This window comes from Callospermophilus lateralis, chromosome 14, assembly GCF_048772815.1.
Source record: "Callospermophilus lateralis isolate mCalLat2 chromosome 14, mCalLat2.hap1, whole genome shotgun sequence".
Taxonomy (NCBI): domain Eukaryota; kingdom Metazoa; phylum Chordata; class Mammalia; order Rodentia; family Sciuridae; genus Callospermophilus; species Callospermophilus lateralis.
Genome location: NC_135318.1, coordinates 37,564,321 through 37,636,182, shown reverse-complemented (window position 1 = coordinate 37,636,182; position 71,862 = coordinate 37,564,321). Strand labels below are relative to the sequence as shown.

Genomic DNA, 71,862 nt, shown 5'->3' with positions numbered 1-71,862 from the left:
ATTAGACCCGATTTACCTAACTACACTGACTACCTAATTTTAAGTCTGGCTTCATTATACCCAGTGCTGCCCCCAGTGAAGAAGCCTGTAAGCTGCCTGGAAGAGTAGATGCATGTCACAGGTACACAGAGGTGTGCAGGACCCTGGTGAAGACTGAGCCTCACATCCATGCCAAGGGCTAAAGATTCAAAAACCTTGCAACTAGAATGGGCCTGCAAGCTGTGACTCCCTCACAGGGAAAGGCCTGGATAAACTCATTCATACTGAGGGGTTGTAGTGGGCCTGGAATGTCTATCTAGAAAAGAGTTGGGACTGGGTTTGGTGGTAATCCCAATGATTTGGGAAGCTGAGTCAGGAGGATTGCAAGTTTGAGGCCAGTCTCAGAAACTTAGTAAGGTCTAAGTAACTTAGTGAAACCCTGTCACAGAAAAGAAAAAGGTGCGGGGTGGGGCGGGGGGGAGGATGTAATCAGTGGTACAGCATCTGCTGGGCATGAATGAGGCCCTCAGTTCAATCCTCAGCACCACAAAAAAAAAGTTGAGAGGAGCAATTTGTTGGAAACAGGAAACTGGCCTACTTGGGTGGAAAAAGTGTTAAGATGCCAAGCACAAAGTTTTCATTCTGAATTAAAATTCTAGCTAGCCACTATCCCAGCACTGTTTGGAATTACCTGTATTAGACCCTGAAGGAGTGTGAAGAGGACAGTGCCATATCCCAAAAGGACACTCTAATGGTGGGTTGCAGGTGCCAGAGGTAGGACAGGAAATTAGGCTTGATGGAGAGGTTCCCTGAGAGCAGAAAGTAGTGCTCACAAGTCTTGCAACAAAATATGTTCTGTAGCTTAGTGAGATGGATAGGTTGACAAGAGTGGCTGGAAATGACTTCCCAAGAGGAAATCAGGAAGGTCGAGTCATGGCTGTGTAGTCAGTGCTTTCTTTTTCTTTTTTTCTTTTTGGTACTGGGAATTGAACCCAGGGGTACTCTACCAATGAGCTACAGCTCAAGACCTTTTAAGTTTTTATTTTGAGACAGGGCCTCACTAAGTTGCTGAGGCTGGCTTTGAACTTGTGATCTCCTGCCTCACACCTCCGAGTTGCTGGGATTACAGGTGTGAACAACTGTGCTCAGCCAGCCAGACAGTGCTTTCTAAAAGGCAGGGGACTAGTCACCTGCTCCTCCAATCACTGAGTCAGCAGAGGACCTGGGTGACTGCTGCATTCTATATCTAGCTGCTGTTTGTATTAGCACAGGCCCCAGTTCATCTGTGAGTGATGGTTTTGCTGAGGAGAGATTCTTCCAGATAGAAACCTTGGTCCAGGGTGATGCCACCCAAGGGAGGGTACAGTCTGGACCCATGCAGAGCAGGCATGTGGGAAAATCCTCATGTTCAAATGCCAGTGTTTTGTCCCAAAGAGAGCTATGTGGGGACCAGGGCTGGGACACAGAAGGCAGCCCTGGGCTCTGCCCCCTGGGAACTCTTGGGAGGAAGGCAGGAGTAGCAAGTCGGCCACTGCTGTTCAATTCATAAGGGCCCAGATGAGTTGGGTGCTGTGTGTTGGTGTGGAAGTGGGGACCAGAAGAAAAACAAGAAGACAGATCTCCCTGTGACAGAGGCAAGGCAAAGCTGTGGGTCACTGTTATGGTCTGGGTTTTTAATGTCCCATGCAAGAGTGTTTAAAGGTGAAATGGTTAGATTATGAGAGCTGTAACTTTCATCAGTGGATTAATTCACTTGATGGATTAATCATTTGAATTCATTGCTCAGAGCAATGAATTCAACCAACCATGGATTTAGAGCTCTGAAACCAGGAGCCCAAACAAACTTTTCTTCTCCTAAGTTGTTCTTATCAGGCATTTGGATCACAGCAACAAAAATCTGACTAACACAGTCACACTTAAAAACCAGGATGCAGCTTGATGGTCACTACGCATCAGGAAACCTGAATTCCAGGCTGAGCACCACTTGGGGTTGGGACTGCTTTGACACATTTGACACATGATTTCACACTGCAAGACCAATACGATGTCTCAAATGGCAGCAGCAAAATAAATGGGTGCAGTGAAAAATACACAAAAGACTACATATCATATGATTCTAATTCTTTGAAATGTCCAGAATCAGCAAAATTTATAGAGATAGAAGGCAGATTAGTGATTCAGAGGCATGAGGACTGGCACTGGGGTTGTAGCTCAGTGATAGAGCGCTCGCCTAGCTCATGTGAGGCCCTGGGTTCGATCCTCAGTACCACTTAAAAATAAATCAATACAAACAAAGGTATTAAAAATAATAATATTTTTTTTTAAAAGAGGCATGGGGGAGGGGGGATGGTAACAGAGAGTGTTATCTTAATGGGTACAAGGTTACCCTTTTGAATGATGAAATGTTTTGGAACTAGAGAGTGAGGTTGTATAATACTGGGAGTATACTTAATGCCACTAGATTGTTCACTTTATTGATTAATGATTAAATGATTAAAATAATACATATCATTTTATATTCTTTTTCCAAATTTTTTGAGATACTGAGGATTGAACTCAGGGTTGCTCTACCACTAAGTTAAATCCCCAGTTCTTTTTATTTTTACTTGGAAGCAGGGTCCCACTAAGTTCCCCATGGCCTAGAACTTGCAAACTTCCTGCTTCAGCCTCTTAAGAGGTTGGGATTACAGGCATGTGCCACAGCTTCTGGTTTAAAAAATATATATATTTATTTTTTAAGATGAAAGGGCCCATTTGCTTTCCTGTGTGACTTTTAAGGAAGTGGGCTCTCTGGCCTCGCTGAGCTTTAGTCTTCTTTCCCTATACCACGAAGCTCTTGGCCCTGCTTATCTTCTAGGGCCGTGTTCAAGCAGGAAAGACATGGCTATGGGCTCAAAGCCCACAACACTCACTTGCTGTGAGACAGGCACATGTCACTTGGCTCTCTGTCAGTATGTACAAAGGGAGTTGTTAGAAGCCCAGACTTTTGAGATTTGAGTTATTAACAACTTTTATAAGGAAACAAACATTTATAAACCAATCAAATATGCAGACATGTGTTCATGGGGGGTGCCTATGTAATTTTTGGTATAGATGTGTTTAAAGGGAGCTTATAGAACTAATAAATAGAACTAACACTTACTAAAAAATTAATAAAACAGATTAAGGTGAAGGCAAGTTGTAAAATAAAGCTCCTTCTAAACCTAAGGAACAGAAGATGGCCAAATGGGCCATAATTGTCAGTAACACTTCATAGAAAAATGAGATTTGAACTGACCTTTAAGGAGAAGTAAGATTTGGGCAGATGGGGGCAGCAAGGGGCAGGGCAGGACATGCATGAGCAAAGGTGTAGGGGTGGGGGCATGCTTGGTTAAAAGACTGGTCTAACCGGAGCAGAGCATTTGGGGAACATGGGGAAGTACCAGATTTGGGGCTTTCTTGCATGCAGGGTCAAGGATCCTTATCCTTATCCATAATCCTTATCCTGAGGATATTATGGAGAAATGAATGATTCATGCATGGGGAAACAATAATATAAATCTTGTGACATGGGAGAACAGATCCATCCTCCCCAGTGCATAAATGATTTGGAAATAAGAGTCAGAGGCAAGACCACTCTGGCTTCTGTGACTTTAACCCAGCATTGGATAACGGACATAAGTGACAGGAACAGACTAATCTTAGAAACACACAGCAGAAGAATTCACAGAAGTTCTTCAGGGTTCCAGACTCACCCTGACACCACTCCTTCTTGGCTTTTGGCATCCACAACAATGGTGTAGCTATTTCTCATCTGTGGGTATTTTCCTGGAAAAACTCAGAGTGGTGGCCAAGAAAATGATTCAGGGGACAGAAACGGAGCTGAACCCATAATAGGAAGGATGTGCACAAAACTGAGAGAGAGGAAGGAGCTGGCTTTCTGGAGTTCAGGACACACTGCCCCAAAATATGGCGGCTTGGTCGTTGGGGAAACAGAAGCCGGAAGACGATATCATCCCCCATTCTCTCTGGAAGCAGGTCCTAAGACCTAGAAAGGATTTTCCTGACCTTCTCCTAAAGCAGGTCCCAGGACCCTCCCTATATCATAAAGAAAGGAACATCCTCATCTCCAGGGACACAAGATCACTGCAAAGTCACAGTTTATTATCATCCGATCATGCTTTTTAACCTATTCATACTTTTCCACCACTATTTAGTTTTTCATCAAACTCAGCATGAAAAATATACAAGTTAATCTCTTTCATTGGGTCTTCATCTATTTTTGTTTGTTTGTTTGTTTCTTTTGTGTTTCTGGGACAGTGTCTCACTATGTTGCCGCAGCTGGCCTCAAACTTGAGATCCTCTGGCCTCAACTTTCTGAGAAGCTGGGATTCCAGTTGTGTGCCACTGTGCCCAGCTACATTTACTTCTTTTATCTTGGTGGTACTGGGGATTGAACCCAAGGGTGCCCTATCACTGACCTACATCCCCATTTTACATTTTTATTTGGAGATAGGCTCTCACTAAGTTGATAAGTCTTCCTTGAACCTGAGATCCTCTGCTTCGGTCTCCCAAGCTACTGGAATTACAGGTGTGCACCACACACCAACCCAGGTTCATTTACTTATGAGGGCTCCCAGTGCAGGTAAAACTTGTATTAAATAAGTCTGCATGTTTTTCTCTTGTTAATCTGTCTTTTGTTAGAGGGGACTCAGCAATGAACCTAGGCTAGGAGAGAGAAAGATATTTTTCCTCCCTTACAGGCCCTATCTTGCTTCTGTGGATTTAGATGCCAGGTTCGGATTGGGCATGAGGCTCCAGGCACTTGGACTGTTTCTGCAGGTCTGCCGGCTGGCAGCCAGGAGAACTCATTAATCCCCAAGTGGCAGCGCTCTGGCAGGGAAAGTCAGCAGCCACTGACACACACATTGATCACTGTCTCCACATTCCTGGCAAGTGGCCCCAGGAGGGGACCCTTGCTCTATCAGCCAATCAGAATAACTTTTGCAAGAATCCTGAAGCCTATCCAGTAGCTGACCACTCCATGCTAACCTACATGGGAGCACTCATATTCTGCAGAGACCTACTCGCTAGAAACTGCAAAGCATTAGAGCAACTAAAGGAAATCCAAATGAATGGAGAAATAGTCCAGGTTGGTAGCTTGCAAGACTCTGTATTTTTAAGATGCCAATTCTCTCTGAATTGTTCTGTAGAGTCAATGTAATCCCAATTAAAATCCCAGGATTTTTTTTTTTTTTTTTTGGTAGAAATTGACAAGCTGATCTGAAAACTCACATGGAATAACCAAAGTAACTTTGAAAAAGAACAAAATTGGAGGAACACTGCCTGATTTGAAGTTTATTGTAAAGTTCATCAAGACAGGTGGTACTGGTATAAAAGTATACACATAGAACAATGGAACATAAGAGAGTCCAGAAGTAGATCCACATCCATACGGGCAAGTGATTTTCAACAAAGGCACAAAGGCACATTACAAAGGTAATGCAGTAGAGAAATCAATTTTCTGCACAAATAGTGCTGGAATGCCTGGAGAGCCAAGTGCAAATGAATGAACTTCAGTCCATACTCCTGACTATATATAAAAACTAACTCAGAATAAACCATCGACTTACATGCAAAACCAACAACTATCAAACTTAGAAGAAAATAGGAGCAAATCTTTGTGGCTCTGGGTTAGGCAAAGTGTTCTTATATAAACACCAAAAGCATGATTCAGAAAAGAAAGAAACTAACGTATTTTACTTCATAAAAATTAAAACCCTGCTATTTGAAAGATACTGTTAGGAGAATGAAAAAAACAAGCTGCAGATTGGGAGAAAATATTTACAAATTATATATCTGATAAAGGTATATAATAAAGGGACATAATAAGAATGAAATATTTGGCATAGATAATGATGATGATGATGATGATTATAACAGGGATTAAGCTCAGGGGCACTTAACCACTGAGCCACATCCCCTGATCTTTTTACATTTTATTTTGAGACAGGGTTTTGTTAAGTTGCTAAGGCTGGCTTTGAACTTGTGATCTTCCTGCCTCATCCTCCTGAGTTGCAAGGATTGTAGGCGTGTGCCACCACACCTGGCTTGGCACAGAACTTTAAAATACCCATGTACCTTCCTGAGTGACAGTGTTGATCAGAGCATCTTTTATTATTGTAAGGCACTCCTTTCAACCAGGCCTGAGTTTATGGCTACTGAGTAACTTCAGAGGATGACCACTGATAGCCAGAGGAACTGGCCATGTGATTAGGTTGGAATTTTCAGCCCCAGAGCCATCTGGTGCAGGGGAAGGGGCTGGAGATTGAGTTCAATTACCAATGGTCAGTGATCTAATCAATCAGTCCTATGTAGCAGGACCTCCATAAAACCCCTGAGCCACAGACTTGGAAAACTTCTGGGTCGGTGGACACGTGGGGGTGCTGGGAGGGTAGTGCTCCAGAGAGCAAATGGGAGCCCTGCCCCTCTCCCCAAGCCTCACCTGTGCATCTCCTCCTTCTGACCCTTCATCTGTACCCTGTGTAGTATCTTTTATGATAAATAGCAAATGTAAGCAAACACTTCTCTGAGTTCTGTGAACTATTGTGGCAAGTTATCAAACATGAAGAGAGTGAAACCAGAGGAAAATCTTGAGCTACACTTGCTTTGTTACTTGCTTTTAATTGACTTTTTTTTTTTGCGGGGGGGTGTGCCGGTGATTGAACTCAGGGTTTTTCAACCACTGAACTACATCCCCAGCCCTTTTTAAATATTTTATCTAAAGACAGAGTTTCACTGAAGGTAAGTTGCTGAAGCTAACTTTGAACTCTCAATCCCCCTGCCTCAGTCTTGGAGCTGTTGGGATTAGTCATGTGCTACTACACTGGGCTCTTTTTTTTTTTTTTCTCCCAGTACTGAGGATTGAACCCAGGGGCACTTAACCACTGAACTATATCTCTCATCCTTTGCATTTCTTATTTTGAGATGAGATCTTGCTAAATTGTCAGGGAAGGCCTTGAATTTGCAATTTACCTGTCTCAGCCTCCCACAGAGGCATATGCCCATCACTCAATTTTTTTTTTTTTAATCATTACCAGGGATTGAACCTAGGAACACTTAACCACTGAGTCACATCCCAGCCCTTTTTTTTTTATTTTGAGACAGGGTCTGGCTAATTGCTTAGGGCCTTGCTAAATTGTAGAGGCGCCCTTGAACTTGAGATCTTCCTTGAACTTGAGCCTCCCGAAATCATTGGAATGACAGGCCTGAGCCACTGTGCTCAGCTCATCACTCAATTTTTTAAGTAGGTAAAAGATTTAAATAGACACTTCTTTAAAGAAGATATACAGATGACAAATAAACATCTGAAAATATGCTCAACATCACTAGTCATTGAAAAATGCAAATTAAAATTTTGATGTGATATAATAAATACCTATTAGAAAGGCTCAAATTTTGAAGACTTGAATTTGATGGAAAGAATATGAGGCAACTGGAAATCTTATATGCTGCTAGTGGGAATGTAAAATGGTACGATGGAAAGCAGTTTATTGCTCATAAAGTTAAACATCCACCTACTGTATGGTTCTACACGGAAACAACTCCAACGTCCATCAACTGAGAAATGGACAAATTGTGGTATATCCATACAGTGGATATACTACTCAACAATAAAAAGGAATTGACTATTAATATAAGTAACAATATGAATGAACTTCAAAATAAGTATGCTAAGTTCAAGAAACCACATTAAAAAGAACACAGCCTGTTCCATTCTAGAACACACAACTTATCTAGCTTGGCACAGTGGCACACAACTATAATCCCAGCTACTTTGGAGGCTGAGACAGGGGAATTGCACATTCAAGGCCAGCCTCAGTAATTTAGCAAGACCCTGCCTCAAAAATAAAATGGGCTGGGGATGTAGTTCAGAGATTAAGACAGCCCTGAGTTCAATCCCCAGTATAAAAGAAAGAAAGAAAGAAAGAAAGAGAGAGAGAGAGAGAGAGAGAGAGAGAGAGAGAGAGAGAAAGAGAGAGAGAGAGAAAGAGAGAGAAAGAAAGAAAGAAAGAAAGAAAGAAAGAAAGAAAGAAAGAAAGAAAGAAAGAAAGAAAGAAAGAAAGAAAATGTTAGAGTCTGTAAACAAGTCAGGATGGCACCTGGCGAAAGAAATAAAGGAAGGAAGGAAGGAAGAAATAAAGAAATGCAATTAATCTGTATTTTGATTAGTTGGTGCTGTGGGTGTGTGGGTGGGGAGGGGCAAGGGAAGGAATTATAAAGGGGTGCAAGAAAACGTTGGGGGAAGATATTCAGTATCTTGATGGTGGTGATGGTTTCATGGGTAGATACACACACATAAACCTTATGAAATCGTGCACTTTACGTGTGTGAAGCTTGTCACTTTTGTTTGTCCATTATATGTCCATGAACCTATAGGGTAAAACACACCTTCATTTTTTTGCTTTTCAATCAGAATAAAAGTCAAAGTCCTTAAAGTGGCAAAGTTTTGTCCTTACGGACCTCTAATCATAGTGCTATTTCCCCAGTGTCCACAACAATTCCTGGAACATTAAAAAAGCTTAATAAGTATTTATTGAGTAATTGTCTAGCAGGCCCCTAATTAACAGTTGTTGTTCGATAATTGAACAGAATGGAGCTCCTTAAATGATTAAACACAGTTACTATATAACCCCATAACTCCACTCGTAGGTATATTCCCAAGAGAAATAAAAACACATGTCTGTGCAGAAATTGTTTGTAGTAGCCAAAATGTAGATGCAAGCCAAATGTTCATCAACTGATAAGATGAAAACAAAATGTAGGATATCCATACGTCGGAAGAGTATCTGACCATGAAAAGAAACGGAGTGCTGATAATACATGCCAAAACATGCTAAGTCAAAGAAGCCAGTCACAGAGGATCACATTTTATTTGATTCCATTTTTATGAAATGTCCAGAAGCAGACTCAACAGGGACAGAAAATAGATATGTCTTAGGGCCAGGGCAATGGGCAGACAGGGAGGTGATAGCTAAAGGGTTTCTTTTTGGGGTGCTGAAAATGTGCTATATTGTGGAGATTGCACATATTTGTGAATATACTAAAAACCATTGACTCATACACTGTAGTTGAATTGTATGTTGTATAAGTTATATCTCAATAAACTGTTTAAAGATCATGCATGAGGTGGCGTATGAGGAAGGCCCAGCTCTGGCTCAGTTCCAGTGGAGGGTGGTGGATGGTAGCCCCCCTTACTGTCACTCCAACAGCACGGTTGGGTCCCCGGTAAGTGTGCCCTGAGAATGGGAGTGGCTCAGTTTTTCTGGCAGAGAAAAGGTGAAGGGCCCAGAGAGGACACTGGGTTTGCTCAGGTCACCCTGCTGGTGAGCACTGAGCGGAGGAAGAGCTCTTTCTCCAGGGACGAGCAAATGGGAGCAGGTGGTTGGCAACCCTGCAGCCCACGACTGGGCTCTGGCTGCTGTGTTGAGCTGCGTGGAGCAACGTGACATCCTCCAGTTGCCTCACAATGATGATACCTTCTATTTATACCAAACACCTCTCCTCCCAGGAGAGTGCTGTGTTTTCCCAACATTGATTTAGTCAGCCAGACAGGCTGGGTTGAATTAAAATTCACAGCAGTCACTCACTGCATGCCTACCTCTTTCCCTGCCTGTCCTGGGAAGCTCACAGCAGCGCAGGGAAGTCAAGAGGCTTGGGCTTCCACACTCCTGCCCCCCTGAGGGACCTCTACCCACAACCTGCCTCAGGGGATGGGGGTATGGCACCCAGAGCCATTCCATCAAGGGAGAAATACAGTGCAGAAGAGCAGGTTCTTCAGGAGTGACACCCCCCCTTTCCTTAAACATATCCATTTGAAACAGTTAAACTTCAAAAGTGAGACCCACTAATGATGGAGGTATCAGGCACAAAAGAGAATGATATTGAGGTGGCATTGGGGTCTTTTCTAATTGAATTGAATTCAGGGGCACTTTACCACATTCTAAGCCCTATTTTGTATTTTATTTAGAGACAGGATGTCGCTGAGTTGCTTAGCTCCTTGCTTTTGCTGAGGCTGGCTTTGAACTCACAATCATCCTGCCTCAGCCTTTGAAACCACTGGGATTACAGGCGTGCGCCACCATGCCTGGCTTTTCTGATTCTTAATATATACCACAGGGGAGGTGTCTATTTTGCCTATGCAAAGAGCAACATAAGCCCCTACTGGGCATGAGTGGAGACCCTGGCACACTGGAGAAATCAGAAGGGGCTCTGTACTCGGCTCATCATCTCCTTTTAATACTCAACTGGCCTTGGCCAGTCCATAGCCCCGACTGGTGGGGGCAGAGCAGTGAGTGGCCCAAGGAGGAACCTGCATTGCATTGACCCATTGAATTGCTGGATGGGTGTCCCCAAATGCCCACAACTCCCCCCATTAGTGAATTGGTCAAAGGTGAGTCCTTTCTGTGGCCACTCTGTGCTTGCCTTTTGTCACCTTCTAAGGAGAAGACCACATCTCCTGCCCTGGCTGGGGAGCTGCAGATGGCTTGGAAATAGAGCCCAAGAGTGCTTCCCAGGCAGGGTAGAACCACATAACAAACCCTCAGGTCTGCAGTCCTAAAGAGCTGAACTCACAGACCCTGGATCTCAGAGTGGGAAACTGCTTGGGGACTATTTAATCACCCAGTCTCGTCCATCACCCACACCCCTTGCCGACGTTCTGGCCCTTAAAGATCAGGAGTGCCCCTGCCCTAGTCTTCTCCACCCACAGCCTTGTCCATCGCTCACTGCCCTTCATTACCAAACACCCTTGGCGCTGCCTGAGGTCAAAGTCCTGACCCCCAGGGGGGTAAAAGTAAAATACCAGTTCAAGTGTTTGGGTATCGAAAGTCCATGGCCAACCTCAGCAATTTAGCTAGACTCTGTCTCAAAATTAAAAAAAGAACTGGGGATGTAACTCTGCAGTAAAGTACCCTGGGTTCAATCTCTAGTACAAAAAAAAAAAAAAACCACGAAAGAAAAAGAAATTAATGTTGAAACCACAATTAAGAACTGTTCATTTGTAGTCAGTCTTGATGGTGCACGCCTGTAATCCCAGAGGCTCTGGAAACTGAGGCAGGAAGATGGCAAATTCTAAGCCAGCCTCAGTAACTTAGCAAAGTCCTAAGCAACTTAGCAAGACCCTGTCTCAAAATAAAAAAATAAAAAGGGCTGGGGATGTGGCTCAGTGGTTAAGCACTCCTGGTTTCAATCCCTGGTACCAAAAAAAAAAAAAAAAATAGTAATCATTTGTATCTCTTGGATTTATAAGAGTTGGGCAATAGAAATAATAATAGTAACAAAACAACTTATTCTAAGGCTGGGGAGGCAACTCACTTATAGAGTGCTTACCTACCATGCTCGTGGTCTTGGGATCAATCCCCAGCACAACAACAAAATAATAACAGTGTATTCTATTATAGCATTTTTCTTTTGTATGCCCAAAACATTTATATCTGTTGTAAAATAGAATGAACCTTTGATTAGAAGAATGAAATGTTAAAAGAGAGTCATTCTTGGACTGGGGTTGTAGCTCAGTGGTAGAGCGGTTGCCAAGCATGTGAGAGGTACTGGGTTCAATCCTCAGCACCACGTAAAAATAAATAAATAAATAAAGGTATTATGTCCATGTACAACTAAAAAAAAAATTTTTTTTTTTTAAAAAGAAAGTCATTCTCAGGTAGTCATTGAGTTCACAGAAGGTGGGCTTCAGGATGGCTATGTGCGTGTGTGTGTGTGTGTGTGTGTGTGTGTGTGTATGGAAGAAAGGCAGAGAAAGAGAGATACACCCAAATACCGCTCAGCCCTCCAAGGACCCTGCCTGAGATTGGGTGTGTGTGTAGCACTTACTGTGCTGCTGATGATGTGAATAAACCTGATGTCTCCGGTTGACATTTAAACAGGAAGTCACTTCCCCCATGCTGGCCTGGGGAGCTCCAACGTCACTAAGGGCCAGTTGTGGGGAGCACATCATCATCTCTCCGTCAGTAAAAATGGTTTCATTTCCTGTGGCAGCTGCTGCTTGCGTGGATTTCATCTTCTGCAGAAGCTTACTAGAGCTTGTCATAAATGCCCTCCAGGAGCCACCCCCACATGCAGTGGTCAGTTTATGAACCCAGCATGCGCACAGGAGTTCAGGGAAAGGGGGCCAGTGCCAGTGGTCTGGATTATTATCCAGCCAGCCAGATGGATTTTAATGAAGATTCAGAGAGCAAGGGTGAACACTTGGGAGCAAGGTAACATGAGATGCGCCAGGATGTGAGGCTATTGGTGTGACAGTTTACTAGGTCCCTCTCATTTGACACTTGAGAAACTGAGACCTAGAGACATTATGTGACTTGCTGAAGGTTGCATACTGAGTAGGCACAGCCCAAGGGACCTGACCCTGGTTCGGCTCTCTCCATGGTCACTCTCTTAGTCCATTCAGGATGCAATAACAAAGTACCATAAACTAGGCATTATACAAACAACAGACACTTCTCACAATTCTGGAGTCTGGAAAGTCCAAGATCAATGAGCTGGCAGATGTGGTATCTGGTGAAAGCTGTTTCTCATAGACAGCAGGTTCTCACTGTGTTCTCACATGGCGGAGTATCTGGGTAGCTCTATGGGATCTTTTTAATAAGAGTTCTAAACTCATGCAGAAGGGACCCACCATCACAATCTAATGCCCTCCAAAGGCACCACCTCTTAATAGCATCACCTTGGAGGTGAGGATTTCAATATATGAATTTGGTGGGGACACAAGCTTTTAGACCATGACACCTTCATCAGCCTTTCTACACCTGATGGTGAATGCACAGCTGTTAACACTGCCCACTTCAGCTCCAAAGACCTAGATCTGAAGACAGGCCATCCATAGCCTTGAGCTGAAGCTCAGCTCTCATCAGCCAGATGGATTTTAATGAAGATTCAGAGAGCAAGGGTGAACACTTGGGCGCAACTCTGGGGGAGGCCACCAGGCAGAATGCTTGGGCTGACAGATACAGCTGGGCTGGGCCTCTCTCCCAGCAGTTGAAGACAGAAGCTGTTCTGAGATGCGGATCCTTAGCTGGGATCATTCCTGGGTTATGAATCATACCTTCATGGTTCACCAGCCCAGGTAGGGTTCCAGAGTAGTGAGGGACATTTGGCTGGAGGCCCTGAGCATGTAGCTCGCCCATGTCATTGAGTAAATGAGACAGTAAAAAAGGACTTTGGGCTCAGCCACTGTGGAAAAGAATCTGGCAGTTTTTCCAAAAACTCGGACAGAGAATTATCATGTGATCCAGCAATTTTGCTCCCACATCTGCTCCCACATCATACCCAAAAGAACCAAAGACAGGGTGTTTTAGTCAACTTTTTTGCTGCTGTGACTAAAAGACTGAACCAACACAATTGTAGAGGAGGAAGAGTTTATTTGAGGGCTGGTAGTTTCAGAGATCTCAGTCTACAGAAGGCTGACTCCATTCCTCGGGGCTTGAGGTGGGGCAGAACATCATGGCGGAAGAGTGTGGCAGAGGGAAGCAACTCACATGGTGATCAGAAAGCAGAGAGAGAGAGAGAGGTCTCCCTTTGCCAGACACAAATATACCCATAGCCATGCCCCCAGTGAACCACTTCCTCCAACCATACCCCACCTGCCTCCTGTTACCACTCAGTTAATCCCATCAGGGATTAATTCAACTAGTAGGTTAAGGCTATAACTCAATCATTTTTCTTCCAAAACTTGCATTGTCTCACATGTGAGCATTTGGGGGAACATCACATCTAAACCATAACATGGGGGTTCAAACAGACAGTTGTACCTGAATATTTGTAGTGGCCTGATTCATGAGAGCCAAAGGCAGAACAACTAAATGTCTATCAATAGATGAATGGATAAACAAAATGCGTATTCAGCCATCTAAAGGAAGGAAGTATCAACATGTTACCATGAGGATGACTTCTAATACAGTGTGCTGAATGAAAGAAGCCAATCACAAAATACCACGTATTGTAGTAGTCCATTTATAGGAAATGTCCAGAATAGGCAAATTCATAGAATTAGAAAGTAGATTGGCAAAGTTGCTAAGATGACCTTGAACTTTCAATTCTCCTATCCTAGCCTCTGAGCTGCTGGGGAATGTAGACTGGCAGTTGTCTGGGTTGAGCATAGGGAGGATGAGAGGAAGAGTTTAATGAGCAGTTTTATTCTGGGGTGATCAAACTGTTTTGGGATTAGTTCAAGGTCGTGTCTGCATAACTTTAGGACTATACTAAATGCCACTGATTTGTTCCCTTTAAAGCGGTTAATTTAAAAAAGAAAAAAAAAATGTGGGCTGGCATAACCAAAAAAAAAAAAACAAGGCACTCCAAGAATCTCTTCATGACTTGGTCTCTCTCCTCCTCCATCCCTCAGTTCTGCTTCCCCCTTGACAGTTTTGGCCACATGCTGGCCTCTGGACACCCACTCACTCTCCCTAGAACTAACCATTCCTATTGAATGAGAGCTTCATTTTCCCCAATAGAACTGCCAAAGTTCCCAGGTTTGAGTCCCATTTTTCTGAGCCAATTCCTGAGATTAGGCAGATGTTATGCCCTGGCAGGCCAGACTGAGTCTTGGCCCATCCCTGTGACAGGGATCGGGTAAACATCATGGGACCTGCTCCACCCAAATTAGAGGGACTGGGGATGGGGAGGAAGTTTTCCCAAAGGCAATGGAGTCTGGATGGGGCAGAAATAGCCAATGTCCTCCAGGACCCTAGAAAGAATAGCTTATTTTTCATTGCCCATTCTTGTGCCGAAACATTTTTTGAAGGATACAGCATGAAGGGAATGATTCCTCTTTAAGTGCCCTGGTCTCCGGTTTCCTGGTTTTCAGTTATCTGTTCCAATGCTTCAGGGGAGTCAGACCTTGCATCCTGAATGAAGGTTAGAAACCATGATCAGATCCCTAACAGTCCCACCAGGCCTACCTTCCTCTTATCATCTCCCCTCCAACCATCTGACTGACCTGGCCATGCCAGAACAAGCCGATCCTCAGGGATTTTATTTTGATGATCATAATAATGAACTTTAGACCAGGAGAATAAAACTTATGAGAGGCAAGAGAGAGAGAGAGAGAGAGAGAGAGGAAACTTGCTCCTTTGCTCCTGGGGGCCACAGATTCAAGTCCTGCTTCACAGTCCTTCTTCTGCAGCCCACCCCAGGGCCTTCCTTCCTGGCACACATAGTTAGGCCACCACAGTACCAATTATAGACAGTGATGGATTGACCAAGGGAGATGTCTGGCAGAAGGTATTCTTTCAGAAGCCTTTTGTTCTCTAGAGTAGGGGATGACCTCCCATATCCACTCAGGTCCTAGGCTGGGTTGTCCTTCGCAGGAAGTAAAGAGCAACAAGAAAGAGGGTACCAGGTCCTTTGTCCTAGCTCAAATCAGGCAGGTATCTGAAGAATCTCTCTTGCCAGTTCTGCCATCCAGTGGCTCCCACTGTAAGGCAGGAGGATCACAAGATAGAGGTTAGTCTGGGCAACATAGCAAGACCCTGTCTCAAATAATAAAAAATAAAAAGGGTTGGGGATGTAGCTCATTGGTAAAGTATCCATGGGTTCAATCTCCAGTACGTTCCAAAAAAATCTGCTGAGTTTTTTTTTTTTTTTTTTTTTTTTGGTTTGGGGGGTTGGTGGGATTGTATGTGTGTTGTTTGGGGGGTTTGTTTGGTTTTCTGGGCTGGAGATGAAACCTGGGGGTTTCTGCCACAATATTTTTTTTTTTTTTGAAGAATTCGGGCTGACCCTCTCACATCAGGGAACTGAGGAAGCCCTTGCCTAGTTACTTGAAAATCTAATAATGAACTAACTCTGTCTAGCTCTTTGACTAGGAAATGAAACACTTCTTCTCCACAGAGGACAGGAAAGTGATTCACTGTTTTTATGAAAGTGGAAGGAATCTAGTGGGCAGGGGACAAGACAGGAGGCTGGTGAAGAAATTGATCTTGGGGGTGCTCTGCAGGAGAGAGGGCCTCCCTCCACACTCCCTCCCCCCAGCTCTGTTCCCTTCCCCACAGCCCCAACTCTGACCTCTCCTGGTGGTAACTGGTCAGCTCCTGAGCATGAAAATGGTCCATGCAGATTGTTTTTTTCTCTGGGAAAAACAAAACAAAATAAAATCCAACAACCACACAACAGAAAGCATTTTACAATCAGCAATCACTCTTGTGGGAAGTCCTATTATATGAAGATTTACCTCTGTGGGCTGTTCATCCCCTGAAATGGGTCGGCCCAAATCCCACAATTCATTGACTGCCTGTGTTACCAACCACACAGCCCTTTGGGCTCCATTTGTTGAACAGATTCCAGAGTCAGACTGAGATTTAGGATAAAGAGATAGATACTGAGTCTTAAAGGAAATGTCCATGAGCCACTGAGATGCAGAGGACACAGTTGTGACTCTTGAGCATCAGGCCCTTGTAAAATGAGGGAAATACCCAGGCTGGGCAAATTGGCTCCACCTCCAGGCCGGCCCCTAACTACAACCCATCTATAAATATTGGATCCTCAGCCCAATCTGAGGCTTGTGCTGAAATTCTTATCTGTCCTGTATGCCAAGAACCCTACTGGTCCTGACTTGGGTTCTTCAACTCTTCTGGGAACCCCTCAGACCCTCCTCTGGAGACCTCACCTCTTCTCCTGTGACACTGCAGTTAGTTCTTTTTTTTTTTTTTTTTCCTGCTTACACAGGAGTTGGCCTGACTTTGATGAGGCCTGGCTTGTGACTATAGTCTCTCAGCTCTGCTACAAAGAAACCAGACCTCAAAGGAGCCCAAGTTTCCTGCAGTCCATTTTAACCCTTTCTTCTGCCTCAAAGAGGGGTCACTGTAATTGACACTTAATGGTATCTCTCAGAGGTTTCTAGGGGCTGAAGACAGAGCAACCTGACTCAGTTGTCTCAGGTGGAGTTGCCATAAGCAACTTCAGTAATTAGGGTCTCTTTGCCATTTTCTCCTGAAGTGGCCCCAGGGGTGTCTTCAATGCCTGTACCTCCCAGTGTTTTCTGATGTTCCAGGGAGGCCCACCCCTGCTAAGGAAATTTGAGAGTAACAAGTATAATCCCCCACACAGGAGAAGTCTCACACACTCCCTCTCTTACCAGCGTAAATGACCAATGAGTCAGAAGAATCCCACTGGCCTTCTCAGGTCACTAGCAGCAAGAGCAGGTCACAAGCTTGCTTTCTTCATCTGCCCCCCACCTCATTCTCATAATGAGTAAATGAGCCTATGTGTGTGCAGGGCTTTGAAAATTTATTTTGTCCCAATCTAACTACAATCCTGACGATGACTTCTAGATGGCTTCTGGTTTGTAGGTAGACCCAGTGTCTCTAGTAAGGTAGATGGATGGATGGATGGATGGATAGGTGGATGGATGGATTAGATGACACACACCAGTCTGCATAGCTTAGCTTCTCTCTTCAGAGTTTCTTTCTTTCTTTCTTTCCTTTTCTTTTTTATTTTTTTTTTATTTTTTTTTTTGTATAGGGGATTGAACCCAGGGGAGCTTTACCACTGAGCTACATCCCTCCTTTTTATTTTTTCTTTTCAGATGGAGTCTTGTTAAATTGATTAAGCTAGCCTCTAACTTGCGATCCTCCCACCCCTGTCTCCTGAGTTCCAAAATCAGACATGAGCCACTGTATTCCCTTTGGAGTTTCTACTTCAACAAGAAAAAGACAAACAGCAAAAGAACCAAATCCCATTGATCCAAGACAACTAATTGGTGTTTTATTATGTTTCAGATGTGGTCTATTCTTGGGTAATTCTCCATTTAAATTGTAATGGTTGCCAATGGGGGAGTGGCTGGAGAATGAGCAAAGAGTTTAGGATGAAAGCAAATTAGAAAACAAACATTTTATTCATTTTTTATCACTTCTGGCAAAAACAAAATTACAACAAATATAGTTAAATGATCTAATTGACTTCTATTTGCAATTCATGAATTGGGGCAGCATCTCCTCTAAAAATGTAGAAAAGTTGTTTGGATGAGCTGCACAGGGGATGGCTAGACAGGCAAATAGGACTGAAGAAAGCATAAATGGGAACAGAAAGTGGATCTGCTAATGCCGGGGCTCAGAAAACCAGACCCTAATCTGTCCACTTGGAGGCTGAGCATTTTGAATTAATGGAAATTGGAAGGCTTAGAGATTGTCTCAGATCCAAGTCTCTCTGACCTTCTTTGTTCCTCCCACCATGCGAAGGGAAGGACTCTCTAGCGTACCCTTATCTGACTGAAGTAACTTCTTCCAAAAGAAATGCAGCTGCATTGGACTCCATCCCTGAAATCTCCTTAACCAGGGAAGGTTAATCACAGAAGGTGGTCACTACACCTACTCAACCCAGGCTGTTACCTGAGAAAGTTTGTTTGCCTGGCAAGGTGGTGCATGCCTGTTATCCCAGCTTCTGGGAGGCTGAGGCAGGAGTTTTAGGCCAAGGCTGGGGGTATAGCTCAGTTGGTAGAGTGCTTGCCTTGGCCCTGGGTTCAATCTCTACCACCACACCAAAAAAAAAAAAAAAAAAAAAAGTACTACAATTGTTAGACCAGGATGCAAGAAAAGACCACTGACTCCAGTTAAAATCAAATTAAAGCAAGCTTATTATTTCGACCAGCCGGGCTGCTTCTCCCTCCCAAAATGGTGGGAACAAGACAGCAGCCCCACCTTTCCTACAGCCCAGCTTTACATCCCAGAAAGTTACACAAAGGGGGGTTACAGATAACAGAACTCTGACAAGCATCATACTAATGGTAGTTTACATTTTTTTTTTTTTTTTTTTGCTGGCCCCAACATCAGAATTTATGAGGACCATTAGAGCCTCAGAGAGGGTCGTTGTCTGGCCAGGGAAGGCCAATATTTATGAGGTGTCACTAAGTTTCAGGGAGGACTGCTATCTGGTCAGAGAGCCAGGCATGGGTGAGTGAGTTCAAGGCACGGGCAGGCATTCCAAGCAGGTTCAGAATTTGCAGTAATTTATAATAAAGCCAAAATTAGCTTTTCATGGCTTTGTGGCAAAATGGCTCCCAATTTTAATAAAAGACCAGGTTGGGTCTATCACAAGTTTGAGGCCAGCCCTCAACAATTTAGTAAATCCTATCTCAAAATAAAAAATAAAAAGGGCTGAGGAGCCAGGCATGGTGGCCCATACCTGTAATCCCAGTGGCTCTGGAGGCTGAAACAGAAGGATGGCAAGTTGAAGACCAGCCTCAGTAATTTAGCAAGGTCCTAAGCAACTTCGTGAAACCCTATCTCAAAAATTTAAAAAAAAAAAAAAAAAAAAAAAAAAAGGAAGGAAGAAAGAAAGAGGGCTGGGGATGTGGCTTAGTGATAAAGCACCACTGAGTTAAATCTCCAATATCAATAAAACAAAAAAACATTATTTACTCATACATCTCCTTCCCTCTTCCCTTGAAGAGGGTATTTAAGCTTCAAATATCAAATATTTGACTCTTTTTTTTTTTTTACTTTCTTTTGCTTCTTTTCTTTTTCAGTGCTGAGAATTGAACCAAGGGTCTTGCAAGAGTTTTGTGAGTTTACTTCAGCAGACTCAATTATCAAACTTCCAAAGCGTGGAGAGAAACATTAGTATCCGCTTACTTAAGGCTATTTTCATTATAAGAGTTAAAGCACCATGCCCAGTGACCACTTCTAAGAAAACAAAGTTGTTTTAAAACCACTTTAATTCAGTTTAGTGATGTGAAACTTAAGCATGAGTGACTCCATTTTGATCTTTTGTGACCTAGTGCAGGAGCTCAAGTCCAGCCTCCAATACATTTTATTTAACATTTCTTCTACAAAAATATTGAAATAAAAGTCATATAACAAAAAACCCCACACCATTTATTTTAAAGTAAACAATTCAGAAGATTTTAATATATTCACAATATTGGATAATCATCCCCACTAATTCTAGAACATTTTCCATTACACCAGAAAGAACCCTTGTGCCTTCCAGTTGCTTCCTCCCCCACCCCCTGACAACTAAACTAACAAATCTCCATGGATTTGTTTATTCTGGAAGTTTCATATAAATGGCAGCCCATGATGTGGCCTCTCATTGAACACCCACCACAGGCAGTACTGGGTGAGTGTCTACCCTCCAGAGGTCAAATGCAGTCAGAGAGACTGACCTGCGGCAGTCTGGGAGCTTGCTCTGCCTGGGAGCGTAGGTGGTGCCCTGGCATTTCTGTTGCTATGTCGACAAGAGTTTTCTAGTAAAGAAGAGGGAAGGGCATTCCGGGAAGAAGGAACGACAAAGAACTGGTGTATATTTGGGGACCATGAAGGAGTTCCTGGGGTGTGGCAACAGGTGGAGGGGGTGCAGCTGGGGATGCTGGGGAGGAAGGAGATCGTGCAATGGGCAGGTTGTGTCAGAAAGAACAGAGCCCCAGGGGCTCCCATAAGGAGACTGGGATGGCTCATCTAGGCTCTGGGGGGCCAAAAGAGGGACACAAGCCAGTCAGGGATCAGCGTGTGTTTTGGGAAGGAAATGAGTGCGGAGGGTGGATACTGAGGAGGGAAACTGCCCTGGAGAGGCAGAGGAAGTACAACAGCCCCAGAGAAGGAGGACCAGGACTCTCGCTCCAGCAATGGCAGGGATCAGGGAACAGGAAGAGTCCATCAGAGAGGGATTTCAAAGACTGAATAGCAGGAGTTGGGTGTCTGTCTAGATAGGGCAGGTGCAAGAGAGAGGGAGTCAGGCCTCTGGACTGAGCTCCTTTGGATGAGCAAGGAAATCTTGGGGGAGGCAGAAGCAGCCTGTTAATCCATTGCCCTCTGTCTGGAACAGGGTGCCATCCCCCCCACCCTGACTCTGGGTTTTATTGTGTGTTTGTTTTTTAGGAATGCCTTGTGTTTCCAAAGTCCCATAGGATCAGGCTTCTGGTCCCACAAGGGCCTTCTTCAGCTGTGCCCTCCTGCCAGTGGCCTCAACACATGCTGTTGTTCCCTCTGTGTGGCCGATCCCTGGCACTCACACGTCCCCCCTCCTGGCCACTGCCTGCCCTTCTCTGTGTGCATCTTGTCACACAGTTTTCCTTCAGTGCTACTGTCACAATGGCCAGTTCTCAATTACTTGTATAATTACTGATCCTGAAGCCCCATGAAGGCAGGAACCAAGCCAATTTCGGCTCCTGCATCCAGCACGTAGCAGCAAGCTGGTAGGCAGTTGTTCCCCCATTCTATTCATTGGAAAGACAAATGAGAACATGAAACTGGAATCTTTCTAAGGACCCTGGGGCCACATGAGATCTTGTTTCCATTATGGGTAGCGGGAAAAGCAGAGAGGGTCGCTGGAATTCCAGTATTTTTGTGGTGTGAGGACTCCTCCACTGTGGATTTAATCAGGCCTTTCTCCTGCTAAAATCTGTTTATTGAGGAATGCCAAGGGAACAGCAGCTCCCAGGGTGAGTCCAGCTGGTGCTTGGCTGGCTTATCATCCCCAGGTTGCAGTATATTATGCTTTTTACGTAGAACATAATGAGGACACACATAATGAGAATACACCTCCTAGATTGTAATTGTGTCTGAAAGTGGGTTTACTCAGCACTTTCCTTCTTCTCAACTTGCTCAGAAAGACTTGAACTTCTCCAGCAAACTTTCTTGGAGATGGTTCCTCGGTCTCCCTTTTCCTCCTCCCTCTTCTCCCCACCTGATCATTTCCCTCCATTTAGTCTCCTGTAAGGGAGTGATATGCTGAACATGCTAAACAGAGGGTCTTCAGTCCACTCTCAGCTGAGCCAGTCGGGTGGACATTTGTGTTGATGGAGATGGAAAACGTGCCGCGTAGGTGTTATCGTTGGGGTATCTAGACGGGGTCCAGGTCCTAGGTGTCCCAAATGAAGAATTGAACAAGTAAAAAGCAAAGTAGAGATTTATTGAAGGTGAAAGTGGAAGTAGTACTTTGTAAGGTAGAGTGCAGTGTGCTGAGCAAGGGAGAGGCTCACGGCCCCCATGTCTGAAGTCAGTGAGGAGTTCCTTCGTTCGTTCTTTCTTTCTTTCCTTTCTTTTTTTTTTTTTTTTTTTGCTGGGGGTAATTGGGATACTCAGGGGCACTTGTCCATTGAACCTGTAATGCCCGATTCATGGGACCCTAGTAGACCTCCAGGAGCCGGATCCGATGCAATCACACAAGAGTCTTCATCGCAAGCTCGAGCCTGGACTCACAACTATTCTGAACACAGCAGTCCCAGGGAGTGAGTCCTGGTCCTTTGTTCAGTGAGATTTTATAGGTTTTGGGGGGATACTCTATGCATCACAACATCACACAGCAAATCATTCCATACCTCGGGAAAATCAAACAACAACTCTTAACATTGATTAGCACATTCAATGGCGGGAACAAGTTGGGTAGGGGTGATTGGTTAGTACAATAGGGGGATTCCTTTGAACTGATTGGTTTAGGCCATGAGGGGTTTCCCAACATGTTATCAACCACCATAAACTACTTGGGGGTCATCTGGCATTCCAGGTATTTTCCCTGTCTCATGCTGATTGGAGGTTGCTAGGGGGTTGCCATGGGACCTCACCTAGCCTGACTGAGTCGGGGACACCTGGTACCTCAGACCTCTCCTGTTATTTACAGACAAACAACTCAGCAGGGTGGGTATGTGCTTAGGAGTGCTCTGTGGGTTTTTCCAAGGACAAGGGTCACGCCCCCTTCCTTAGGACAGGCCTTGAGGTAGAAGCTACTGTCATTTATTTATTTTTAAAAATGGAGTCACATTAGTTTCTCAAAGGAGTCCCCAGCCCTATTTTGATTGCACTCTCGATCCTCCTACCTCAGCCTCCTGATTACAGGTGGGCACCACCACTCCCAGCATGTTCTCTTTCTTACATGGCCTGGATTGAAGACCTTACCCCACTTGCTCCCATTGGTTACTTTATGATAACTGATTAGAACATTATCCAATTTGCCCCATTGGTTACTTTAGAAAACCTCATTAGAACACTGCCCACTTTACTCCCATTGTCTGCTACCCTGTGTCTGGAGCTGTCATGATGATAAGTCCTTGTTTGGCAGGAGTTGTCACGAATGGGACTTATCATAAACAGGGACATGATTTGTCTCCCTGTCTTGTCCTCCAGTGGCATCTTTCTTATACCCTGCCTCCACCATCTTGGTGTCCTTGAGCTCCTGCTTAACAAGGGGACTACCTCTGACTGCTCCCCTGGGCCTTAGATTCCTTATTTGAGAGTCAACTGCCCCCAGTGTCACTCCCCACCTCTTTCCTATCCAGTCATGAAAATAAAGTCAATTTGTAATGAGTTAGAATCCTTAGTAGCACAGTCCCTGGCACAGAGGAGAGGTTGAGGAAAGAAGGGGAGAGGAAGGAAGGAAGGAAAGAAGGGAGGGAAGGAGAGAGGGAGGGAGGCTGCACATCACCAGCTTTAGAGAACTTCTATTCTGAAGAAACATCCCTTTCCCCATGGGCCCTGTTGGCGCTCATGTAATACTTACAAAGTTGTCCTCGAGACTCTTCTCCCCATCCCATCCCCACTGCTACCTCTACAAACCCTCCCCCTGTGGACACCATCCCCCTCTATACCCCTTCTCAATTTTCAGTCCTCCAGCCTTTCCTGGGTTATTACAAGGAGAGCTGTTGTCCCCGGTTTCCCTCTCTGTTCTTCAAGTTGAATATGATGTTCTGTGCTATGCTCATCCTCAGCAGGAGTTTTAATTACCATCTAATGAGCAAATCTCTTGCCCTTGCACAAGACGTTCACAGCCCACAGCCAGGTTGAGAATGTGAAGAGTGGTTGGGTTACAAGAACAATCGTTTCCATCATCTCTGTCTGCTCTTTCATGCTGGGTTTCATTCCTTCTCCAATAGGTCTCACCCTCATTTTAAAAGTTTCCTATCAAAAACAAATGCTTGAACACTCTAAAAACACCAGTCCAATATTCTCAGAACTCCAACTCGTTCAGACAATGAGATGTCAGTGATGACAACCCCAAAGCCTCTTTCTCCTGGGGATCTCCTCCCCTGCTTGGTTTTGCGCTTGGTCCTGACAAGCCTAATGTTTTTGGATAAGAAAATTTACCATTGTTTAATCTCTCCCAATTCTAAGAATCTGGAGGAATCAAGTGGGCAGAAAACCACAGGAAAGTCAGCCATGGTGAGATTACAAGATGTCTAAGAGAAGGAACAACGGAGGATGGAGGGAAAACTTCAAACAAATGAATGAGTTGGGCCTACTGAGTCTGAATTTCTGTCTCAGATTCATTTCAAACAGGGACTCTTGAATATCAGAATATCCAATCGGCAAGAGACTAGACAACAGCGAGCGGGTCAGACATATAATTCTCTCCTGCAAAAGACTTCAACATTTTGCTTCTCCACACTGTGACTTTCATCCTTAAAGTCACCTCATGATTAAAAATGGCAGCTGAAACCCCAGCCATCAAATCCACCCACATTGCACCACATTTAGGAAGCACGGCTGAGGAAGGAGAAATGGTGGAAAAGCAAAAGGTACCTCTCCAGGTGGAATTTAGCTTCCTTTATGCGGCCTTCCTGAAAGTCCCACATAATATTTTGCTAGAAATTAATAATTCAGTCTCACCTAATTATGAGGGAGCCTGCAAACTAGGGCTTTTTAATTGAGTCCATTGACATCCAAATAAAGAGATGAGGCATATATTTGGGTAGGAATTAGAAGTTTCATTAAGAAGCCAAAAACAGCCAGGAATGGTGGCACATACCTGTAGTCACAGCTATTTAGGAAGTTAAGACAGGAGGATCATAAGTTCAAGGCCAGCCTGGGCAATGTAGTGAGACCCTGTCTCAAGATATAAATTTTAAAAAGACTGGGGATATAACTCAGTGGTATAGTGCCCCTGGATTCAACCCTCAGTACCAATAAATAAGTAATTAAATAAGTGATTAAATAATTGAAAAGAATAGAGAAAAAGGAAGAAGGAACCTGAAAAAATCTAACAAAACCTGTCAACATGAAACTCAGCTAAAACTTCATTTGACAGGACACTATGCAGACACTATGCAAATGATGCTGCATATATGCCTATTGGCATGAAAGCATATAAGCTCCATGTTGATTGGTCAACTCCAGGCACCTTGAACAGTGTTCAGCATGTAGTACGTTCTCAACAAATATGTTCGAATCCAAGTATTTAAAATATTTTTGAATGACAGATAGTAAAGCAGCATGTAAAATATCCTACCCTGGGATTTTAATCAAATCAAATTTGTGTATGTACATGTGAAAATAGATCAGATAAATGATGTATGAGAGAAGATAGGTAGACATAGCCAGCCAACCAGTCGGAAGAGTTATCAAAATGATTGATTGTAGTAATTCTCTACAATAATGAAATAATAGAATATAACTTGGGTAATTTGTATTTTCTTATTTCTGCTTTTCTAAATTTTCCAGTAGTTCTAAGTTAACTGTGCATTACTTACATAGTCTTTAGAAGTTATATCCAAATCCATTTGAGACAAAATCAATACATTTATCAGCCTTGCCTACAAAACAAAACAAAATCTGAATCATATTTTAAAGTAAGAAAGAGTTGAAAGAGACATTTTAAAAGTGCTTCTCAATATGGAATGATTTGGTGTTGCAAAAGAGGACTTCGTGGAGGTTTTAGACAAGGAACCCACAGCCTTCTGGATCAGATCAGAAGATAAAAGTGATCTCTGATGGCCTTACGGCTCCTCACCACCCTAGGATTCTGGTCTTCACTTCTAAACTCTTAGTAAATGGAGTGATTGGTGACTTGTTAATACTCAAATATCACGGTGACATAGAGATGAAATAGTGTGTTCTTCACAAAGTCTGATGTGGAAACTGGAGCACTGAGAGGCTTGAACTCCAGAGCTCCTGACCCCACCCTCCATATGTCCTCATTTGTCTTGCTTTTCCTTCAAAGACCCAGTTGACTCCTCTCAGTGTGGCAGTGTCTACGGGGAAAACAGGAAGTTGACATGAACTTGTCTTCATTAAGTCCAAGTCCACCTGTATTAGCTATTCAACTCTCACTCACCTTTGGGGTTTACAGAGTCAGTTATGCACGAACTACAAACTAAAGTCTTAGTGAGAGGCTGAGAGGTCAGCCAATGACGTTATGGATTTAAAAACAGCCTGAGCTGGGTGTAGTGGCACAGGCCTGTAATCCCAGTGGCTTGGGAGACTGAGGCAAGAGGATTGTAAATTCAAGGTCGGCCTCAGCAATTTAGCAAGGCCCTTAGAAACTCAGTGAGACCCTGTCTCCAAATAAAATGGCTGGGGATGTTCCTCCATACCAAAAAAAAAAAAAAAAACTGCTACAAGAGACAAAAAAGGGCCATTGTATATTAATTAAAGGGTAAATCCATCAAGAAGCTATAATAAGACCAGTGGTGTGGTCCATGCCTGTAATCCCAGTGATTTGGGAAGCTGATGCAGGAGGATCACAAGTTCAAAGCCAGCCTCAGCAACTTAGCAAGCCCTAAGCTAGTTAGCAAGGCCCTATCTCAAAATAAAACTAAAAAGGCCTGGGGATATGGCTTAGTGGTTAAGCACTAAGAAGACAAGGAGGAGGTGAAAGTGAAGAGAAGGAAGAGAAAAGGAGGAGAAGGAAGAAATAATAATTATAAATATAAAATATTTTTATATAAAAGGGGTTTTATAAAAGCCTAATTCCGAGAGAATTGGGGAAGAGAGTTGCTGCATTTGTACAACCAAGAAGGCAACTCAAGTGGCCTTTTGAAGGATAGAAACAAATTAATATTTAACAAGTACGTTGTTACACAGTCACTTGTCAATATGTAGACAATAAGTTGTCTTTTTAAATAGATTTATTGATACATAATTTGCATACCATATAATTTAGCCATTTTAAGGGTACAAATTGATGTTTTTTAAATGTATTTATAGAGCTATGCTATCATTACCACAATCAACTTTAGAAATGTGTGTGTGTGTGTGTGTGTGTGTGTGTGTGTGGTGTGTGTGTGTGGTGGTGGGGTGCTGGCTGTCAAACCCAGGTAGAACGTTTGTATCATCCCAAAGAAACCCCATCCCCATCAGCAATCATTTCCATTTCTCCTCAATCCCCCAGTGACAACTAAAATGTTTTGTCTTAATGGATTTGCTTATATAAATAGAATCATAATTTTTAAAATACTTTTATAGTTGTAGATGGACACAATATCTTTATTTATTTATTTTTATGTGGTGCTGAGGATTTAACGTACTGCCTCATGCATGCCAGGCATGTGCACTACCACTGAGCCACAGCCCCCGCCCAGAATCATATAATTTATCATCTTTTGTGACTGGCTTCTTTCACTTAGTATAATTTTCAAGATTCATGTACATTGTAGCATGTATTAATACTCCCCCACTTTTTGTTGTCAAATATTTTGTTGTATGGATAGACTTTATTTTATTTCTCCATTTGTCTGTTGATGGACTTGTCAGTTATTTCCACTTTTTGTTGCCATGAACATCAATGTACAAGTCTTTGTGTGGATGTATGTTTTTGTTTATCTTAATTATATGCGTAAAGTGGAGTTGCCAATTTGTTGCATTTAACCTTACCTAATTTTCCTGACTAAAACTCTTGCATGGTATTTTCTTTTATAAAACACAGAAAGGTAGAAATAGAGAGGGAAAGGGGGAGGCAGGATATGAAATTCTTGAGTGCATGGTAGATTCAGTAAACTTGGGATTCAAATGACCGTGTCAAAGTGATTGGCTCTAAATATACTACAAAAGGAAAACTTTTCTGGAAAAAGTCTGAGAGTTGAGTTGAGCTTTATATTTGTAGAGATGGAGAGAAAAAGGTGGCACTCCAATGTAACCAGTGCTGATGCGGGCCACACAGGAGGAGCAAAGGCCTGGTGATTGGGTTGGTGTGGAGTACTTGAGGAATAAGTAATATGGAGCACTTGAGGAATAAGGTTGCTCAATGGGTTACTGACTCTGGGGGTCCCCAACAGACCAGGTCTGGTCACTAGCCACAAAAATCAAACAGAAAAAGTAACGGTGAAATAGGAAAGGAATGTATTATTCAGTGTAGCCACACTAGGAAGCACGAGGACTAGAAGCCTAAGCCTTGGATTAGAGGAGCTAAGACAAATTTGGGGAATATATAGAGAAAGGACAAAGTTTGGGCGTGGGAAGTATGCATAGTCAAGCAGTTGTGGTGAAACTGATCTGACTGATCATTGTCTCAGGACGGTCAAACAGAGCCTTGTCAGTGATAAGAAACTCATTGCTACCTAGGTGTCTTTTTGTTGCTGTTATTCATTTGTTTGATAGCAAGGATTTAACCCAAGGATGCTTTGACCACCTTGTTACATCCCAGCCCCCTTTTTTTAATGTTATTTTGAGGTAGGGTATTGCTAAGTTGTTCAGGGACTCGCTAAATTGCTGAGGCTAGCTTTGACCTGCTATCCTCCTACCTCAACTTCCTGAGCCACTGGGTTTACAGGCATGAGCCACCCTGCCTGGCTTGGATGTGGTTTTGACTCCTGTCAAGGGATGTTTACCAATCACACATATTGTCTTAGAATCCAAGGTAACGACAGAAGAAAATGAGTCCGAGAAGGAACAAGTCAGAATGGCAAGGTGGGTTAGGGCAATGACTGGAGACTTGTAAGCACCATTACAGTGGTCTGGTGCAGGAAATAAGAGTTGGTGGCTGACACTATTGACTATGAAATACCTTCAAATTTTGAGAATTTAAAAAAATAATCTTGAGAACATTTTAGTTACTTTTATCTTAGTGTATTCAGTCATGATGAGGAGGGTTACCAGATTTAAACAAAAACTCCTTAAATGATTATTGTGTCTACCTGCAGAATTAAGCAGAAATCTGAACCAAAGTTTAAGGTAGCAAAGGGAACAAATGCAAAATGAAAGCAGAGATTCCAAGCTTTTATCCTGTATTAGATGAGCTAATAAAAATTTAATTATTCATTAGGCAGCTGTAGGCCCAAGTGAAGAGTCAGTGCTTTTTAGCAAAAGCAGCCTCTAACTCCCTGTTACTGTAAGAAGCAGTAGGTAGTAGGAATGACTTGTTGGGAATCATGCCATCAAAGGCTTTGAATGGCAGCCTCTAGAGCTTAAAGATTGAATTTTTGTAACTTTGGGGGAACCACTGGAGACTAGTTTAGAGACTTCAGATGCAGTGTCAGATCAGACAGGTAGGATCACAGCAATGACTGGCAGGGGCAGCAGAATGGACCCAAGTGAGGAGACATCTACAATAGCCAGTTCTACCATTAGAAGGCTCTTGTAGCAACTCAGGGTGGAGGCAAAGGTTTTGAAGATAGTCCTACAGCAGTCAAAGGTTTAAATATTGATCCAGTGGATAAAAACCACATTCGTCATGTGGTTAATTCCCTAAAGGACCCAGGATTATGTGCAGGTACTCATCATTTCCCTATTACATAAATTGATTAGGTCATTCAGAGTTGAAATTTATGCCAGGGGTTTGCTCTTAATCAAGCTAGAATAACAAATATGAGGACAGGGAAGGCCCTCTGCCAACTGAGCAAGAAGCTGGTCCCAGAACACTGCAGCAAAGCACCCTGTCCCTAATCTGGAAGCTGGGGCAAGAACAGCCATTGAGAGGTCTGGCAATGCCCTTCAGCTGTATCTGGAGGCTCGAGAATCAACTCTTGAAGTGATGTCTCACATGGCTTCTTTCAGAGCTTCTTTCCACTAAGTGGAATTCAGTCCCAGAGGTCCATGGCTAGGCTGTCCTCACTGCCCACTGGAGTTGTATGTATGAGGGACAAGAGGGAGGGAACAGAACCTGTGGAGAAAAAGACCTGGGGCACTGCTGTGGAGAAGCCAGGGGAGGCAAAGGCTTGGAGAGAAATAGTTGACAATAATAATAGTTTGCAATGACAGTAATTTGTGTGTATGTAAAGCTCCCAGTATACTACAGAAATGGAGGAGTGGGCTCAGATTTCTCCTCACACAAGGGCTTCCTTGTACCATTCTAAAAAGATCATTGCGAACCTAGCCCCATGTCATCCAGTGCCAGGAAGCCTAGCTCTAACAATGGTGGTGGTGGTGGGAGGTGGGATTTCTTCCCATCTACACTAACACAAAGGAGAGCACAGTGGGCTCTATTCATGCCCTGCAGCAGCAGCATTTCTGGGAAGATCCAAGTCTCTGATGCCCCTGGTTGGCATAATACATACCAAATCAGAGGCCTTTGAATTTTCCCATGCCTCCACCTACAGCCCACCTCAATCTGCCTCCCGTGAGGGATCAGGCACAGGACCCTAATTTCAAGGCTGTGAAATGCTCAATGAGCGGTGGAGGCTTATTCAGAGACGACGATGAGCACCCCATCCATAGGAAACTGATGCTGTGGCCACGACTGAGTAGATTTAGCTTGGAGTTTTCCTGCGGTGGTCAAGGGGCCTAGGATTGGGGCTGGGGTAGGGGCAGGGGCAGCTCTGAATTTTGCCACAGTTCATCCACTTGGAGTATCTAAGTACTATCTCCACCATTATCTTTATTTTCCATCATCTGTGTTGTAACATCATCAGGGTCTTCCATCCACAGCCCATACAAAGGCGAGAGGAGGACAGCTTTCCGCCTGCAGTAAGGGCGTTCCTCTCCTCAGAACTTTGTGGACCCAGCCAAGCCAACTTGTGTCGGGTAGAGAAGAGCCCCAGGCAGAGCCAAGCACCTGCTATCTTTCCCCGCGGAGGGGGCGACTCTTTCCGCGGGGTACTACGGGGCACACCCTTGCCCGCACCAGCCGTGGGGGAGCCACAAGCTAGCTTCTCCTAACCTCCTCTACCCCTCTACCGCAGCCAGGGTCGTACCCACGCTGCCCTACCCTGAGCTAGAGGGGTTGGTAAGCTGGGGTGGCGAGAGGACACCCTGCAGCCCGATGGGCCTGTGCGCCTCCAGCTCTGGTAGCCCTCAGTCCCCTATCGGCGCCTGACTCCTCCTCCGTCTCTGTTCCGCAGCGTCTCCACCCTGTCAGCACCCTGCTTCGGCGACCGCACCTGCCTCGGGATAGGGGACATATGGGAGGTAAAAGAAAAACAGGGAGGATTTGAGGAACCAGGCGCAGCGGGGCGAGCCGCCTAGCCGACCACAGCCGGCCCCCGCAGCCCTGAAGCTGCCCGCCCAGCGGCTGCCGCAACGATGCGCTGTCCGCGGTGCTGACGCCGGCCGCCCGCCCGGTCGGGAGGGGGAGCAAACGCCCTCGCTCCCCGGTCGCCCGGAGCCCGGTGACTGCCTCTACCCTCTTCCTAAGCGGTGGCATTTCCCCCAAAAGACTCCTCTGAGTCCTGGCGCTGTGGCTAGATCCAGGGCAAAGGAGTGAGAGAAGGAAACGTAAACTTCGGACCGGAGCCCAAGAACCCAGTATCTGGGATTCGCGTCGGGAGCCCCCCAGCCCCTGAGACCTCAAAAGCACTATCAAGTTGAACAAAGTTTCTCCATGATTTCGAAGCTGAAGGGCAGGGGGAGACAGGACGCGGTTCCTGGCGAGGTGGTAACTAGCACCGCAGTCGGACACCTGCTCCGGTGTCCCGCATTGGTGCCACCAGAACGACCCGGAGGCGTCCCAGAGGCCCAGCTCTCCACCCCTCCCTCCCTTCCTTACTCACCCCTCCCCAACACCCCGCCCCGGGCTCCAGTGACTCCGCCTCTCCTTGCCGGGCGGCTCTTCGGCTGGAGCTGGGAAGGGAGCGCTTCCCCGGACTCCGCTTAGCTCTGAGGCTCGGCAGCCGTCGCCGCCAGCTCAGCCCCGGGGGCGGGAGCAGGACTGCCCGCGCAGCCTGCGCCTAGGAACCGCCAAATCCGGAAAGCCTCATGGGACGCCCCCGGGGGCTATCTCCGTGCCCCAGGACCGCGTCCCAGTCCTAGGCACCCAGGCTCCACCGCCCGCTCCGCGCACAGCCCGCGGCCTGTCTGGAGAGGAGTATGAGGCCCGGGGCCCCGCGGACGCCGGCTACAGGAGGGCAGGGGCCTAGCTTCGGAGCCCCGCGCCCAAGCGCTGTGGGTAAGGAGCCGCGGGAGCCGGAGAGGCGTCGGGGCGCGGAGAGGAGCGTCCCAGTCCCGTCGCCCGCTGGGCCGCGGAACCTGTGCGTGGCCTGAGCGCCCGGGAGGAGGCGGAGGCGCCCGGCCGTCCGGGCTCTAGGAAGGCTGCAAAGGGGCTCCACGGCGGCCCCCGACCCCTGGCCACCATCCTCACGCTTCTGTTCCCGCGGGGGGGATGTCGCGGCCCGGGCTCCAAGCGCCGCCCCGGCCCCGGGGCTGAGCTCCGGACCATGTCCTCCCGCAGTCCCCGGCCCCCTCCCCGCCGCTGTCGCCGCCGCCTGCCGCGCCCCTCCTGCTGCTGCTGCTGCTGCCGCCGTTCGCACCTCAACGAGGACACCGGTCGCTTCGTGCTGCTGGCGGCGCTCATCGGCCTATACCTGGTGGCGGGCGCCACAGTCTTCTCCGCGCTGGAGAGCCCCGGCGAGGCGGAGGCGCGGGCGCGCTGGGGCGCCACGCTGCGCAACTTCAGCGCCGCGCACGGCGTGGCCGAACCGGAGCTGCGCGCCTTCCTCCGGCACTACGAGGCCGCGTTGGCCGCCGGTGTCCGAGCCGACGCGCTGCGCCCGCGCTGGGACTTCCCTGGTGCCTTCTACTTCGTGGGCACCGTGGTGTCGACCATAGGTGAGCGGCGCGCACCGCACGCTTCTTTTTTCTGTGCTCCTTTCACTTGCTGCCCTTTCCATCGATCTGGGGCTCTGTCCGCGACTCCTCCCTTCCCTTCCAATGCCCCATTGCCTACTTTTGTCTCGCCCTCTCCTCTCCGCCCAACTCCCTTCTCCTGCCCCTCTCTCTCCTGGTTTTCGGTGCAGAAGGTGGCCCGAACCGCCTATCTTCGGCGTTCACCCAGCAGTGACTCTCCTGATAGCGTCGCTGAATGGCGAGAGACTCACTCAGGCGCCAGGCAGATCCTGGTCGCCTGAGCTTTAGCGCTTGCAGGCTCCATATCCTAATCTCTGGACGCCCCAATTTTCTCCTCTATAAGAGAATTTGTGAGAATGTGTCAAGTGCCATTAGTTCCTTCCTATTCCCATATCACCGCGGACCTCAGTGTCGTCACCCAGATATTTTATAAGCACCTTTTCTCCTTCTCTCTCAGCTTTATCATTTCCTCTTCTTTCTCACTCTCTTCCTTTATCCCGTGTTTTCCTCTCAGCGGCTTTTATCCCATGATGGGTGACCACTGGCCCGGAATCACTTTCCCTGGATCTCTTTCCCATCCACTTCTGCAGTTTACACTCCCCACCCCCGCACAGTGAAAAGCCCGTTAGTCAGAGGCCAGGACTTGAGCTCTGGTGGCTCTACACTCCTTCCCTCCTTGGTTTTCTCCCCACACCCCAGGCCTCTCCTCCAATTTCTTGACGTCTTTTTCTTTTTTCCCTTGCCACTTTTTCCAACCGGAAGTAGTGCCAAGTGGGTAGCCAGGAGCAGGGACGATTCCCCTGTACTTTTCATTACCCCGTCTTGCCACTTTTAGCATAAACATTTCGTGTTTTCTCAACCTTATGAAAAATGTTGTGCAGATACTTCTGCGAGCCTCCATTCCTCCCTTTTTAGCTAGATTGCAGCTCCAAACGCCTCCTGGAGAGATTCTGGAGCCACCACTGCTGCTTTCTCCACCTCTTTGCCCCTTGCCTGCTTCACTTCCCCCACCCACTCCTTTCCCTGGGCATCATGTGAAACACAATCTCGCCTCCCCAATGATTCCTTTGTAGAGCATAGAATAAATCTAAGCTTTTCACTTCTGCAAGACTTGGTGAGCCACCAGCTCCTATTTGAGTCCTAGGGTGGGAGAAGGCCCATGGCTGGTCACACTATCAATCCAAGGCACTGCCTCTTGGTGGTGCAGTTTTGGAGGAGGGGGCTGTACTTACTGAACCTGAGAAGAGAGGGAGTTCATGGACATACCTTCTTTGGGTGGGTTCTGGGCTGGTTTGGTATGCCATCTAAGAGCATGGGGCATGGACAAACTGATCAGTGAAAGCCAAGTGCGTGGCTGTTTGGAGGCAGGGAGAGAGGGTGCATCCACATGCAGGATATGAGCAGCAAGAAATGCCTCTCTGAGTGTATATGTAAAGTCTGTGAAAGGGCTTCCTTGTCTTCAATGATTTTTTTTTCATGTGTCATGCTTGATTTGATTATTTTAAATAGAAAAGGCAAATATGGCCAGAGTCCAAAGCATACACAAATTGGATAAAAATACCTTTTAAAAGCTATATCATGTTGTTATGGTGATTGAAGATTAAAAATGACCCCCTCAAAAAATCCCCTTTTAAGAGCTGCATCAAGTTGCTATAGCAACTAGAGTTTTTTTTTTAAGTGCTTTAAAAGTACTAAAGATGCTTAGTCCTGGGGATGACATCATGTATTCATAGCTTGTTGACTTGTGCTTTTCCTCTTGTAAATATGTCCTTTTACTTTCTTCCACCTAAAAGCACAATTGTGAACACGTTGGGTGGTCACATCATCTTTTCCTTGGTGATATGCTCTAGCTTGCTAATGGAACCCTGTAGGCCAAAGTGAAGCTATTGGCAGTGCCCTCTTCTCATATGGGCTGTGAGTCCATGCAAATAGGATGACCCATTCCAGTGGCCTGTGGTCTATCTCTGTCTGATGACTTCCCATCAATCTTTCATCCTTCTGAAAGAAGTGATTCTGAGCCCCGGCGTGCCTTCTAAGCTTCTCTCTCAGTTCTGTGCACAAAATCAAGTCAGCATGTTAGAATTTTGTTCCATGCAGGCTTTAATCTACTGTCAGTATTGGCTATTCTTTCATCAAGTGGAAAGGAACAATGTTCTCTTTTTTGATTTGTGTTTTGAGATGTAGGCAAGCAGTGTAGGAGGGCTACACTGAAGCATGTGGCCGCATTATGAATGACCAAGCACATTGCTTCCAAAATCTGCAGGGAAACGTTAAAACCAGCCTCTGGACCACTCAGGATTGAACTAGCCCTCTATAGGGAGACCAACACAGCCACACAAGTAGCAGGATCTCTGCCCACTATCCACCCACTGTGACAATCTTGGGTAGTGGTTTCAGTTGGTTGCTTCAGTCAGTCAGATAAGTTGTGCTGAATTCCTATTTAGCATGATTATCATTTCAACCTTCTTTTTGCAAAAATGCACTTGGATGAGATTTTTTTCCCCCCAGTGCTGGGGATTGAACCCAGGCCCTTGCACACACTAGGTAAGTGCTCTACCATAAGCTACACCTAGCCTGAGATTTAATTAAAGACCTACATATGTCAGTTTCTCTTCTGCTTACATAGTTCCTTTCCCTTAAATGTTCGAGTCTTCAGATACATTATTATTACGATCCTTTTATGGATTCAAAGCTCAGTCCACATGGACAGTCAGTATTCTTTATCTGCCACCTCATCCAATGAAGAGGAAAATTAGTTCATTCTCAGTTTTATTTGATCAGTGAATATCACAGTATGTATAGTTCATGCAGCAATGTGGAATTCAGGGGACCCAGATGATTTGGTTCAACTGCTTACATTATCTAATCAATATAGAATATTTCTTTTTTGTGTTGTGTAGACCCTGCCAAATGATTTATCAAGTCTTTTGTATAGGGAACACTTCATTCATTCCATAAATACCATGTGTTGTGTGTGTCCAGCCTAGAGCCAGAGTTTAGAGGGTTAAAGTTTATTTTATATGACAAAAATTAAAGTGTATTCCAACATGTATGGTGGGATTGGTAGCAAATGTTGACATCCTCACTAAAGATAATTGGAGTAAGGGAATTTTTGGTTTAAGCCTGTGTGGCATAGTGTAAATGGACTTGTCTAAGGTCACACAGTTAATGAGGGGGTTACCCAGGTCCTGAATCCAAATTATTCATTGTATATTCCATCAATTTCATGCATATAACTGGTGGGAACATTCTTTTTTGAGACTATTTAATATAAGTATTTAATGTTTGTGTCTGTGTATCTGACACTAGGGCAAGGACTGGTCTGTTGGTCAGACCAGGCACTGATTAATCCCGAGAAAACTAGAAATAGCACACAAAGAACAAGTCAATCTGACTAGTTAGTTCAAGCAAGATTAAAAATCCATTTTGTGATCTAAATTATTCATACTGATTGCTTACATGGAACTGAAATCCTGGGTAATTATTTCTCCCATTTGAGCTATGTGACATATTCCCGGGGGCTTGAAATGAAGTTTGTTTTAATGTGAATGAATCCATTCATTCATTCCTCCAATTAACAAGCATCCGAGACAAGCATAACTCTTTGCAGATGAGTGTGTGGCCTTTGGCATGTCATTATCTGCATCTTCGGTGAGTACATGAACTAAAGGTGAAGCCAATGGCTTGTGTTCCTCTGGTTCTAAACTATGTTCTTAAAGAGATCACTCCACCTCAGAGATATTCAGAACCATCCAAAGAGTATTAATCCATCATTTCACATCCTAAAGGATGTTTTATTGGTTTACTTTGAAAAGATTAAAAAGAAGCTCTCCACTGGGGTTTTAATTATGCATCTGCTGTCAGATTTACACATAGGGAAGAACATATTTTAAAGTCTTTCTCAAATGGCAGCTTGATAGAAACAGAAATATTTTTGCTTCCTTTTATTAGGTTTTCTGGCAATGCTTTTCAGCTGTAAAGCTAAAACCACGCCGGTATAGACGGGATGGTGTAGGTATGAGAGTTGTCGCTTTTGGCACTGCATAATTTAGCTTGCTACTTTCAGAATTAGGCGCACTTAATTATTCAACCACGAGCTTAGTAACAAGTCCTAACTTTTTTCCTCTTTCTTAACATGGGTTTTTCTGGGGGGGGAAAAAAATGTTTTTCCTGCAGAGGAAACTAAAATGTTATAAGACTGAAATGTCACTCCCACATTTACATTTGGGATTCTTATAACATATATGTAATCCAGCTGGAGATGGCTCTGATACCTGGAATGAAATACCTTGCCCAGAGGAGGGAGCATCTTTCCTGACTTATTTCTAGTATTAATGGGTTGTTTGTTTGTTTGCTTGGTTTATCAAAAGATCATGTGACGGACTCGAAGACCATGTAGGAAAAAACATTGCATTTGAAGCTGGAGATGGTGTGGATTTCCATTCACTGCCCCATCCTCAGCACCCAGAACATAGTAAACACTCAGTGATTTTTCAATTTATATATTTATTTTTTACTTATAGGTGGACACAATGTCTTTGTTTTATTTTTATATGGTGCTGAGGATGGAACCCAGTGCCTCACACATGCTAGGCGAGCGCTCTACCTCTGAACCACAACCCCGACCCACTCAGTAATTACTTAAATGAATCAGAGAACAAGTCACTTAGACTACTGCCCTAACACAACTCTTTTTACTTCTTCAGGTTCCCTGGCAGTTTCTTTTCACGCCTTTATTTAAGGAAAAGAAAGGGAGCTAAGCTGAACTGCTTCCCCTTTTTATAACATTTTATCAATGTTGGTTCCATGTTTCCATGTGGCCTTCATATGCTGATTTTAGTGGGTGCATACTATTCCATCTAGTTGATGTTCTATAATTCACTGCCCCTACTGCTGGGTAGCTGGGTGGTGTTCCCAGTGTAGGGCTATTTTGAGAAATGCCACAGTGATCATCTTTATGCATTTGCCTTTCTTTCTGTAGTTCCTCCTTGGGATGAGTTTCCAGCAGTGAAATTGCTGAGTCAGTGGGGCACTGCTGTCTTCACGGTGTTTATGTTCAGCCCTTTTGGAGCAAGGGACTGTCTGGTCTCTCCTAAGCTGAGCCTCTGCCTCTACAAAGCCTATCAGAGACTGGACAGCTACCCGGCTAATTGCTGCATGGAAGCAGACCACAAATCCACTAGGTTTTCTCCAGGATCACACTCCATTCCAGGGGAAAAGCTGCCTCCTGAACAAGCCTATGGCGTTGGCTTTAATGAGAGCTATTTCCATTAGGAAGGCTTAGGGGAGAGGAGAAGGGAAAGGAGGAGGAATAGACTAGAGCAGCTGCCAGGCCATCCAAGACTAAGACACGGAAGGGTACCCGGCTCCTCCTCTCCTGTCCCTTGTTCCCAGGAATGGTCTGCCACTACCCCTGGGCAAAGCCAGCTGAGGGGGAGCATCCTTCCACTCAGTTCTGACTATGCCCAAGGACCCCAGCATTGAATGGCCTTGAATTGGGCCCAATGGAGCAAAAGTACACCCCTAAAGTATTTCAACTGGAAACACCATAAAAATGCCCCCCAGAACTTCCCCCAAGCATTTAGACCATTTTGCCAACAAAAGCCAGAGAGCAGCCCATCATAGAAAACACAGTGGCAGAGCTGCTGAGTAGGGGTGAGGGCTGGAGCCCTGACAACAGGGCAGCCCCTCGGATGCCAACCACTCCCAAAAGTCTTTTCTAGAGCTCCTCCAAGACCAGCCCAGTGAGGGCCGATTTTCCCCCATTCTTCATTTTACCCAAGGTTTGGAGAAGGGGAGCAGTTGCCCAATGTTACCCAGCAAGCAGGAAGGGTATTAGCTGAGAGCCTGCGCTCCCACCCTGCCCCAGAAGTGTTTTGTCAATGTAGCTGGGGACAGATGAATCCCTACCCCACCTCCTCAGGCCTCACACACACACAGATGACTTCCTCAAACCTGCTCACACAGGGAGACAGGTACAGAATCCAGCTGAGGTTGTCCTGAGGGGCAGGCATTCGGCTGCACATAAAGGAAGGGAAGAGCTTGCTGAGAGTGGGGTGGGGGCGCCCAGGGGAAGCACAGCCAAGTGACCTGGAGGTGGACTTACGTCAAAGCTTCTCTATCTGAAGGTTGTGGTGGCAGCCTTTGGGTCTATGTTTGGAGGTAAAGTTCCTACCAACCGAAGTGGGACTTCCCTCCCCTTACTTGACTGTCTTAGACTCAGAGGAACTGGGAGAGAGCCACAGGCCATTGGTCTGCTCTGGGGTTGTCCAGCCCCTGGTTTTCCCTAAACTTCCCACTACCCTTTCTTACCACTGTCCAGCTCACTGCCCCACCCTGGCTCTGGAGCTAAGGTATGAGCCAGCCCCCAGCAAACAGAAAGTGTGTGGAGCCCAAGGAGGCTGCGCTGGGCAGGGTCTCTGCTTCTGATAGTGAGGATACAGAATCCGACTTTCTATATAGGGAGGAGTGCAGGGGTTTGAAGCTATGGAGCACCATACTTTTCATGGGATTGAGAAACACCAAATCACAGTCCCAGGGAGGTGGTGGTGGAGGGGAAAGGGGGAATTGGAACCCATAGCCCTCACCCCTAGGCCAGCTCTTGTCTGCCACTCCTGCCGTGAACTCTGGCCCCAAGAAGTCCTGCCTTAACCTCTGCTACTCCCTAGCAACTGCTAGGTTTAGTGCTTTCTTCAGGACAGCTCGGCCCCCTCTAGTGGCCAGCTGTGGTGGAGGATGATCTAGACTCTTGTGAGAGTGTCGCCTCCTTGGGCCTGGGCAATCCGTAGCTCCTGGCTCATTAGCAGGTCCCTGGTGACAGGTGTGCCTGGGCCTTTGAAGGATTTGCTCCATCTGTTTCCTCTGGGTCCCAGAGGATTAATCACAAGGTGACTTCCACAGAGTGTCCAGAATCTTGCAATTTCAGATTTTACAATATCTAGATCCAGAGTCTTTATACTCCCAGTAACAGAAGTTACAGGCTAGAAAGGGAAGGGTAGCATTATCAGTGTTTCTCAAACCAAATAGCATGCAGGTGAATCACCTGGGATCCTGGCACCTCCCTGCAGGTTCTGTAGGTCAAGGATGGGAACTGCAATTCCACATTCCTCGTGAGCTCCAGCAATGTCCAGGCTGCTGGGCCCGAGACCATACTTTAGAACCATGGTGTAGGGAACCAATGGTGGATTGGGGTCTGGGAACCTAGACCCGGCTTTGCCTCTCACTAGTGATGTGGCTTTGGGCAGGGTACATCTCCACCCACTGGGTCTGTTTCTAACTCCCCTAAAGTAGGAAATGCCTAGGGTCACTTGGGTCCCTTCCGTCCCTGCTTCTGTCATGTCTTGGGGAACCCCAGTTTGGGCTAGAGTGGACTGGACTCTGAGGCACCAGCTCTGCCACCTACCTGCTGGGGTTCCAGGCCTGATTCTGCCCCTTATAAGCTCTGTGCTCCTGCGAGGAATGAACTCTTTGCCTCATTTTCCTCCTTTATGAAGTGAAGATAATGATGCTTCCTGTCCCACTGGGTTAAAGACTGAGGAGCTAGTCCACGTGGGCCTTCATGGTACACCTGCAGGAGCATCAGGTCCCAGAGCTGGACACACCCTGTGAGTGCTGCCTCTCGGTACTGGGGGAGACCAGAGCACTCCTCGTCCCCTGCAGCCCACCACCCTGCACAGAGCCCTCCGGGTCTCCATTACTCCTGCAGTGTGGCATCCGCTGCACTCTGGCCACTGTTTCTCCTACTGTTGCTGTCCTGTGCTGTTACATAATTGGCCTAGAAGAGTGATTTTATTTTATTTTGTTTATTTATTTATTTAACTGCAGTTCTGAAAATTGAACCAAGGGTTAGTTTGCCAGTAACTACATTTCCAATCCATTTTTATTTTTTTTTATTTTGAGACAGGGTCTTGCTAAGTTGCCCAGACTGACCTTGAACTTGAGATCCTCCTGTCTCAGCCTTTTGAGTTGCCATGTATTATCATGCAGGCAGAAGGGTGCTTTTTTAAAATGCATTTTCTTTGAGTCCTCAGCTACAGTGTCTTAATCATTCCTCACATGGTGGTGCTTTTTAATAACTTTGAAGATCTGGCGAATGACTGCAAGATCGATCAAGTGGTAGGTTAAGACAGTACTCCTCTGCTGCCTCCTCCTACCACAAACCCACCCCAGCCCCAGAGCAGAGCCCTGCCTGGCCACGCCCTGCCCACCCTCCTTGTTTTCCAGGTGTATCTGAGCCTCTTGGGGAGTCAGGGTGCTGCACTCTTCACCCCAGACTACCATAGCTCCCTTGGTGGGTGGAGAAAGCACCAGGGCTTCATTTCCAATTAGGAGCCTCCTGGGGCAGGAAGAGTCTGCAGGACCTGCTGGCCTCTCCCTTTTCCAGACTATTGCACCAGCAGCCAGGCTTGCATTCCGGGAGTGAAGGGTGCAACACTCTCATTGACACATAAATCTCATTAATGTCATGTGTCATTATGGCCAATCTACTGTTTTTATCTATGTTTTCCAAGAAACCTCCCCCAAACCCTAAGACTGCAAAGAAGATGATATCCCCCTTCACTGATGAAGAGACAGGCTCAGAGAAGCTAAGTGACTTTCTTGGCATCGTGCAGCAAATCAGTCAATGACAGAATAGAGGATTGGGGCTCCTGACTGCCCAGGATTTTCTCTGATGGCCCTGAATTGTGCACTACCATAGTAGAAAGAACCTCAGCCCAGTCTGGGCTATGCTGGTGGATGAGGGGGAGGAGGTGGTTTCAGCAAGGGCTGAAGTACAATTTGGGGACTGTGGGATCTGGCTGTGCTGTGCTCTTTTGCAGCCTCCGTGGCTACACTGAAGTGAGGGCTGCCTGCTTCCCATCCTTCACAGCCCAGTGCTTCTCTGAGAGGAGGGTTCTGAGCAGACAGCATGGTGCTGCATGCACAGCTCACCAGCATTCTGGAAGCTTGTGTTGACGGGAATTTTTGGAAGCCCATTGCACTCAGTTCCTGCCCAGAGGGGACTCCAGGACCTGAGGTTCTGCATTTTTGCACTTGGGACAGTAGCAAGGGGCATGAAGACAACAATAACCAGAGAAGTTCCTCCACCACTGAGGAAGTCTGAGGACATGACCAACTCAGGACCCAGTTTCCTACAGGCTGCTTGGTTTGAGGGAAGCTTTGCCCAAGGTTCTAGCCTGGCAGACATTGGGGAATACATGGAACCAAGCGTCTGCCAGTGTTCCCCCTCTAGCCATTCTTAACTCCTGGCCACCCCACCTCATTGTACCTCAATCTCCCCATTCTTTAAAAAAAGTTTTATTCTTTAGTTGTAAAGAACTTAGTAGACACAATACCTTTATTTAGTTTTTATGTGGTGCTGAGGATTGAACCCAGTGCCTCATACATACTAGGCGAGCACTTTTCCCCTGAGGCACAACCCCAGCCCCTCAATTCCCCCATTCTTACCCATGGCCCTCGCACTTGCTCTCCAGGCCCCTTGAGCTCCTGGGCTGCTGCTCATGCTGTTCTCTCCACTTGCATTGCCCTTTTCTTTCTCCCCGTTTTCCACCTGCTCAACTTGATCTTCAAGGCCCAGATCAAATGGAGCCCCTAGCAAGGGACCCGCTATGAAGTCCTTCTTACTGCCCCAGACATGTGCTGCAGCACACAGCCCCTTTGGAGACAGGAGCCAGGATGCTGCTAGGGTCCTCCAGCTCTAACAAAAACTTCTGTGTGGTGGAATAAAGTGTGTTGGAAGCTGGCAGGGGACCTGACACATAGTGGGTGTGCAAGAAAAGAAGTTTCTTCTCTTCCTCCAGGTCAGAAGCTCTGTCTTAGTAGTGCTGATCTCTGCTACACTTAACAAAATAAGATCGCAGCCGCAGCCATGCATCAAATGACCACCATGATGTAGGCACTGTCTAGAAATGGAGGTGGTTAAAACACAGAGGTAGTTTCTGTCAATCATGGAGCATAATGCTTGGCACAAAGTAGGTGATTAATCAACCTATGTTGGATAGATGGAATGAAGGAATGCCTGAAAACCTTGGACTGCTGGAGAAACAGCTCAGCTGGGCCCAGGCAGGTCTCCAGGAACCTCCTAGAGCCGCCTGCCCCCACTCCCTGTCGCTGTGACCAAAAGTCCTGGCTGTGTCTGGCCCTTGTGCTGGGCTACTTGTTTAATGATCTCTCAGTGACTGGCAGAGGTGTAGCAGGGCAGCCAGCTCATTTATTCTGGGGCTCCCCTGCCTGGCAGGGGTCTCTGAGTCAGAAGGGTTCTTGTCCTGACCCTGCCCAGGGCCCCACAGAAGTGAGGGTGCTTGGTCAATCCAGAATTCCTAGAGCAAAAACTGAAGCAGACAATCCCATATCTCAGTTTTTGACACCCCCAGGGTGCGGTCGGGAAAGTTCAGTTCTGAACAAGGAGGACTGACTTCTGGTCCCATTTCTCCTACTGACTTAGATTCCCTATGTGACTCTGGTATCTGCAGCATCCTTTGGCCATAAGTCCCAACCCCAGTGAATTCTACTTCAGACTCCCCCAGTCCCACCTCCCTTCATCTTCCCAGGACACAAGCCTCGGAAACTAGACATAGGTTCATAAATTTGATGGAAGTTTTATCAGTAAGAAGTGCAATTCTACAAACCAAGAAAAGCCACCCTCACCCACACAGCCCAGAACCTCCACCATGCCTCCAGAAATACTTGGGGAAGCTTTTATTGGAATCGGGTGTCCCAGCTTTCTGGAAAGTTACAGTTGAGACCAATGCAAACCCCAAATTGCTCTCCGCATGACTTCTCCCAACCTGTTCCAAATGGCCACGGTCTCTTTCCCTGCTGCCAAGTGTTCTGAATTCTGAGCGCCTTGTGTGAGCCTGTTTAGCTGCTATCACCAGGACCTGCCAGAAATGCTGCGGGGACAGCCCAGGCCTGAAAACATTCCTGGGGGAACAGGGTGCAGTTGGAGACCAGGCAGTGTGGGATTGTTGGGTTCTCCCCTAAAATGGAAAGCCAGGAGTGGAAGCTGAGATAGTATGTGAGCCAATCAAGACAGAGGTCTGGCCACCCTGGCGACAGGCAGGAAAGAGGGCACTGCCCACTTCAGCACAAACATTGGGACTGCAGAGCCTGGACCCTGTCAGTGCCCACCCCACCCACTTCCTGTTGTATGGCACATACTTGCCTGGGTGGCTATCTGTTTAGCATCTGCCTCTCTTGCCCAAATCTGGGCTCCTGAACAACGAGGACCCTGTCTCTCTGCTGCCTGTTTTTCAGCACCTAGGACCAGGCATGGTGCACAGGAGCTCCAGAGATAATTTTTGGAAAGAATGTAAATTTGGGTAAATGGCCAAGATTCTTAACTCTACCTAGGCACCTGTTTAAGTAAAAGTAAAAATATGAAAACCTCCACTTAACAAACCAGATGATGATTCACTTTGTAAAAGAAACATCAGTTTTCGAGGGATTCACTCCAGGGCTTCTGTGTGTAGCCAGGTAACTCAGAGCCCTCTCCCACTCTTGACAATTCCCCCCTCAATCTTCATCTCAGTAAATGTCACCAACACAAGGACTTGTCTCGATTCCTCTTTCTTCTAACCTTCTATATTGAATCCGTCATCAAATCTCGTCAGCTCAATTGGCAGAACACATTCTGATTCCCTCTGCTTCTCTCCCTGCCCATCACTACCAGTCTACTATGGCCACCACCATCATCATCAACTGGGGCAAGTCTATGTCTTCACTAACCCTCCAGCTTCCTCTTACCTTCTTGACAACCTGTTTCCACCCAGTAGCCAAGATCTTGCATGAAATCTGGCTCTTCGCCATGACCTGCAAGGCCCTGGTATTACTTTCCTCTTTGCTCAATTCATAACAGCCACAGTGGGCTTCTTATTAGACCTCAGGGCATTTGTACTTGCTGTCCTGCTCCTTGGAGCACCCCTGCATGAGTCATAGCCTGGCTGGCTTCTTCCTAATTGCATTTAAGCTTCAATGTCTAAAGCTAAAAATGTTACTCCCTGAGGTGTTTGTAGAATAAATGAATGAACTTCCAAAGCTTTAGTTTTAACATCTATAAAATGGGAATAATAAGAGCAACTGTCTCACTTGGTTATTGGGAAAATTATAGGAGACAATGAATGTAGATAATGGAATACCGGCTGTTGTATTTAACGAGCACTCTAATGTGGACTCAAGTTTTTATTAATAGACAGTTTGGCTGAGATCCCACAGTGAGTAGCAAAGCTATACCATGGCCAAGGTGCTTGATGCAAATCTTTTCTTTCCTACTCCTGATGCCAACTGCCAGGCCTGGTGAAACAGTGTAAAGTCAGGACCATGGCATGAGACTGTCATACTAGGTTGAGGTCATATCGGATGGCCTTGAAGGGCAGGCAGAAATGTTTCAATTTGGAGTGGAGCAATCGGGAGCCATTGTAAGTTCTTGAGCAGGGGTATAATGCCATGATGAGTGTTTTAGGAAAGGGTTCTGGCTGTGTAGTCACTACGTAGTTATGCCATTATGTCAGGCAATTTGGTTAGCCTAAATTGTCCTTTGTCTTGGCCATTTACCTCCAACATTTAAATCAGCCCGCTGCCAGGTGTCCCCTCACTTTGTCAAGTAAAAATAAAGATATGAAAATATGAAAAGGGCTGAATACGATGTAGCAAGATCATCAAGCAATGGCCTTAATTCATGGCATCTTTGTCCCTACACTCTCCTTCACCTTCATCTAAATTCCTACTTTATTTGTTTTTAATGTTTTTTCCATAAAACTTCTTTTATAGCTGTTTACACGTCTCTGTTGGTAGTAAGTCCTTGAGGAACATGGACTTTGTCTATTTAGCTTTAAATTGCAATCTGATTCCCAGCTCATTCAAGAGGATGGCCAACCTGTATTGCTTCCTGAGCTCTAAGTGACTCCTGAACTCCCAGTGGTTATTTATTTTGTAGGTTCTGGGTACACACTTTGAACAGCTAGTAGAATCTGGACCCAAGAGCTCATTAGACTTGAGAGCTCTAAAAGGTCTTTCTCACAGTGACATTGTGGGGAGGACTTCACAGAGTCATGGGGAGACCCCTGATGGAATAGATTGAGGGTCGATAAATGGTGTTTATTTGGTTTATATGGCAAATCAAGATGCTGAATCTTTGAGTGTGGAATGAATTGGATGGAGGACACTGGGGATAGGAGCTGGGGGCGGGGGAGTCATGTGGCCTTTAGAGATGAGCAGAAGGAGTTACTGACGTTTTCAGGGGACCAGTGTATGATTTATTGATTAGCACTCTCTAGTGACTCTATGTGACCTTGGCTAATTCTAGGTCCTCTTACTCTTTTATTCCTCCATTTTTGACATCAAGATCACAAGTGAAGGGCCAGGAAAGGGACTGACAGTGAGCCTGGGGTCTCAGCAATGCATCTGGAGATGAAGGTGCAAGTCAAATAATGGACACAAGGCAGACCAGTCGCTGCAACCCCAGGGGAGGTGGGGAGTGGAGTCAGGCTGGAGGCAGAAGCCCCTCCTCTAAGGCAGGGCTTGGCAAGGCCGCCTCCTTGCTCAGAAACGCCCGAGGGCAGCCTTCTGTGTCCTGCGAGTGGGGAAGACACTGGGGGCTGAATACGATGTAGCAAGATCATCAAGCAGTGGCCTTAATTCATGGCATCTTTGTCCCTACAGTCTCCTTCCACCTTCATCTAAATCCCTACTTTATTTCTTTTTAATGTTTTTTCCATAAAACTTCTTCTTTTATAGCTGTTTATGACTGGAGGGCACCCACGCTGCAGACTCCAAGCTGATACTCTGATTAATTCTAGCCCAGCTCCTGACCCTGCTCCCACCCCAGAAGTGAAGAGGGAGAAAGGGGGTGATAGAGACCCTACAGGGAGAGGCCCCGCTGCTCTGTTACAGGATGGAAAGAGCCGGTATCTGCAAGGCCCTGGCCCTGCTCCTTGGGATGTTTCTAGGCTGCCCCTTGAGGCCACTGTCATGAGAGATACATCTGTTCAGGGCTCTTCTCAACCCTTTGGACCTATGCATAGGGCAGTCTATGGTTGGAGCTGAGCCTGAATCCAATACCTTGCCTTCCCCAGATCCAGCACCAAAATGGTTTTGGGAACCAAGGATTCTAAAAACTAAAGAGCTCCAGAAAATCTTAAGGTATGGCCATGCAGAGAGGAGACAGAGACAGTTACTGATCTCCCATCTACATTTTCTAGAACATTTATCAGGCCCTGTGTTTCAATTTGACATCCAGAAAACACAATCCCTTGTTCAGCAGTGTACTTAGTGAACACTTACTGGGTGCCCACTGTGTGCCAGAAACTGCTAAAAATCCCCAGGGAGGCTGGGTGGGGTGGTGCACACCTATAATCCCAGTAACTCTGGAGGCTGAGGGAGGATAATCACAAGTTCAAAGCCAGCCTTGGCTATTTAGCAAGACCCTAAGCAACTTAGTAAGACCCTGACTCAAAATAAAAAGTAAAAAGGGCTAGGGATGTGCCTTACTACTTAAGCACCCCTGGGCTCAATCCCTGGTACCAAAAAAAAATCCTAAAGGATTTAGCAATGAACACATAAACAAGTCCCCCACAGTATAGAGCGGTGAAATGAGGGTGCTGTTTTTGGTAAGGTGGTCTGAAAGGGTGACTCTGATATGACCTTTGTGTGAAGACTCGATGGAACAAGGGAGTGAACCACGTGGCCTTCTGGGAGGACAGGGTCCCAGTCAACTACCGTGTCCCTAAGCAGGAGCAGCCAGAAGGCTAGCGTGGTTGGGATGGCGATTGCAGCAGTGTTCAAATGTGAAGTCAGAGCAGTTGCCAGACACTAGATCACGTAGGTCAAGGACTTTGGATTTTGCCCTGTGTGAAACAGGAGCCACTAGAGGACCCCAAGAAGAGGGGTGACAGGATCTGATCTTTTGGGGTTCCAATTACATATATGTTGGTCTATTTTATAGTGCCCCATAGTAGCTGAGGCTTCTTTCTTTTTCTCAGTCTTTTTGTAACTCATTCTATTTTAGATATTTTCTATTGCTGTCTTTTCTACAGTCTCATTAGTTGTTAATCCCATCCAGTAAAATATTCATTTCAGATGTTATATTTTTCATCCCTAGAGATTCTACTTAGCTCTTTATTTTCTCCATTTCTCTCCTTATTATGTTTATCTTTTCCCTTAAATTTGAGCATGTTTACAACAAGTATCTAAATGTCCTTGCCCATTCCCTATAATCTCTGGCATTTCTGGGTCTGTTTCTATTAATTCTTTTTTCTCTTGAGGGTCATATGTTCCAAATGCAAGTCTGATCTTTTTTGGGGGGAGCAGGGTACCAGGGATTGAATTTAGGGGCACTCGACCACTGAGCCACAACCCCAGCCCTATTTTGTACTTTATTTAGAGACAGGATCTCACTGGGTTGCTTAGCACCTCACTTTTGCTGAGGCTGGCTTTGAACTCTTGAGAGCTGCTGGGATTATAGGTGTGTGTCACTGTGCCTGGCTCAGGTCTGACCATTTTGTTATTGGAGAATAGAACGTTATGAATACACATTCCTGATGCTGGATTGTTTTGTGCTTCTTTGAACAGGCTTGGGCTTTTGTTTGTTTCATTGTCTTGTTTTGTTTCACTGTGGATTTAACCCAGGGCTTCAAGCGCGCGAGGCCCGTACTCTACTGCAGAGCTGCATTCCCAGCCCTCAGGTTTGGGCTTTGTTCTGGCAGCTTGTTGAGTTACGATCAGGAACCAGGTTTATTTTTTTATTGTGGTACTTGGGATTGAACCAGGGTTGCTCATGATAGGTAAGTCCTCTATCACTGAGCCAAAACCCCAGATCTTACTTTTGATCTTTTTAAAGGCAGATCTAAAGGAGCCTTTCCTCTGGGACCAGTTCAGCCTGGCTGTTCAGGCACCCCCTTTCTGGGGTCTCTACTGTGCCTTGTGTCTGCAGTGAAACCCTTCCCAACCTTCAGCTGGTGGAAACTCCAGGGACTCCTGGCCCCATGAGAGCTCTGAGAATTGTTCTTTCCAGGAAGTTGTTTTTTTCCTGGTCTGAGGAGTTTTACTGACACTCGCAAAGATTCAAGGGGACCCCTGCAGATTTCTGGAGCTTTCTCTTGGTAGTTCCTTCTCCAGCATGCTACTCCCAGGATGGTTCCAGGTCTTGTCTTCCCTGAGCTCAAATCTCTGTCTCCTCCATTCAGCTAGGCTGACGACGTGAGGCACTGTTTAGGTCCCCTCCCTCTATCACCATCTGAAAACTGCCTTCAGGTAGAAAACCAGAGCAGTTGTAGGGCCCACCTTGTTTATTTTCCTCCTCTCAGGGATCATAGTTCTATGCTGCCTGTTTTCCAGCATTGGAAGAATAATCTCATAAATTTTTTTAAAATATTTTTTTTAGTTGTAGATGGACACGACACCTTTATTTTATTTATTTTTATGAGGTGCCGTGAATCAAACCCTGTGCCTTACACGTGCTAAACAAGTGCTCTACCACTGAGCTATAACCCAGCCCTCTCAGAATTTGTCCAGTTTTCTAGTTGATTATGGTGGGAGAGAGTGCTGCATTCAATTCCCTCCCAGCCTGAAGCATGAGTGTGGTTAGATCTTGGAGATATTTTGAAAGTAGAGTGGCAAGGTTTTTTAACGGACCAGATATGGGCAGTGAGAGAAAGAAAAGAATCAAGATCTGGGAATGTAACTCAGTGGTAGAGAGTTTGCCTAGCACTCATGGGTTCAATCCCCAGTACTGGGGGAAAAAAAATCAAAAAATAATTTTGACCCATGAAACTGGAATAAATGAATTTGCTGTTTAGAGAGAGGGAAAGCTGAAGTGGGACCTAGGAGCAGGAGGACTGAGAGCCACTGAGATTCAAGAGCTCAGTTTGAGGAATTTTTTTTTTTTTTTTTTTTTTTTTTTTTGGTACTGGGTATGGAACTCAACCACTGAGCCACATCCCCAGCCCTATTTTGTATTTTATTTAGAGATACCGACTCCCTGAGTTGCTTAACACCTTGCTGTTGCTGAGGCTGGCTTTGAACTTGCAATCCTCCTGTCTCTGCCTCCCAAGCCACTAGGATTACAGGCATGTGCCACTGTGTCCAGCTGGGGAATTTTAATTTTGAGATGATTCTTGGACTTCCAAGCTACATACAAATTAGATATGCAAGTTGAGAACCCAAGGGGTAGGTTGGGACTAAAATGCAAATTCAGCTTATAGATCATTGATTTGTAACTTTAATAATGGCTATAGCACTGTACTTAAATCACCCAAGCAATGTAAAAAAACACACAAAACAAGGCTCATTCACTCAGAATCTCTGGGGGTCAGGCCTGGGAATTGAACATTTTGAAAGCTCCCCACATGTTTCTAATGTGGGCCAGGTGAGAACCACTTGTGTAAGCATTATTTAAAGCCTTCCAAGACCAGCTAGGGCAGCGGTTCTCATCCCTGGAAGGATTGTGGTGCACAGGATAGAACCCAGGGGCTTGCACATGTTAAATAAGAGCTCTACCACTGAGCTATATCCCAAGCCCTTACGTGACAAGCTTTTTAAAAGTCTTTTTTTTTAAACATATGTATATTTTTTAGTCATAGATGAACCTTTATTTATTTGTTTATTTATTTATTTTTATGTGATGCTGAGAATCAAACCCAGTGCCTCACACATGCCAGGAAAGCGCTCTACCACTGAGCCACAACCCCAGCCCTAAGGTTTTAAGTCTGGATGCCCAGATTGCACCCTACACCCCTCCAACCAATTGCATCATCCTCTCTGGCGGCAGCAGTTAGAAATTAGCATGCTGTACAACTCCCCAGATAATTCCAATTGCAGTCAAGTTTGGAACCCAGCATGTGACTGTGGCAGCCACAAGAGATGAGATCTGAAGACTGAGTCTCAAAGCTCTTCAAGATGAAGGCTTAGCTTGCAAGAGATCCAAAAGACATGGGTTGCAGGGTTTCCTCCAGGGTTTGAGCTATAGCTGTCCATTTTCATTTAAGAATTTAAAATGAGCTGGGCATGGTAGTGCACACCTGTAATCCCAGTGACCCGGGAAGCTGAGGCAGAAGAATCACAAGTAACTGAATGAGTTCCTAAGCAACTTAGTGGGGCCCTGTCTCAACATTAAAAAATTTAAAAGGCTGGGGATGCAGTTCAGTGGTAGAGCACTCCCAGTTTCAATCAGGCAGGCCGGCAGGCAGGCAGGCAGGCAGGCTTTGGGGTAAGGTAGGGGATTTAAAAACAGAAATTCTGCCTGGAAGCTTGGTGCACATAGGTGGCCTTGTGGACTGCCAGCTTACTCTTTGGGCCACCAGGTGGAGCGGTCAGTCATTATCTACGTGGCGGTTCCCACCCATTCTCTATGTCTAATTTTCACATTAGAAACATCTGGAGAGCTCTCAAAATGTTCATTCTCGGCATCACATAAAAATAAATAAATAAAAATAAAGATGCTGGTTACATCTTTATGTTCTTTTATCATCATTTTATTAGGGAGAATAAATAAATTCAAGTGATTAGATGATCATCTTCAACCACAAGTCTCCCAACCTTTTCAAATGTAACATCTTTTTTTTTTTTTTTTTTTTTTTGTATTGGGGATTTAACATTTTTATATTTTATTTTGAGACAGGGTCTCACTAAGTTGCTTATGGCCTTGCTATTGCTGAGACTGGTCTTGAAATTTCGATCATCCTGTCTCAACCTCCCAAAGTGCTGGGATTATAAGCATGTGCCACTGCACCTAGCTAATGTGAACATCATTTTAAAGGCTAAAAATAGGACTAGGGACATGGCTCAGTGATAGAGTTCTTGTCTAGCAAGCATGAGACCCTGGTTTAATGCTAAACAACACCCAAGAGAGAAAGGCTACAAATATTTTCACAGCACCAGATGGTAGAAGTTATATGTACTTCTAGTATCCACTAATTAACAGGAAAAATACAATCGACCCACAAAGTCTTCTGAATTAATTCAATAGCACTTTGAGTGCATCTTTTCTTATCATAAAACCACTTACATGTAATTGAAAATTAACAGCTTAAACATGCAGGAGAAATTTAAGGCAGTGGACAACTCTGGGTGAGCAAGTAGATTCGCACCCTTTGCGGTAACTGCAGCTTCCACAGGAGTCCAAGCCAGATCACTGGGACCCACAGTTCTAGGCCTGGGAAGGTGTTGGTTTATGAATGGAAGAGGGGCTGCCCTGAGGAACTGAGGAAGCTTGCTTCCCGACCGCTCTTCCCTGTCCATAGCCGTCTCTGTCTCAGGACATTAATGCCAGGTGGCGTCCTCCCCAAAGGACTCGTGGATGATGGTAGCTGACATCAGCCCAGAGCCAATTATTTGCCCAAAGAAAACAAAGGAAGTTAAATTAAGTCTGGGGGCCAAGCACAGTGGCCAACGCCTGTAATCCTAGTGGCTTGGGACGCTGAGGTAGGAGGATCACTGAGTTCAAAGCCAGCCTCAGCAATAGCAAGGTGCTAAGCAACTCAGTAAGACCCTGTCTCTAAATAAAATACAAAATAGGGCTGGGGATGTGGCTCAGTGGTTGAGTGCCCCTGGTAAGCTCTCCCCAAAAAATTCAGTCTGGGGGTTTTATTCTCCCACCTCCTCTTCCCCATCCCTCCTTATCCTCTGTCATTGGAAATTCTGCTTCTTGCTCTCCGCTGGTCACACCTGGGTGGGCATTCGAGGTGCTGGCGCTATGCTAAACACTTGACCTACCCACTGCGCTCTAGTCCTCACTGCTGTCCTGTGGAGGGGGAATGATGCATGTCATCGTGTGCCCACGAGGAGACTGCTAAAGAGGGACTCAATGCCTTTCTGAGAAGAGCTCACAAGTAGTAGCTGAGATCCTAACCCAGGTGTCCCCAATCCATGGCTGGTCCTCACCCCCTCCCCCAATGTTGGTGCTGCCTGACTGTGGAGGAGTTTAGAGACCTAAAGCAGCTTGTGAATGACTGCTTTGGGAATGACAGCAATCTGTGTCCAGACTTCCTTGATGGCAGTCTCTCTGGTTTCCTCCAGGTGACCCTCTTTGGCTTTTCTGTGTGTCACAAACTGTCCCCAGCCTTTCCAAGCCCGGCAAAGCTAATGTTGCTCCTGCTGCAGCCTCAACTCTAGCCAAGGTCCACAGCCCTGGTACCATCCACCTCCAGGTCTTTATTCACAAATTACCTCCGTCCTTCCCTCCCCCTTCACTATCCAAAATCCACAAAGCACTCCAGGGCCACTTCCTCAGCAGAGCTACCTGATTATTTGGGCCCTCCTGCTCCATTTAGCTTCTGCCACTAATAATCCAACCCTATTACCTTCTTTTTTTAAAAAAAAAAAAGAGAGAGAGAGAGAGAGAGAGTGAGAGAGAGAAAGAGAGAGAGAGAGAATTTTAATATTTATTTTTTAGTATTTGGCGGTCACAACATCTTTGTATGTATGTGGTGCTGAGGATCGAACCCGGGCAGTACGCATGCCAGGCGAGCGCGCTACCGCTTGAGCCACATCCCCAGCCCCCCTATTACCTTCTTGCCATCTCCTCTCGCAGGTATTACCTCCCTCCCCACTCAGATTATTAGACCCTGCCTTTAAAAACTAATAACAAAGTGTTCATTGGAATAATATGTGCTTATTATAGAACATTTTAAGAAGAGAGCAGCACAAAGAAGTGAAAGGGAGAAAGCCTCATATTTCTACCACTGAAATAATACAACAGAGATTTGCCTTTAAGTCTTTCTTTCTAGATAAAAAATTGGGGGTCTTTCTTTTCCTGTTTTGACATATAATGTAGAAATGAACTTTTTAAAGCATCCCTGTTACTAGGTATTTTAATTAGCTTTTTCACCACTGTGACCAAAAGACCTGGCAAGAACAACATAGAGGAAGAGAAGTTTATTTGGTGCTCAGTTTCAGAGGTCTCACTCCATAGACAGTCAACTCCATTGCTCTGGGCCTGAGGTAAGGCAGAACATCAAGGCAGAAGGCATGATGAAGGGGGAAAGCAGTTCAGGACATGAGGATCAGGAAACAGAGAGAGAAAGCTCTCCTCACCAGGACAAAATACAAACCCCCAAGGCAAGTCCCCAGTGGCCCATCTCTTCCTATCCACCTGTCTGCCTGCAGTTACCACCCAGTTAATCCATGCGAGTGGATTAATGCACTGATTAGGTCAAGCTGTCATAACCCAGTCACCTCACGTCCAAAGTTTCTTGCATTGACTCACACATGAGCTTTTGGAAGACACTCCCTAAACCATAACACCAGGTACATAGTATTCCTTGGGGAGGATATACCAGAGTGTCATAAGCATTAATAGAGCCCCCATAGAATCTAGCTCAGGGCACCCACTCAGGAGAGCTTTGGTGAAGACCATGTGAGTAACTGGGTAGTCCTGGGGTGTGGATTGTGTTTGTGCATGGTACATATTAGCTACAGAGGGTCCATTTAGGGAGCTAGAAAATTACAGAGTGCTCATACTGAGCCCACGTTTGCCAACAATGGGCATGTTAAACAAATCCTGGGAAATTATAGCTTTTGCATTCTACAAGTTACTCAGACAGGAAAGTACAAAAGACCCATGTATTTTAATAAGGACTCTGGGAACAATGATGTTGACCATCACTAGGGCCAGGGAGGGGAGGGCTGAACAAGGAAGGTTTTCCCAGCTGCTGTTTGCAGCAAACAACGCCTGAGACCCATCACCAAAATGGGCTTATGTGCAGCGGTGCCAGCATCCCCCAGGGTGAGTCCTTGATAAAGGGAGGTATCACTGGCCAAGACTGTCCTGAGGTTTGAGAATCCCTTTGGTGTAGTTTTGTCCCTAAGACACCCTCCCCATGAGCTCAAGAAGCCAGTGCGTGGTGTCTGTGTGTCTTATGTCACAGTGGAGAACTGTCTTGTTCTTCGTGATCTGCTGAGGTCATGCAGCCTGTCCCATAGAAAGAGAGGTAAAGCCAAGCTCAGTGTCGCACGCCTGTAATCCCAGCAGTTTGGGAGGCTGAGGCAGGCGGATTGCAAGTTCAAAACCAGCCTCAGCAACTTAAAGAGGTGCTAAGAAACTCAGTGAGACCCTGTCTCTAAATACAAAAAAGGGCTGTGGATGTGGCTCAGTGGTTAAATGCCCCTGAGTTCAATCCCTAGTACCCCCCCCTCCAAAAAAAAAAGAAAGAAAGGTGGATGGACAGCAGAGGCATTTAAGAGCTTGTTAAGGTATGAGCAGACTAATTTTTAAAAAGCCAAAACCTTCCCAGCTGCTCAGGAGGCTAAGAGAAGAGGATCACAAGTTCAAAGCCAACCTCAGCAACAACGAGGTGCTAAGCAACTCAGTGAGTCCCTGTCTCTAAATAAAATACAAAAAAAAAAAAAAAAAAAAAAAACAGGCTGGGGATGTGGCTTAGTGGTTGAGTGCCCCTGAGTTCAATCCTTGGTAGTTGGCCTCAGCACAATCCACGTGTCTCCAGGAAGACTGGACCCCAAGCCCACTGAGGGGGTAAAGAGACCAGCATCAAAACAAGCCTGGGGTGGGGGGCATGAGAACCTGAGCCCAGAGAGACTGGTAGAAGCAGCTGGTTGCTTGGCTGCCCCCATCTCTCAGAGAAGGTTATTTCTCTGGGTATAAACAGTCCCCTGCAGTTAGCAGGATAAATATAAACACAGCCTCCCCACCAGAGCTCAGGAACTAAGCTTTGCATCCTGGGCTTCCTGCTGCCTCTGCTGCTGCAGAAACAAATGAGAGAGGGTGCAGGTCTGTGGGGCGTCTGCAGCCAAACAAGGCCTTGTGGCTCTGCTGGGCTGCCCTAGCAGCACCCTGACTGGATGGCTTAAAAGACAGGTGTTTAGGTGCTGGCCTTGGTGGCGCAGGCCTGTAAACCCAGCTGTTAGGGAGGCTGATGCAAGAGGATCACAAGTTCCAGGCCAGCCTCAGCAACTTAGGGTCACCCTGTCTCAAAAAAAAAGGGGGGAGGCACTGGGGAAAGAGCTCAGTGGTAAAGTACCCCTGGATTCGACCCCAGTACAAAAAAGAAAAAGGAATGAGAGATGGATCATATCTGGGACACAGCACAACAGCAATCCATTGCTCCACTGGCTTGGGCTTCCCACTGGAACCATCAAACTGGGCACAAAGGAGCCCAGCCCGGGGTTCCATAGAGGAAGTAAGTGAACAAGCACCCTAGGAACCAATGCTTCAGACACCAAGTTCCAGGAGGAAGGAATCTTGAATTTTTTTTTTCCCTGGGGATCAAACTTAGGGTCTTGTGCCTGCTAAGGACATGCTCTATCTATGACTGAGCTCTGTCCCAGCCCCAATCTCATGGATCTTTTTTTTTTTTTTTTTTTTTTTTTTTTAAAGTACCAAGGATTGAACCCAGGGGCACTTAACCACGGAACCACATTCCCACCCTTTTAAAAATTTTTCTAAGAATTTTTTGTTAGGGTCTCACTAAGTTGCTGAGGCTGGCTCTAAACCCATGATCCTCCTGCTTCAGCCTCCCGAGTCACTGGGATTCTAGACATGCACCACCACACCTGGCTCATGGGCAAAAATGGCTTTTTTCGGTTTTACAGAAGACAGAAATGGTCTTGAAATGAATGTCTCTACTATTCCTTCATAAATTTGAAGGGGTAACATTTAATCATAGAGAAGACATTTCTTTTGGGAGCAAGGACACCATGGTCCCTGTTGCTGTTTTCTGACTTGCCAGTCTAAATATAGAGATGGCATTTGAAGTTTCCACCAGAGGACACTCACTGCTCACGGTTGCCAGGCTCTCGCACAAACCCTGATGATGAGCCTCTGCCCTGTCACATCCCAGGCCAGACGTGAGCCTTTTGGCATAAGACCACACCTCGTGGCTGGCACATCTTCCTAATGGAGGGCACACATGAGGAGTTGACACGCCGTTCATGGTTGTTTGTGGCTCCTGCAGCGATGGAGACCTGCCCAGATAGGCCTCCTCTTCCCCGCCCTGCCTTTTGTGGGGTGCCTAACCTGACGGTGAGCTGATGAGCTGTGATACTGAGGGTTCGCTCTGCACCAAACACTCAGCTAAGTACACGAACTGCCCATCTAACTCTCGACTTCCCTTGAGGTCACAGTATCTCCATTTGATGGAAGAGGAAACCGAGGGCTAGTGAGTAACTTGCTGAAGGCCTCGGTGAGTAATGGGGCTGGTTGGACCCAAAGCCCTGACTCCAGAGCCTATGATTTGGCCACTGTACCCTGAAACATGGGCAGGGTACTCAACCTTTCTGAGGTAAAATAAGCCACATGACTATCCTGGTCCTGAGCAATTCCCCTGTGCCAGTGTCCTTGTCCTCCCCAGGAAGTGGTTGCAAAGGCCACTGGCTTCCCTGTGTCCATTTCTTCTCCTTCAGCCCCTTCTGAAGCACTGTGCAGTCTGACATCCATGAGGTTGTGTCCCCTCTCATCAGGCCTTGGGCTGGCTTCCTCCCAGTTGCCAAATCCCAGGGGAACTCTTAGGTTTCCCTCTTACTAGATCCTTCTAGAGGTTTCTGCCCCCTTCCTTTCTTCTCAACCCACCTACGTCCTCGAGGTTCATTCTCTCATGTTTTGTGGACGTTTTGGGGCTCCCTTCCTTAGCCCCTTCCAGCTATGGCTCTGGTCTGGGCCCCCCACCACCACCACCTTTGCCATCTGCAGCTTTGAACTGGACTCCCTGATCCTGCCTCTGAAACTGTCCTCCACACAGACAGACATGCTTTTTTATCCTGCCACATAAAAATTCTAACAGATAACCCTGGATGGAGACCGTAAAATACTAAGTACAAAACACAAACTGTTGTTTCTTAAACAGCTGTCTTGTTGTCATTGAAAGATTTTAGGCTGGAGAGATGGAGTTGAGAAGGGAGAGACAAATGCCGGCTCAGATCCAAGGAAGTTACATGTCCTGTAAGCTACATTATTTCTTATGGATTCAATTTCCTCATCTCCCAAATGGGGACAATGATGACATTGTCTTTACCGGGTTATAGTGATGACTAAATTAGATAAGACATAGAAATTTACTCCACACTGTCCAGAGCTATTAAAAATGTTGATGGTTGTTCTTATAATCTAATTTCCTTTGAGAATCACATGAGAGTCTTCTGTCAGAGGGAAAAAAAAAGACAGTTATCAAATATATTCAGCATCTCCATTGTTGCTTGAAATTTTCTTGGATATTTATTATATTTCTTTCTTTTTATATATGAAACCATTGGTTTATCTCTTTATCCTTCATGCTGAAATCAGTAAGAGTGACAGGTTTCTCCCTGGGGCTTCTGTATCACCAGAGACAGTGTGTGCAGAGGGGGGACAATTCCTGACTCTTCTTTTGTGCAGTATTTTCTTTCTTTTTCCCCTTTTCTGTGTCTCCGACCCTTCTGCTTCAGGGCCTTTGCTCTGGCATTGAGTGGGACTCTCTTATCCAAAATGTCACCTGCTTCCAGTCCTTCATCAAATTGTCACTTCTAGGGCTGGGATTGTGGCTCAGCGGTAGAGTGCTCCCCTAGCAAGGGCGGGACCTGGGTTCAATCCTCAGCACCACCTAAAAAGAAAAAAAAAAAAAAAAAAAAAAAAGGCATTGTGTTGTGTCCATCTTCACCTAAAAAATAAGTATTAAAAAAAAGTCACTTCCATAATATGACCTGCCCTGATCCACCCCACAAAATGACCACAACCTACCCCCCCCACACACCCTCAGCACTCCCACCCCCATGCCTGCTCTGGTTTTGTTGTTTTGTTTTGCAGGGGATAGGAAGGGGTTCTATTTTCTGTAACATTTTCTATCACGCCACAATATGTACTTATATATTATTCATAGTTTTGTGCCCATCTTCAGTGCTGCAAGGTAAGCTTCATGAGGGCAGGGAACTTTGTATCACTGAGGAATCCCAAAGGCCTAGCACAATGCCTGGCCACAGAAGGCCCTGGATAAACATTGCCAAATGAATGGCACCTTCTCCTTAGACTGTAACTCTTTAAGTGCTGGGATTCCCCAGGGTCTCTTCTCATACCAGACATGCTCCCTGGAATTCTTGTCCACATGACCCCATCACTGTCCTGACACAGACCCTGTCCCCCAACACCTCCACCTGCTTGGCTAAGGTGTCTTCACTATCCCACTCTAGCAGTACCTCCTCTGGGAAGCCCTTCTGGCCTGTTTTCTTGCTCCCAGGCATCCCCTGCCATCTCTCTTCTTACCATTTTCATAGAGTGTTATGGTCATTGTCTTCAGAACAGGAACCTTAGTCATTTTTACTCATAAACTTGAAAAAAAAAAGAATAACAGTGCTTGTTGGGTGAAGTTATGGTTTCAAAAATAGGAACTACCCCATTTGTACCGCGGAAAATGTGAAATATTTATAAAAGAAGAAACAAAATAAAAACCTATATTTCCACAACCTAGAGGCATGTTCCACATATGGAATCAAATACATCCAGGCCCACACACATGTACATCCATCACCCAATAAATAGGAAGACTGGGAAAGAATCCTTCACTAAAAATAAAGAATGGCATCCACTAAGATGCTGTGACGGAGGCCGAGGGCAGAGTCATTTGGAGAAAGGTGAAGGCAGCTCCTAAGAACCAGAAGCTGGACTGACACACCACAGCTGGACTGTGCCCACACAGGACATAAGGGATTCCACAGAACACCTGCATTAGACAAGGTTCCGCCATGAGGGAGTAAGCTGAAAACAAGACCTTCGCCCATATTTAATTCCAAACACTGGTCAAAAAAACATCATCACCCAAGCCACAAAAATGACTGAACATTTTCCTATGTGTCTAATATAAATGACTAACTATGCTCTGTTGTTCCCACCCTCTAGCCAAGAATTATTAAGGTATCCAATCAGAGAATCACCTTGGTCCCTGGCAGCATCCAGGGCAAAGCCTGCTTCCATGAGCCCTCCCCTAACTCACTTAACTCAAACCCAAATCTCAGAATTAGTCCTTTCTGATGCCCCCCCAGATCCCCATGGTGGATAATGAGCTCTTGTCACCATGAGCCCATAAATCCAATATTGTTCAACCACAAGTGTGTTCCTAGCGGTGTCTGGCTGTGGAGCATGGGCAGTATTACTCATCACGGTATTCCTTCCTTGCCCTCATGTCATAGAAACATATTGAAAGGATGACACTCAAACCAAGATGGAAGCCACCATCCTGGTAGCATCTGTGGGTGGTCACTAGACATGGAGCCAGTCTGTCAGGAATGTGGCTGCTGTCCCCCACATTCCTGTGGTGTAGAAGGTGGGAGAACATCTAAGACATGGGCACGTCCACGTGGCAAAGCAACAGAGTAAAATGCAAAGGGCTAAATAGTACTCTGGGACAAGAGGCAACAGGACAGGAGCAGAAGGCTGCGCCTAACCAAGTGCCTGATGACCTGAAAGTGCTTCCAGATGAGGAAAAGGATTTAGACAGCTGAAGGGGAAAGGAAGTCAGTCACTCCTGCCTTGGGAAGGTGAGTGGCAGGAGCTCAGGGAGGCTTGAGCAGGAGTCACCAGCAGGGCTGTGCTTCAGTGACACCGCTGTGCAGCTGTGTACAGACTGAGGCACAGTGCTCCCAGCCATCAGGGCTCTCTGTGCACATGCAGAGGGCAAAAGGCAAAGCAACACAGGGAAAGAATGTGGGTCTGGAGCTGAGCGGTCCTGAGTGGCAATTCTGGTGGTGCCATTTTCTGTGACCTTGGACAAGGTCATTGAGTCTTTGAACTTTCAGCTTCCATGGCCTTTTATCACATGGGAGGTGGTACCAACTCAGACTCAGGGCAGGCATTTGACCACACCAAGCCTCCCCCACAGCTCGCCCCCATGGGGGCATGTTTCAGAGCAAAATCCCAGCTGCAGCCTCTGAACCTAAGGCTGAGTGGGACTTCAAAAGGTGCCACGGAGGGAGCTGTAGCTGTGGGGCCTAGACCTGCACTCTGGCTCTTTCACTCCTATCGCCTGACTTCCACGAGTTCTGGTTCCTGGCCTGTATAATGATGACACCTCCTCTGCAAGTCCTCCTGGAGACTGCGCCTTTAAGAACACCAGCAGAGTGCCTGGGATAGGAGCCCCAAGGATCCCGTTCCCTCCACCTCACCTCCTGTGCACCAGGCATCAACCTTCCCCCCTGTGGCAGCTGAGAGCTGTGCAGTCAGCACCCGCCCAGCCTGCTGGGAGGAAGGTCACAGTTCAGCCCCAGCCCAGAGGCTAAGTCCTCACCCTGCTAATCCCTGCCAGGCCCAACAGAGACCCTGGCATTGAGGTGCTGGGAGTGCGCCCCCCCCCCCCAGGCATGTCAGCGGGTTAGCAGGGCAAACACCAGGCTCTCTATGGACCCTCCAGGGTTCTTCCCTAGCTACAGCTTTAAATTACAGGTTTGTTTTCATCGTAACTTCTTGTCCTTATTACTCCTCCAAAACTCCACTGTCTGTGGGAAGAGGCTGGGGGAGAAGGCCAAGTTCCAGGACACCTCAGTCAGATGGAGCCAGACCCCAGAGGACTGGTCTCTGTGTATTAGCAGGCTGTCCCCAGGGCCCCTCCACACTGAGCCTCTCAGGGGCTCTGCCTTCCCAATGTGCCCCTTCAGCCTGAGCATAGAGACCCTCAAATGGGGCTCCTGGCTGCATGGTGGCGATGAGGGTGTGCTCTGCAGGGATATAAACCCTGAACTGATTGAGAAGAGTTGAACTCCCACTGAGAGCAGCTTCCTCGCTTTCCAGAACCACCATCAGCTTCCTTTAAAAAACTGCTCCTCTAGGACGGCACTGGAGGGACGCGATTGCCTTGGCATTCTACTGACACTCCCGTCGGGGGATGATGAGCCTGCCTTCTCACCAAAGCCCAGTTCACCTCCTTCGGAGGGGTGACCCCATCTCAGGCCTTTTCCCAGAGCTGCCCCACTACAGCCCTGAGGTGGGACGAATGAGGAGAGAGCCAGGTAGGCCCGAGCTTCTGCATCTCGGGCCCCTAACTCAGGGCTCCTGTTGCCAGGTCTTGTCCCATCAAAGACCTTCTCTGGTCTTGGATGTGGTCTTCCCCCCAGGTCCTGGGCTGAGGTAGAGGGCTCTGCTCTTTTTGTGAGGGGACAGAAGGGGTGTGATCTCATCCCCTGAAGAGAATTAGTCATCGGAGAAGCAGAGACAGATCTGGGGGGCAGGATGGAGCCCAGCTCTATGTAAATGAGTCATCTTCCCGCCAGCTCCACGGGGCCTGCTCTTGACAGCTGCTCCCCAGGAGAGGTTGTTAAGCAGGAGCTACCCCGAGGCAGGAGTAGTTAACCGGCTTTTAATAACTCATTTTGCTGAATGATTTCTGGTGAGGAGAGAAGAGCTTAATCCCAGAGATGAAGCACAGAGAGGGGGGTCGGAGGCAGCCCGCTGGCAGCCAGGCTGTGCCAACGCAGAGCCTCCCAGAGCCCACTCCAGGGAGACACTTGCCTTTGTTCACCGTTTATCAAGACCTTTCGCACGTTAAAAAATCAGTGGCCAGTGTGTGTGCGAGGGTGGCCAGTGGTAGAGCTCTGAGCATGTCCCAGGCCCTGGACAAGAACCCCAACACCAAGGAAGAAAAAGAAAATTACTGGCCAGCACCTGCTGGGTTCAGTCCTCTGTATCTAGCTCCCAGCCCCCTCAGCCATCCCCGCCTCCCCTCCTGCTGTCATTAAACAAAGAAAATCATCCCCAAGACCTCAAAGAACAAGCCAAATGTGTGCAAAACAGGGGAAGGGGCACTTTCTCCACACGTCTTGCTGACTGGTGCCTCTTTATACTAAGCATCCAGGGTGAGATCGGGGCCAGTCCCACCCCCACAGTGGAGGGAAGGTAACCTCGGGCTTCTGCCCTCAGGGAGCAAGCCAGCTAGTTCTGCAAATTAGACAAATCCATAAATGCCAACAAATAGAGCAGCCTACAGTTGCAGCTTTTCCACCAACAGCCCCATTTTTAACCACCCCCCTTCTACACACACACACACACACACACACACACACACACTGGATTTGATGCTTACCTCTAGTTAGGCCTCCTACCCGGCACCAGGGCCAAAGATAGAAGGAAACCCAGAGGTGGAGAAACAGGCACAGAGGTGGAGAAACAGTAGCTGTGAGAAGACAGCAAGTCAACGGTCGAGCCGGGTTTAAGCTCATGCATGGGGCTTTTCCTTACACCCAGATTCCTCCATGATGTCATGATGGGCCCGTTCCTTGCAAAGCTTCAACTGGGACAATTTGGCTGTGATGTGTCATGCTTTGTCAATTCACCCTGGTGCCTTGGGGACACTTCCCACATGCTAGGCACTGTGGGAAGCGTGTCCTCAATCCTCATAACATCCAGAGATGAGCAAGCACTGGACCATCTTAGAGGGAGAAGGCGAGGGTTAGAGAAGAATGTGCCATGTGGCCCCATGGACATGTGGCCCCACAGACAGGTGGCCCCATGAACAGGTGGGATGCCAGAGCCTGCTGCCACAGCTCCTGCTCCCAACTCTGCCCTCTGAGAAAGATGGTGTTGGCCCTTTCAGAATCTGGGGAATGAAAACTGCCTGGGCTCCTCCTCTGAGCCTGAGTTCCCAGGGCTTCCTACTTTCTCCAGAGCAGGGCAGATTGCTGGAGAGGCTCCTAGAGGTGCCGGGCAGCGCTCACTCCCACAAAGCTCCTGCAGGTTCAGGCTGTTTGCAAGGCTGATGGAAGCTTCCCCCAGTGTTTTCCTCTTCCACAGGTTCACTCTCTCCATCAGCCAGAATTACTGAACGCTGAGCCACATGTGGGTACTGGCAGGCTAAACCCACACTCACCCCAGACCCTGTGCACAGCCCTTCCGGCAAGAATGTCTTTCTCAAGTCTGTTTCTCTGCTCCTTTGCTCTTGAAATCCCACCCCATCTTCTCAATCACTGCTCCACCAGGAGGAACTCAGCTTTGTTCTCGTCTAAACTGGTCTCTCTGCACTGAGAACTGTTTTAAATTCTCCAGGTGATTCTGTTGTGCAGCCAGAGTTGAGAACTGTCAAACTTGCGTATCTGCCTCTTTCCCTTATCACATCACAAGCTCCTTCCTCTTTTTGCAGATGTGCTCTCTGCCGGTTGCTCAGCCATCTTGGGCAAGTTACTTGATCTCGATGTTTATCTATTCCATAGACTCAATTTACAAATCTCAAAAAAGGGGATGATAACAACACTCATTGTCATTCATCAAATCTAAGACACCATCCATTATAAATGCAGCAGCATTGTATGTATCATGAAGAATTTTAAATGCTGCTAAATATATCACGTCAGTCCATTGATTGTAACTTACATTGTGATTTCAGAGATGTTGAAACGTGAGAAAAAAGCTGGGATTTAGATTCAATGAAACACGATCATGTGGTCAGTGCCTCCAAGAATTGTGGGCATTAAATGAATTGCTATGCGTGAAGCACTTGGCACAGTGGCAGGAAGTGATGAGGGCTCCGTCCATGTCAGCTCTCATCCCTCCACATTTCCACCCCTTCATGACTTTTCCTAGCTATCCTTTTAGCACTTGCTCTCCCAAATGGTCTGGGATTATCCAGACTGGTCAGCTGAGATTCCCAGGGGGTACTTAGGCATGATGGTTTAAGAATCCTTGCTCCAAACAAGTATAGTAAGATGTCTATTTATTCACTCAACAATTCTCCATACCGGGCACCATTCCAAGCATTGCAGGGTCACAGTGATTTCTTTAAAATATGAGAAATCCTCTTGTGTTTTAAAATGTCTCATCCTTACTTCTTCATGAGGGTGAAGTGCAACATTTCCCAAAGATTGAAATGATCAAATACACTCTGTGGTCAAAATGGTTTAGGGACCCCAGGTAGTGTTAGGATACACACATTACATGGGGCACATCACCACAGTAAGCACTCTGAAAAGTCCCCAAGCAAATAAATTTGTCTCACTTTAAGTCATCTTTCTTTAATCGGGGGATTTCTCTCCACCTCCCACCCCCATTCCATCTTTTTCTCATCCTAAGAACATATTTTGGAATAATGTATTGCAGTTTACAAACGGGGCACACAGGGTGGTTTACATTTTACAGAAAAAGAAATCGAGGCTCAGAGAAGTTAGCTGTAGTGATCTGCTTCAATCACTTAGCTGACGGAGGCCACAACAGAATTCAAACTTTTGAATTTAAATCTGGGACTTTTCCGGGACACTGAACTGTTTAGCCAAGTCCCCAAACCATCGCTACCCCCCAAAATGTGTCTAGGTTTGTGCCACAAAAAGCTGAAGCAGGAAAGGGACTTATATAATCATGAAATGGAATTCCAGAGGTAAAACGAGCAACATAGCACCCTGTTTAACTAGATACCAGGACCACCAGATCTCCTGTCTCCCAAATGGCTTTCTATAGTGTGAGCTTCACACTAAAGCTGGTTCTCCTCCTGGTTCCTGAAGACTGCCAGCCACTGCTGGGACCACCTCCTGCTCCCTGGGTCCAGGACAGCTCTGGTAACAGGGAGAAACTTTTAATAGAAAACACCCAGAAAAATTCTCTTCTCTTTGGCCTGAAGGAGGTCACATGCCAATTCCTAAGCCATCTCTGTAGCCATGAAAATGCCCTGCATTGATTGGCTTAGGCTTCCCCATCCTTGAGCCAGTCATGGTAAGAGACCAGATTATCCTGATTGACCTGGACTAACAGTGCTCATTTCTGGAGGTGGGTGAGTTCTGAAAGTAGCCTGGCTTGCAGCTCAGTAAAGTGTTGGGGAATGATTGTTAAGGAGATGATACAATGTCTGCCACTAGGGTATTGGGTCAATGGAAATTCAGGTCACATAGTGACAGTTGGACATATCCCAACCAGGAGGGTTATCGGAGATTAACATTGTATTTTAAAGTAATTTATTTACATCAGGTTTGTGGGGAAATTAGATAGAATCCTGGGTCCCTAAATTAACCCACTATAGACCCTCTGGAAGGGGACCAACTTTAGAATTTGCATTTTAACCACACAGCTTCATTGCTCGGAACAATGGTTCACACATGCGTCCTGAGTAGTGCCAATTTTACTTTCAAAAATACTTCAGACTATAAATTATATTCCCCCCTTGGAGTTGACAGTGCAGGGCCCAGCAGGAAAAGGACCCAGAGGGTAATGAGCCAAGACTTCCCATCTGTCTGGCCCAGCCGAAAGGACACCGGCTGCTCAGCCCTTGCAAGCTAACCTGGTGACAACCTTCGCCTCTCTGGCCCACTTGCTTGCTAAGTGGCTGATGTGACAGTGCCTTCTTTGTAGGAGGTTGGGGAACTGAACAGGAGCATGGTGAGTGTCCAACAGAGGCTGCCACCCAGGGGTGCACAATGCATCCCATCTCACTCCCAGGCTCCTTGAGCTGAACTCCGAAGGCCCTGTCACCAGGGCCTATTTGCGAAGGCGGCACCAGACAGGCTGTGGGAACAACTTCACAGCTTTTGTTAAAGTGGCATAATAAAGCCCCCAAGTGTCTGCTCTTTGCAGACTGGAATGGCAGATCAATTGTGACATAAACAAAACCACAGGCATGCTGTGAACCCAGGGACTGATTACACCTCTGCAGGGTGTGACTGGGAGGAGGAGATTCTCAGGGAGGCAGGGTTTACCTTTTCTCTGGCTGAAGCTTCAAGGCCTCTCTCTAGATCCCAAGCTCTGAGAACTTGTGGGAATCCAGATGGGATCTAGAGAGAGACTTCCTGAGGTCAGTGCCGATTGATATGGATGGGGAAAGAGAATGGACTGTCCATTCCCTGCCTGTCTCCTGAGCTGGACTGACTCTATATAGGAAAGGCACAGGAGCCAGACCTCAGGAATCAGGCAGTAAGAAGGACACTTTCACTGGATGCTTTCTGCTCTGTCCGAGAAACTCCAGACCTGTCTATCCCCTTCGTTCTAGAAAGAGAATACCACACATCTGATCACACATTTGGCTTCTTGTGAGGTCTGCAATCACCACTTGCCTAAGGGGTGTGCAGAATGCAAGCTGAGCCAGAGCCACAAGACCCCAGGATAAATTCTAGCCAAGACTATGTGGGACAGCAGGGAAGAGCTGTGCTCTGCCTCAGGGATGAGCCTGCTGGTAGTATAGATGGGGTTTCTGTACAAAACCCTAAGAAATGTTGCAAGGGACCTCCAAGCAGGCAGCCCAGATTGTCTGTGAGGACAAGAGCAGCATCTGTCTGGCTTCCCACCATCTCCCTGAGCCGCTGCCAATCTTGGTTCTTAATAAATGTTCACTAAAGGAACGATGGGTGGAGACTGGGGTAAACAGCTGCATATCTGGCATTGTCATCTTGCTCAGGTACTGATAAGGCCACCCTATGTGGCAGGGAGTTGGGTAGAATGGTGGATGGAGAGGTAGATCTCCTGGGTTCAGTCATCCAGGCAAAAGGCAAATCTTCAACCAGAAAACTAAACTCCAAAGGAGGCCTTAGGCAGAAGATAGGAGTTGAGAGGCATGGAGGATTCTGGAGTCTGAGAATGCCCCTGGTGGTAGAAGAAACGGCCTTGGCTATGTGGAAGTAGGTCAGGCAGGGCATAACTGTGGGGACCCCAAGGGTCAGATAAGTACCCCACCTGTGGTCAATCAGGCTGTTACCAGGAGCTGCAGTCCCCTCTGCATCTTCTCCCATGTGCTATCCCTAGGCCCTGGGTCAGGCTCATCTAAATGGTCAGATTCTCTCAGTCAATGAACCCAAATTGGCAGGAGCATTAAGGGAAAAACAGGGTCCTGATCCTGGCCAACGAGGCAGCAGTGATCAGTACAAAGAGCCATAACAGAGGACTTGGGAACAGCCACTCCCCCATGAAAATACTCTCCTGGCAGCAGCCCTGGAGGACTGCGATTTGGTTCCCTAAGATAGTAGAGCTGTCTTAGGACAGCTCCGAGGGACAGTCTTATGTGGTGGGCAGCATGGACTACATATGTCAGTAGACGTGGGCTTCAGTCTCAGTTCCATTTCCAGCAGCAGTTTCCTTGTCTGTTGAGTGGAGCCTGTGTGTACCATCTTTTTTGTTTTTTTCTTATAAGTCACAGGGCACAAGGCACACACCTGCAATCTCACCATGAGAGGCTGAGGCAGGATTGCAAGTTCAAGCTCAGTCTTGGCAGCTTAGTGAGGCCCTATCTCAAAATAAAAAGGGTTACAAATGTGCCTCAGTGGTAGAGTGCTCCTGAATTCAATCCCCAGTACCACAAACAATAATAATAATTTGACCAATGAAGTATATTTCCCTAAAAAAATCTGAGATTTTAGTGTGTTTTCACCTGGTCTTAGATTTTATATTAGTGGAAAAATGCAGAATGTATTCTTTTTTGGGGTTTTTGTGTTTGTTTTTAATATTTTTAGTTGTAGATGGACAGAGTACCTTTATTTTGTTTATTTAGTTTTATATGGCTGGAGATCAAACCCAGGACCTCATACATGCTAGGCAAGTGCTCTACCACTGAGCTACAATCCCAGCCTGCAGAATGTATTCTTAAGTGTCCAGCTTCTTTTGTTCAACATTCTTTTTTTTTTTTTTTGAAACTCATCCATGTTGCTGTAAGTAGCTGTGGTTTGTATTTTTATGGCTGTATAGTATTCTCTTCTGTTGCTGGTCACTTTGGCTATAAAGCTAGAACTTTTTAAAAATACAAACACATACTCCCACTCCACATAAAGCCAAATAGATTTAGAGATGTTTTCTTTCTTTTTTGGTGGTTGCTAGGGATTGAATCCAGGGGTGCTTTATCTCTGGCCTACATGCTAATCCCTAGTCCTTTTTTATTTGTTTTTGGGAGAGGGTCTTGTTAAGTTGCTCACTAAGTCGCTGAGAATGGCCTCAAACTTTTGACTCTCTTAACTCAACCTCCTGATTGGCTGGGACTATAGGCGTGCACCATCCTGCCCAGCCCAGAGGTGATTTCTTAATGAATCAAGGACTTGAGTTTGGCTTTTCAATATAACAATCCTTCTCTCAAGTTCCTGGGTAAACTGCTAGCTTGGGGTTGGTTTTCATTGTTGTTTTTGTTTGTTTGTTTTGTTTTTCACTCTTCTGTGGACAAAGTGTGCATATAAGAACATAACCCTTCTTCTTTAACATGGGTAATAGCATAAGATTTCCCCCAAACTTGGGTCATTAAACATAAATGAACACCATAGTCAGGCATTTAGGCATTTCCTCAGGGAATCTAGAGAATGATTAGAATATAGGTTTAAGAAATGTACTATGAAAAATTACAAGAGATGTTTTCTCTGTCTGTTTAGGAAAAATAGCCAAATGGGACCAAATTCTTCTCTGCCCCTTTCCCAGGGTTGTCCTACTCCATGGGCAGCTTGGCCTCCTGTGACTGGGCATGAATTGGACAGAAATGCCCCTGAAATTTTGCTGCCAGAGCTACCGAAATGCACCATGGTGCTTCTTAGACAGGGGGTCCATTTTCAGCTCAGGCTCCAAACAACTAGTGATTCTTCCTGTCAAGAGATTAAATCCCCTCCTCTTGGGTCTCACAGAGAGACCACAGCTAGCACAGACAGAGCTCAGGTTGCAGGGGGAGATTCGCCTCTCTGTACTGCCCTGGATGTCTGGGGTGAGTGCACAGATGGGCAGCCAGGCCTTCTGTAGAAATCAATTGATAAAGACTCCTTTAAAGCCTGTGATTTGAACAAATGGGTAACTTAATAGTTATATAAGATTTTAAAGCAACAAGCAGCTGCCCAGGTACAAGTCAGACCTCCCAGGACCAAGCCCAGACACACAATCAGCGGCTGGGCCCAAATCTTCACCCTTGGCCACAGGGTGTGTTTTAGTCAGCTTTTTCACTGCCATGACCAAAGGATCTGATCAGAACGATTTTAGAGGAGGAAAAATTTATTTGGGGGCTCACGGTTTCAGAGGTCTTAGTCCTTAGACGACCTGTTCTATTCCTTGGGGCTTGAGGTGAAGCTGAACATCATGGTGGAAGAGTATGGCTGAGGGAAGCAGCTCACATGAGATCAGGAAGCAGAGAGAAACTCCACTTACCAGATACAAATGTATACCCCAAAGCCATGCCCCAACACCTCCTCCAGCCATACCCTACTACTTCAGTTACCATTCAGTTAATCCCTATCAGGGGATTAAATCACTGATCTGTTAAGGCTCTCACAACCCAATCATTGCTTATCTGAACCTTCTTGCAATGTCACACACTTGAGCTTTTGGGAGACACAACTAAACCATAACAGTGCACAAGGGTGACTGATAATGATCCTTGTAAGGATAGAAGCTGACCCCCCATGGCAGAGTCATGCTGGCACTCTGAAGGCTGTGGGTGGACTCACTTTCCCATGATCCTTTTGTCTGCTTCATAAATCCCTGTTTCAGAGACCATAAACTGTAGTACTGTACCTGAGTACAGTCTGCCTTGTTCCAGAGTGAGCAATCCCAATGACAGTGAAGGTTGCATGGAATTCTAACAAGGCTGTCTACTCAGGTATGCTACAGTTTCATTTAAAAAAATCAGTTTTGAGGGGCTGGGGTTGTGACTCAGTAGTAGAGTGTTCACCTAGCACTTGTGAAGCACTGGATTCAATCCTCAGCACCACATAAAAATGAAATAAAGATATTGTGTCCATCTACAACTAAAAAATAAATATATATTTTTAAATCAGTTTGGAGGGTGGGAAAACAGGTGTCACTTGTTGGGTTTTGGGCATGTCAGTGATTTGAATCTGAGCAGTGGTTTCTGGTTTGTGTGTCCTGAGGACCGGGTCCTTCCTAATGATCCTGCTCCACCATGTTCATTTATAGTTTGGGGGTTGCCAACATGAGGAACCCGATCTAGTATCAATCTCCAAGGGAGACAAAAGTACACACCTAAGAGGAACCACTCAGAATAGCTGCCCATTCAGCACCTGCATTCACCTGCCACACACCCACACCTGGTAGGGTCCACCTGCACTTGCTGACCCTCGCTGTGTCTCCACAGGTTTCGGCATGACCACCCCTGCCACAGTGGGTGGGAAGGCCTTCCTCATCGCCTATGGGCTGTTTGGCTGCGCAGGGACCATCCTTTTCTTCAACCTCTTTCTGGAACGCATCATCTCGCTGCTGGCCTTCATCATGCGCACGTGCCGGGAGCGCCAGCTGCGCCGCAGCGGCCTGCTGCCCGCCACCTTCCGCCGCGGCTCTGCGCTCTCGGAGGCCGACAGCCTGGCGGGCTGGAAGCCCTCGGTGTACCACGTGCTGCTCATCCTGGGCCTGTTCGCCGTGCTGCTGTCGTGCTGCGCCTCGGCCATGTACACCAGCGTGGAGGGATGGGACTACGTGGACTCGCTCTACTTCTGCTTCGTCACCTTCAGCACCATCGGCTTCGGGGACCTGGTGAGCAGCCAGCACGCCGCCTACCGGAACCAGGGGCTCTACCGCCTGGGCAACTTCCTCTTCATTCTCCTCGGCGTGTGCTGCATCTACTCCCTCTTCAACGTCATCTCCATCCTCATCAAGCAGGTGCTCAACTGGATGCTGCGCAAGCTGAGCTGCCGCTGCTGCGCGCACTGCTGCCCCGCGCCCGGCGCGCCCCTGGCCCGGCGCAACGCCATCACACCCGGCTCGCGGCTGCGTCGCCGCCTGGCCGCGCTCGGCGCAGACCCCGCGGCCCGCGACAGCGACACCGAGGGCCGCCGCCTGTCGGGGGAGCTCATCTCCATGCGCGACCTCACGGCCTCCAACAAAGTGTCGCTGGCGCTGCTGCAGAAGCAGCTGTCGGAGACGGCCAACGGCTACCCGCGCAGCGTGTGCGTCAACACGCGCCAGAACGGCTTCTCGGGCGGCGTGGGCGCGCTGGGCATCATGAACAACCGGCTGGCGGAGACCAGCGCCTCCAGGTAGACCGCCCGCCCGCCTGCCAGCGCCGTGGACCCTCCCCAGGCTGCGGGCCGCCGGGTGTGATTGGCTTCACTTCTCTCAGAGCTGGCGCTTTCTTAATCTTTATCCAATAAAATGAAACCAAAAAAAAAAAATTTATTTTTTAAAAAAGAAATACTATTTGGCCAGGCCTGATGTTATCAAGGGCAGGTTTTGGAGGAGCCTGTGTCCCTTGTGAGTCCCCTCTTGGAGAACCGTGGCCCCCAGCAGATTTTTCTCCAGGGAGAGAAAACAGTGACACCCCAGACCCCCATTCAGTGCACACTGCAGCAAGGAGAATGCCATTCTCGGGGTCTGCTGACTGGCACTAAACCCTTCCCCATGCACATAAGC

At 46.5% G+C, this 71,862-nt stretch overlaps 1 protein-coding gene across 1 annotated transcript; it reads left to right on the top strand.

The window, feature by feature from the left end:
• The first annotated feature begins 32,263 nt into the window (after window positions 1-32,263).
• Window positions 32,264-71,493, top strand: Kcnk12 (potassium two pore domain channel subfamily K member 12). Its single transcript, XM_076832949.2, has 2 exons — window positions 32,264-32,654; window positions 70,592-71,493. The coding sequence occupies exons 1-2, from the start codon at window positions 32,264-32,266 to the stop codon at window positions 71,491-71,493; spliced, it is 1,293 nt and encodes a 430-aa protein (XP_076689064.1).
• The last annotated feature ends 369 nt before the right edge of the window (window positions 71,494-71,862 follow it).

Excerpts from the sequence above, each read along its gene's own strand:
- Kcnk12 (XM_076832949.2), top strand. The coding sequence starts at position 32,264 with ATGTCCTCCCGCAGTCCCCGGCCCCCTCCCCGCCGCTGTCGCCGCCGC. Across the intron at positions 32,655-70,591 it reads CACCGTGGTGTCGACCATAG|GTTTCGGCATGACCACCCCT; the intron begins GTGAGCGGCGCG and ends GTGTCTCCACAG.